The sequence below is a fragment of the Rhincodon typus genome, chromosome 17, assembly GCF_021869965.1.
Source record: "Rhincodon typus isolate 14 chromosome 17, sRhiTyp1.1, whole genome shotgun sequence".
Taxonomy (NCBI): domain Eukaryota; kingdom Metazoa; phylum Chordata; class Chondrichthyes; order Orectolobiformes; family Rhincodontidae; genus Rhincodon; species Rhincodon typus.
In genome coordinates, this window is record NC_063348.1 from 7,263,357 (window position 1) to 7,335,445 (window position 72,089).

The window sequence follows — 72,089 nt, forward strand, 5'->3', positions numbered from 1 at the left end:
AGTCAGCTTGAGACTCTATCTATACCGCTATTTGATCGGGCTTCGGTCATCATGTTATAAAACCACTTGGAATAGTTCCAGCCAGAGTTTAGGAGAAGTGTTATCTTGTTTATTTAGCTTGGTCATGGGAGCCCCAGAAGCTCCTACTATTGTTCTCTTGCTGTCTACAGTGCTGATTGCAATATTAGTATAAGCTCAAGGACGAAGTGGCAATAGCCCAAAATGATGTAGCCCAAAGTTAAAAGGGAACCTATATCTTCTACAATATGTACAAACGGCTTCAAATCAAAACTGGTTTTTTAGTTACAAAATTGCACTAGTTTCACAAGCGGTCTCTTTTCGAAAGAAGCCATTTATTTGAAAAGGAAAGTTTTATATGTTTACATTTAGCAAATGGTACAGGTAAACCATGCAATTGAAGAAAGTGCTAGTTTGCACGATGAAAGTAAGGAAAAGCTTTGATGGCAGTGCCTTTCAGGGTTGGTTCTGGCACATCAATGTCATTCAAGCTGTGTGCCAAATAACCATTTAATTTTGCAGACCTGAAATTCAAATCCTAGAAGTCAGTTAGTTTGTCAAGTTTGTACCCTTTAAAGGTTCTCCTTGTGCTGTTATCTGTACTTCAGTCACTGATATGCTAAATTGAAACTGAATAAGTCACCCCTTTCCACATCTAACCAGAGAGTGTACAGTGACTCAAAAACACTTGGTTATCGACTGAATTGGGTGACAGTATTTTTGACGGGCCACCAAGTTTAGTAAGTTGGCAATACGGTTGGCTATTCACTATTGTTCTACCCTCCACACTTATCCTTTGTGTAGAATTACATACTTAAACTAATCCATTCATGGAAATTATTTTTGTTCATAATGTCTAAATTGCAATTTTTATTAATAAAATCATGTGCTAGTAAGCATGCATAAAGGAGAAACTGGCATCCCACTGGTAACCTTTGTGTATAAATTTTGATACTAATGTTTACATGCATAAAAGGAAGTGAGGGCAGTAAAAATAGCAGCAGGCTTTCCATCCAAATCTGTTAGCATGCTAGAGTCTTGCTCCTACATTTAGAATGAGTCAGTGTAAATGAGCAAAAACATTTTGTTAATGGTAAAACCTGACCGAAGGCAAAGCTGGGAATTGAATGCAACATATATGCATTGGCTGTTGCTGGTTATAGCAAAGTGTGTTAAGATGAGAAAGATTGGACTGTCCAGGAGTAGAGGAGGTACTTGCAGGACAAACCAGTGCATTGTTAACATCAGCTGCACATACCTGGGAGTGAGAGAGAATCTGTGTACATTGAGGCTCGCATTCTGTAGGGTAGCTGTGACAACGGCTCTGCTAATATCATTAGTGAATTTTATTCAACTGCAGCCATGTAAACTTTGTGTGGACGATCCTTCCAAGCTGCTGAAGAGAAGCTCATTGGTCTAGAAATACACTTCTGTAGATCTCAGGTTTTCACCGTCACTGATGTTGTTTTATTTTCAATATGGTGTTTCTCCTATGTGTAAATAATTCAGCCTATGCCTTATGCCATTTTGGTCAGGGCCAAACAGTAAATGTCCTTCATCCACATGGGAAGCAGGCTTTGGGCTATCAATGTATTTAATTAAGATGTCTAGCACCTTTTTCTTTGCTCCTTACCAACACCTAAGGCAAGTCAGCATCAGTGGTTTTTTCAGAGGCCTTTATTTGCAATGTTAAACTGCATGAAATGAAGAAAAGGTTAATACTTTAATCAGCACTGCTCCCAGTTTTGAGATCTCCACCCTCAGTTCTCACCTGCTACCTTTCCCTGCCATCCTTAACCTCTGAGGCTAAGCCAATCATCATCTTCCTCCATTGTTTCTTGGAACATCTGCACATAAAGCTGTGTAGCCTCTGACCCCCATTCTACATGATAATGACGTACAGAACCCAAACTGTTCAGGCCTGTCCATTTGAGTGCATGTTGTTTGCACTTATCATTTGAGGCATCTCAACCATACAGCTAAACTTCTAAAGCCTTTGAATCATGGAACATAGGAGGCCACTTGGCCTGGCCTTTTATGCCAGTGCTTTTCAATGAGTCCCACTTTCCTGTTCATTTCCTCGTCAGGAATTATAAGCAGTTGTCCAACCTGTCTAGGAGTTGCTTACTTTTGGATAACTTTTGCTTTCCTTTTTAAGAAAGTAATGTATTGCAATAATTATTAAAGGAAGGCGACTTTGGTTTCAAATGCATGTTTGAATGTGTATACACCATCAATTGATTGTTTTTCTGTTGTGCATTTACCTCATCTAATTTGTCATTCCGTATATGCCTACGCACGTGGTCTATTGTTAAGTCTTCTCATACCTGAGAAAAATGCAATAATGGATGTCTGGTCAGCTAAGTAGTGAATTGCAGTTGGGTCAGAAGATTCCCCAGCACTATCTATAAACTCTCTTGATTTATAAGTGCCCCAGTCCTAGTTATCCTTCTTATCTAGTTACTGAGTGACACATTGTAAAATACTGTTACTGCAGGTTCTCTCTCTGAAAGAGCAGAACACTAATTGAGTATTAACCAGGGTCTTCGCACTCGTATATTAACATGAAGTGACAGTACCTTCAGAGGGATCCAAACACTAGTTTTATTACTTAGTCTGGATTGCGTTTAAAATAAGAAGAGTTCTGAAGCAAAACAGGATGAGATTCCAAACATGGAAATTAATTTCTCTCTATGGTTTTCGCAAACCTTTTAAACAAGTGTTTGAAAACTTATAGAAAAGAGCCACCATTTAGCATTATCTCTATATATGTGCATTGTATTATGAGTAATAATTTTCTGCTTTGAATTCATTTTTCATTATGTACAATTTTTTCATTAAAAATCTATAAAATATTCACTTAATTTAATCTCTATGTATATCCCATCTTCATATTGTACAGGAATATTCTTACATTACCACAATATTATTTTTCACATTATTGAACTTCTTACTAATACTTTTTTAGTGCCTCACAGTAATGAGATCTATTTACTTCAAGGTATTCCTAATGTTACTCTGCCATTTGAGGAAAAAGTGGGCCATTCTGTCCCCTGGACTTGTTCTCCCTTTTAATCAGATTATGGGAGACGTGCACCTCAACCCAATTTAGGCCACTTTTGGTACATACCATGCAATACCTTCAGTTAGTTAAAACCCAATGCTCCCAGACTCAAAACATTCAATATACCCAGCTTCCAAAGACTTTTGGTTGTGTGAATTATAGATTTCCATGACCATTTTTGTTTTGATGAAGTGCTTTCTGATCTTATCCCTGAATGGCATTACTATTGTGCCCCTTTGTTCTGAATCTGTCAGCAAAGAAGATAATGATTCTGTGTTGAATCCTTTTCTAACCATTGAATCTTTTTCTTAATTCTTCTTCAAAAAGGGGAACATATCATATTTTGTTGATACTAGATTTGTTTTTAATCAATAGAAATTCCCATGCTGTTCAATGGTATTTGTTCTCATTTAACGAGTAGAAAAAAGAGAACAAGAATGATGCTTTACTTAAAGATTTTGGTTAACATTGTCCTCAAAAAATAACTAAAATCTTGCGTATGTCTACACCTTTCATCCAGGTCAGCCCAAAGCTGATTATAGCCAATGATGTAATGCCAAAATAATCTGTGAGATGTCCCACAAATAACAATATGATAAAAGGGTAGATGTTGGCTGAAAGGTAGGTATTGGCCTCCTGAACTTGGTTATTTTTCTAAATAGTACATGTGACCTTTTACATCCACTTGAAAAGGCAAAGGGGTAGTTTATTGTATATCATATCAAAGGTGCAGCAGTCCCTTTAAGTACTACAATGGAATATTGGGTGTGGCTTGAACCTATCGTTTCCATGATGTAGGGGAAAGAAGTGCTATCCTGAGCCAAGGTGGAGCATTGTCTTTATCTATGGGATATTTGATTTGATTTATTTATTGTCACATGTACAGTGAAAAGCTTTGTTTATGAGCAGTACAGGCAGATCATTGTAAGCAAGGACATACAGATCATAGGATGGAATAAAAACTTAGAGTGCGTCGCAAAGGGCATGTGCTAGGCAAGATGAACATTAGCAAGATCAGCATTGTTTGAAGGTAGAGAGTTAGATACAGGTTTACACCTGTCGAAGGAGGATGAACAAAGAGTTCCTATCTTATGAAGATTAGATGATGCAGTTTGTTAGAAGGACAATTACTGATTGACCTCTTAGACCGAGAACTGAAATCCAATCTTCCATTAGAAGATTAGATTTGCTCTTTCTGATGGCTTCAAAAAGTTCCAAGTGTCATTAGATCGAGAAACCCAGTTACCAGAAGGTAATCAAAATTTTCCGTAGGCATATGCTGGTTCGACAGAGCTCACCAAATCAAACTTTAGATAAGAGTGCACAACTGAAACATTGACACAATGAAACAGTGTTCATCTGTCCCTGGGGATGATCTTTAAAATCCAACACTTTCGTGATTGAATGGGGCTTGGAAAAATATGTAGTTCCCCAATACTCTGCCTTAAGGGAGGACAAATTCACTCAAAATTTCTCAAGGTAAACTGGAGAGCTCTATGATGAACTTTCCTTTTGCCAGAGACACGTATAAATCAGTTGTTGTTTAAAAGCAAACAGCAGGTAATTAATCTTTGTGGCTATTGGTATCTGAAGTGAAAATCAGATGACAATATACACATGTCCATTATCAATCAGTGATGCACAATATACATTTAAAATACTGTTAAATTGACCATGATTTTAGGACAATGTTTCACAACAAACTGTTTTGCTCTTACTGTGTTCTAAGTGTAGCATCAGCACTTATCACTCAATGGTTAAAAGGTCAATATGTCATTACAAATTCATTAATTCAAGGCTGCTGACCCAATATATTTGAGACAGTTTGTTATTAATACTTTTTATTTATTATTGCTAAAATTTATTTTAAATAATTACTGAATGCATTCTGTCCTCCGAGGCAACAAGTGTAAAATACTTTATAATCTAACCACTGGGCTTTTCAGCAAGCATGGTGCAAACAAACAACCTATACCCATCCTGTTTGCTCCTACAGCGGCAATTACATCTGTAGGAAGGATTGTATGTGTTGAAATTATGATGGGGAAGCCTTCAAGTTCCCATCCTGTAAAGTATATTATTTCATAAATTTAAAAATGTTTAATTTCTCTCTTCTTCATATTTGGATTTGAGAAAATCAATAATACATAATTAGTCCTGCTGGAAATGGCCTCAAATGGAACCCCATGAGGAAAGACTAATGTTCTAATCCATAGCCAATCTATCCATATCTGCTCCAATGCAAGGACCCAGAGCAGTAAAATTACAGCAAGGAGGAATATATTGCCCAAGGAAGAGTAGGGGCAAAGTTTTCTTGCCCAATCAGGTACAAATCTCAAACTCAGCTAACTACTATTGGACGATTGCCAACCCCATGAAAAATTGGATATCAGAGCAGTTATCAGAAAGCTAGGATTGGTCATTAGACATACATAGGTTGCAAACAGCACCAAGTATTTTCTACATTTTTCTGTAAAGCAATCACATTTTGAAAACCAGTATGTCTTCATTGATTCACTGGCAAATTCTAATAAATTGCACATTCACTGGAACTATCAGAAGGAAAGAACTAGAATTACATATAAAACAAGTCTGACTTTGTTACCACAACATAATGGATAATTCAAATATATATGCACAGGTATCTGTGTACATTATAACTGCAAATCAACTCAAAACCACATAGACCTCGAGTGCAACCTGACAATCTACTGTTTTATGCACGACATAAACAGTGTGCTCGCTCCTCTTATTTATTCAATAAAACACCCTAACAAATAGCCAGAAGATGCACAAAACCTTTCCTGTCTTTCACGTTATTTTGTATTTCCAATAATGTACATCCAGGATCCCTATTTATCCACAAAGTCTGATCATTGCAGTATATCAGTCAATTACTTGCAATTCTTTCTTACTGCTACAGCATAAATATTTTGAAAAAGGCAAATATTTAGGAAAGGATTTAGTCCAGTGTTAATACGTGGGATTGTTTGTAGGTCTAGGGCTAACATAGCTCTGCTTTCTGAATGGGTAATAATATCAGACAATTACCTCTTTATTATCTTTAACCATTCTTTATCTGTATATGAACCATTCAATATGAAGCACACAGTAGGATAGCAACTTCACAGTAGCTCTTGTTATCGATGCATTCATTTATCAAACCAAGTTCATTGTGATTTATAGTTGGCTCTTCCACTATCCTGCTACACATTTTCCAGTACAAGGCTGATGCAAGTCAATAAAGTGAAAGGAAAATTAGTGTCTCAAACTTGAATTTCCCAAAGCATCAGCAATAAAGTGTAAGAATTTAGTCACCATGCAAAATATTTACATATGTGTCAAGAACACGTCATTGTTGCTTTGCTTTATTTCTTTCGGAGAGCGTGCCACATGGAGACGGGTTTCCTTAATGTTGCCAGCATCTGATTCCAATGAGTGCCGCCCATCCCACTGGTCTCAGGCCCAATGATTACGTGTCCTATGTTCTCAGTTCTTCCATCTTCACTGCATTCAGCCACTGTTATTCTCAGCGATAATTCCTGAGCCACAACAAAATTCATAGGTCATTTAAACTCGAGAGAATTGGGGATTGCAGTGTCCTGTTATGATATGCTTCAGTGAAAGTATTCAAAGGCATTCTTCATTGAGGGAGGTGTGTGTGTGTGTGTGTAATTAATATTGTCCTCATCACTTATTGAGTGGCATAATGGTGTTAACATGGTTTACCTACTTTAATTCGGTGGCAAAGATTAGATGCTGGATGTTAAAACTAATCTTTTCTGTTGAAATCCCTACTTGTCACTAATATATGGATTGCTTTGGGATGCGTCTTCCCTTTAGTTTCTGCACTGGCTAAGAGAAGAACAAGCTGAGAAGCAAGTCTTTTCTATAATGTTTACTAATTCTGTTCATTTATACGATAAAATCATTTATACATAAGATTTACTGCATTAGAACTGGAAATAAAATAGAAGTTGCACCAGATTGTATCTGGATGTGACAGAATGATAGATAGTGAGCTCTACTGGATACTATCTTCAAATTAAATCCGTTAATTATTACACCCAGTCTGGAAAGGAAAGACTTGCATTTAGAGTCAGAGTGTACAGCACGGAAACAGACTCTTTAGTCCAACTTGTCCATGCTGACCAGATGTCCTAATTTAGTCTAGTCCCATTTGCCAGCATTTATATGGCATCTTTGATCAACTCGGACATCCCGGTGTTTCACAGCCGACGAAATACTTCTGAAGTCAAGTCAGTGCTGTAATGGTTCAGCAACGGACGATGCTGTTGATGCTCAGCATAGTTAGACATATTTTCAGCCTCCAACAGATAACAGGCCACAGTGGACTCAATTTCTACATTTAGCTCAGAAAGACTGTAAATCAGTTTAGCCCATCTATTTCTCACATCAGTGCTTATTTATTATGATATTGAAATTAATCTATGTTGACTAAGCTGCAAGACAATGATGATACAGTAGCTTGTGTGAAATCTTAGCAGTGATATCTATAAAATAGAATCAAGGGATACTGAAGAGCCTACATCAATCAGTTTTGCGCCAACGGTTATTTATACTAAATGACACATAGTTCTCCCATGATCAGCCATTCCTTTGGACATCTCCTTGGCTCCAGTCCAACACATATCAGAAAGAAATTAACTATCACACACACAGAATAAGTAATGGACCCTATGGGGAGGACAAAAAAGAACAGTCAATATGCTGGATTCTTACCTGTAGAACAATTGCAGGTACAGAAAATATCATGGCCTCATTGAAAACAGGATTAGGATCATCTCTCTTCACTGCTGTCTTTTTCTTACTTATTTTCCTCGTGTCTTGAAGGAGATAAACTTTCACAAATGGATCTGTACAGAGCCATGTAAAGGACAGACGGGGTGATATTATATGTGAAAATTAAAATTCTTATTATAAATAAATATATTCTGAGGTAGAGGAAAGAGTAGGAACGTAGGATTTTGGAGGGCGAGTGGGTCATTCACCCTTCAAGCCTACTTTACCATTATATAAGGTCAGAAGTCAGACAACACTGGGTTACAGTCCAACAGGTCACCTGATAAAGGGACAATGTTCCAAAAGCTTGTGATTTCAAATAAACCTGTTGGACTATAACCTGGTGTTATCTGACTTCTGACCTTGCCCACCCCAGTCCAACGCTGGCACCTCCACATCACTATTTAATAAGACCATAATTCTGGTTGTGATTTTCACTCCACATTCCTGTTTCCCCTAACCCTTTATTTTGTTTCCCTTGTCTATTGAAATCTATCCAACTCTATTTTGAACAAATTTAATGACCCACCCTCCACTGCTTGCTAGGGAAGAGGATTCCATGGAATGACGCTGATAGATAGGATTTCTCCTCATCATTGTTTTAATGTGTCCCCTAGTTCTAGTCTTCCCCACAGGAGGAAACATAATTCCCAATAACCACCCTATTAAGTCCTCCCATGAGCTTTTATACATCAATAAGTTCACCTCTCATTCCACTAAACTCAGATGAGCATAGGCCCAATCAGTTCAATGTCTCTTTGTAAGATCAGTCCTTGATCCCAGAAATGCGTGAGCTTTCTCTGAACTACTTCCAATGAAATTACATTTTCTTTCCCATTAAGGAAACCAAAATTGTACACAGTTCTCCAAATGTGGTCTCACCAAGGCCAAGTAAAGCTGCAGTTGAATTTGCCTAATTTTATATTGCATTCCTCTTGTAATAAGTGACAACATTCCACGTCTCCCTAATCACTTGCTGTACCAACATGTGAACGTTTTGCGATTCATACACCAGGACATGCAAATCCCCCTGTATGACTGATTTTTGTGATCTCTCTCCATTTAAATAGTATGCTGCATTTTTTTATTCTCCCTGCCATATTTTCCCACATTATCACAGAAGCAGAATCCCAGAATTGTGATTCAGTCCCTCCAGTACCTGCATTGGCTGTCTGAGCGTTTTACTTATTGGCATGCTCTTGCCTTTTTCCCATAACCCTGCACACTGTTTCTATTTAAATGATCATCTGATGTGCTCAAGTGTGTGAATTGAACATGCCTCCACCAAACTTCTAGACAGTGCATTCGGGCCCTAACTACTTGCTGAGTGAAAAGGTTTTTTTTCCTCACCTCACGTTCAATTCTTGTGGACAAGCACTCTAAAGCTGTACCCTTTTGTTTTCGATCCATGTGCAAGTTTCTCCTTATCTGTTCAGTTCCGACATCTCATGCTATTAAAAACTTCTTTCAAATCTCATCTTCGCCTTCTCCTCTCAAAGGATAATAACATTGCCAATCAAAACTGTAATGCCTCATCCTGGAACTATTCTCATAAACCTCTTCTGCACACTCTCCAGTGCATTTACATCCCTCCCATAGTGAGTTGCCCAGAACTGCACGCAATATTCCAGATGAAATCTAATCAATGTCTTATATAAGTAAATTCAACATACCCTCCAAGTATATGTATTCTATGCCACTCCTTATGAAGCCAAGAATACTACATAGTTAATTTACAGCTGTTTATACCTGTTCTGCTATCTTTATGGATTTATGTATGGACACACCCAAGTCTCTCTGCTCCTGCATACCATTTGGAACAGTTCCCCTTCTTTTATAGAAACCAAAAGAATTGTGGATGCTGTAAATCTGAAACAAACATAGAAACTCAGCAGGTCTGGCAGCATCTGTGGAGAGAAATCAGAATTAACATTTCAGGTCAAAGTGACCTTTCCTCTCCACAGATGCTGCCAGACCTGCTGAGCTTTTCCAGCAATTTCCCCTTCTTTTATATTGTCTTTTCATATTCTTTATACCAAAAATACATCACCTCACACTTCTTTGCATTGAAACTTATCTGCTAGCCATCTGCCAGTTGCATCAACATCCTTTTGAAGTTCTACACTGTCCTCTTCACAGTTTAGAATTCTTTCAATTTTCGTGTTGTTTGCAAACTTTGAAATTATGCCCTGCATGCCAAAATCTAGATGATTTTTATATATCAGAAATAGCCTGACTCCTGGGGAATTTCCACCCCCAAATTCAGGGAAGACTGAAATATAATTACCAGTACCTCTGTAATTTCCACACTCAATATCCTTCAATATTCATCTCATCCCATTTCTGGTCCCTTATTCAACTTTAAAATACCAACAGCTTACCCAATACCTCCTCCTAATCAATTTTAAACCCTTTCTAGTGACTGAATTTCCTCCTCTGTCACACTCAGTTGGGCTACATCTGCCTCATGGGTAAAGACACATTCAAAATATTAATTTAAAACCTCAGCCATGCCACTTGCCTTGAAGTGTAAAGCCCCTTTTTGGTCTTTATTCACCAGACTCATTCTTTTACCATTCTTTTATTACTGATGCTCTTATAGAAGACTTTTCAAATTTCCTTTAATGTTAGCTGCCAGCCTTTTTTCACAATTCCTCTTTGCTTATCATATTCGCTTTCTCAACTTTCTTCTGAACACCTGTATTAAGCATGGTTTGCAATTGTATTTACTGCCTAAAACCTTCTGAAGCAGATTATCTCTTTACCTTAATTCCTATCTCCTTCGTGCTCCAGGGAGATCTGGATTTGTTTGTCCTACCTTTCTTGTTTGTCGGAGTATACCTTGAAGGTAGGCCATTATTCAGCTACTGTTTGTCTCTGTTTGTTCAGTCATTGTAAATAGTTGGGGCCCCCACACTGATCCCTCCACTAGTCACAGTTTACCAGTCTGAAAAATTTCCAATAACCCATTCTGTCTGCTTTCTGTTAACTGGTCCTTTATCAATGCTAATTTGTTACTTCCAAAATCATGAGCTTTTATCTTGTGCAGTAACTTTTAATATGGCACTTTATAAAATTCCTTTTGGAAATCTAAATATATTATATCTCCAGGGTCCCCTTTACCCATCTTACCTGCTCAAAAAAGTAAATTAGTTAAACACATTTTTCTTTCACAAATCCATGATGATATTTTAAGCATCCTGCTAAACTTCCTTTACAATGAATTCCCTGTGACAGATACTAGGCTAACTAAGGTTTATTCACCTGCTTTCTGTCTCCCCTTTTAGATGGGAGCGTATGAGGATTGGGGTAGAAGATTTGATCCCTTGATCCTGTTCCACCATCTAATAGGATCATGGCTGATCTGATTGTAACAACATATCCGCATTTCCATCTACCCTACAACCTTTCAACCCCTTCCTTGCCAAGAATCTATCCAGCTCTGCCTTAACATATTCAAGAACCCTATTACCAACACTCTTTTGGAAAGAAAATGGCACGGTGGCCCATTGGTTAGCACTGTATCCTCACAGCACCTGGGGCCTGGGTTTGATTCCAGCCTTGAGCAGCTGTCTGTGCAGAATCTGCATGGGTTTCCTCCCACAGTCCCATGGCCATGTTAAATTGTCCATCATGTCCAGGGATGTGCAGGTTAGTGGGTTAGCCATAGGAAAATGCAGGGTTGCAGGGGTGGTCTGTGTAGGATGATCTTTAGAGGGTCAGTGTGGACTCGATGGGCCGAATGGCCTGCTTCCACACTGTAGGGATTCTATGAAAATATTTCATCTCTTCTGTTTTAAATGGCACCCTCTTGTTGTTAAATGGTGAATTTTAGTTCTAAACTGTCCCACGAGAGGAAACATCTTTTTCACATCCCTGTCAAGGCCCCACACAACCTATATGATTCAAGCAAGTAGAAATTCCCATCACCAAAAGGCTTTCACTAGTGGCCTTTCCTTATAAGACAACACGTCCATTCCAGGTATTAGTTTGGTAAACCTTCTCTGAAGTGCATTCCAATGCATTTAACATCCTTTCTTAAATAAGGTGACCAGTACTGTACACAGTACTCCAGATGTGGTCTCACCAGTGTCCTGGATAACTTAAGCATAACTTCCCTACTCTTTTATTCAATTCCTCTCATAAAAACAAAATCCATGAGCTTTCCTAGTCACTTTCTGCACCAGCAAATTGGCCTTCTGCTATTCAAACATTAGGACACATACAGCCCACTGTTCTATAATCCCTCACCATTTAGATAACATGCTTTTTTTCTTACACATGTAAAAATGGACAATTCCATATTTTGCTCCATTTATCACATCTTTGCCTCCACACCTAACCTAACCTTGGGTCATCAGCAAACTTAGCAACCATCCCATCACCCTTTTCATTCAAATAATTTATATAAATCAAAAAGAGTTGGGGCCCCAGCATTGATCCCTGTGGCACAGCACTTGTTACATCTGACCAACCACAAAAAGTTCATTCTTGTGTATTTTCTGTTTCCCATTAGTTTTCTTAAATAAGATGAACCAACTGCCATTTTCACCATTGGGACCCTTCCACATTCTAAGGGATTTTGGAAGATTGTGACCAATGCATCATTTTTCTTTGCAGCCGTTTCTTTCAGACCTCAACATGCAGGCTATTCGTTCCTGTGGGCTTCTCAGCCTTTACTTTGAATTGTTTTCCCTGGTGATGGTGATTGTTTTACATTGCTCATTCCCAGTAACATTATGATTGTCAATTCACTTCATGATTTTCAATTAATTTTTGGACATTTTCTATGTCTTCTACAGTGAAGACAATCACAAAATATCTGTCCATCCCCTCAGCCATTTCGTTGTTTCCCATCATTAATTTACCAGTTTAATTCTCTTGAGGAGGAATATCAGCTTTAGTTACTCTTTTCCTATTTAAATACTTGTAGAAACTCTTACTGTCTGTTTTTATACTACTAGCTCGATATCTCATAATCTGATTTTTATTTCCTTTTTTTGTCATTCCTTGTGCTTTCTTAAAATATGACTGGTTACATTTGCAGAATTGCGCAGTGTTTTTTTTTATTCTCAATTTGATATGATCCTTAACTTGCTAATTCAACAACAGATGTTGCATCCTCCTCAAACAGCCTTTCTTTCTTGGAAGCATAAATCTTTGCTGCCACTTATTAAGCATCTTCTTAAAAGTCTGCTTCTCCATTTCTAAGATCTGACCTTTCAATCTAGTTTCCCAGTTTGCTTTAGCTAGCACTACCTCAATACCCTTAATAATTATTTTATTCAGGTTTAAAATGTGAGACTTAGAACCACATTTCTCCCCTTCAAACTGAATGTAAAGTTCTATATCATGTTGTGACCACCGTTACTTAGAGGCCCCCCTGTCAACAGGTAATTGATTAATTCTGTCTCATTACACTTGCCAGGTCTAGGATAGTTTACTTGCTGGCTGTTCCTAGAATGTATGGCTCTAAGAAATTGTCCTGAATACAGTCCAGTTAACTTTATCAATCTCATTCACTCAATCTACATTTAGATTAAAGTCACTCATGATTATAGTGATAGTTTTCTTACATGTCCCATTAACCTCTTCTTTTGTACTGTTGTCCTACATTGTAACTAAAACTAAAGGGCCTATAAACAACTCCCACAACTGACCTCTTATCTTTCCTGTTGGTATCTGTATCCAAACCTGCTCTTTTGAATTAAGATAATCTCTCATTACAGTACTGATGATGTCCTTAATTAACAGAGCTACCTGCTCTACCTTTTCCTAGCATATTTTTGTCTCTTTTGCTGACATTCTGTCTCTTATAATAACATATAGTTGTGAATATGCTGCTAATTCTCTATTGGATAACATAAATTATAACAAAACTGGTTTTTGGAACTTGTCAATTTCTGCCAACCTAATTAAATATCATCCTGGTAATGTATTAATCTGGTACTAAAAATGCCTCCTTTTGACATCATTCGTTCAAGTATTGTGAAATGTTGGACTTTGTTACAAAAGCAAAATTAATTCATACCAAAAATTTCCATACAATTTATGATGAAGAAGGAGCAGTGTTGAAAGAGACAGTTTTTTCTATAAGAAAGTTGCTAAAATTAACTGATGCAAAATCCATCAGTGTGATCACTCATATGGCAGACAGTGAATACTGACAAGAATAAACCCACATTCCAGAAAGTGAACACAAGCAGGATCAACCCACATTTGATATAATGAATACTCATAGGATACACAGAATCAACATGATCAAACTACATAATCAAATGCAGCATTGACTAATTACATTTAATGAATTAGGTAGTCTCATGTCATAGGAATTTCACCACCAGTTTGCACCTCCAAGAGTTAGTTTCATTGGATTGATTTGGGCTGGAAAAGAAAGCCCCATTGCTGCAAATGAAGAGGGTGATATGACCCTGTTCTGCTGTCAGCAGGGACAGTCAATAGTTAATTAAGAGCCTCCCACCAGACCAATTTTCCAATTAAGCAAGGTCCCCACTCAGAGTGACCATGTGTTGCCATGGCCAGTCGGAGGGTCTAGCTCCTGGAAGAGAGCATCACAAGGGCGAGGCATGCTTGAAAACAGCTGTGTTAAGTTGGGGGGATACCATGTTTGGTCAACAAGGGCCCAATAATTTGGACAGAAAGAGAGTGGGTGTTGCTGAACAGTACCATTGCTGCAAAGACAGACAGTATCACTGTGTACTCCCTCTATGGGACATGGATTACCCATGGTGGATATTCCCATCAATACCCACTGGGAAGACACCAAGTTTCACCTGGCAATCTCTCCACATGGCAGTAAGCCCTCCTGATGTGGGCAAAATGTCTGCTGAGATGGACATCTGAACTCCCAATTTTCCTCACCATTGGCAATGTGGCATGATAGCAGCAAGATATTGGTTTTCCTTTCTGCAGTCATAGTATCATTAAATGCTGGCCCATTGAGTCCACCCAACCCTCCGAATAGCGTTCTTCCCAGACCCACCTCTCCCCTACCCTATCCTTGTAACCCTGCATTCCCATGGTTAATCCACCTAGATTGTGCATCCATGGACACTGCGCAATTTAGCACGGCCTATCCACCTAACCATCTTTGGACTGTGGGAGGAAACCAGTGCATCTAGAGGAAACCCACACAGACATGGGGAGAACGTGCAAACTCCGCACAGCCAGAGGCCTGTGGCTGGAATTGAACCCAGGCCCTTGACACCGCTAACCACTAGCTACCATGCCGCCCTGGTCATTTTGTCAGTCCTCCTCCTTTCATCTCCAAAGGAAGAGGAATATTCAGCGCATTAAATCAGCATTGCCAAGTGGCACTTTGATTGATAGTTATTCGCAAAACATGCTGAAAGTTTCTATTTTCAGAGTTACTTCTGAAAATATGAAACCTATAATTTGAAAACAGATAAACGGAAGTTTCTGAAGGGGTGGGTTCAAAGCTGCTTGTATTTGAATAACATCAGTGCTATCCTGGTACCTGGATTGCAGTGAGAAATTGAAGATGATAATTAGTACGCAGCACTTAGCAAGCTGAAAAGTACTTTAGCCTGCATCTAATGCATAAAAAAATTCTTGGAAAAAATTGGAAAGGTAATTGCCAGTGGGCTTGTCATTTTACAGTTACTTCCTTGGAGACCAATTTGCTGTAAAATGCTTTTACAATCAAGTAAAATTGAGCTCATATTAGTTCCGTTAGTCTCAGCAAGTTCAACCTTCTTACCTTCCTCTGTATAGGGTGCATTGTGTTTCTTTAAGCAGTGAATCTGCCTTCTCACCTTACCCTTTCACTATTTCTTTGATGGAATATTTAACCAGCCTCTGAGAACAGAGGTGTTAAAACATCTTCCATGTTAAAATCTATCTGCAGCCATTAGTCCACCCACCTAGCTGACCCAGTTACTTTATTCTTGTCACTAGATTGTGTTGTCTGTGTTGCAATCTACAGAATTTTTTTTTTTAAGAAGTATCACAGAATCGTACAGCACAGAACAGGCCCTTCGGGCTGTCGAGTCTGTACTACCAGAAACATACCGCCACCTACATTAATTCCACTTTCTCACACTAAGGCCATAGCCTTGACTATTAGGACATATCAAGTGCTTCTCCAAGTATCTTTTAAAGGTTTTGTGGCCTCCTGCCTCAACTTCCTTGCCAGGTAGTGCATTCCAGATTCTTACCGCCAATGTTTTTCTTCAAATTCCCTCTAAACCTTCTATCTTTCAGTTTAAAGTTATTCCCCTTTGTTATTGACCTTTCCACTAATGGGAACACCTGCTTTCTATTCACCCTGCCAATGCCCCTTACACACCTTTATTGGGTTCCTCCTCTACTCCAAATAAATGAACCCAAGCTTATCAGGCCTCTCTTCATTGCTGAAATGCTCCTTCCCAGACAATATCCTGGTGAACCTCTTCTGCAACCCCTACAGTGCAATTACATCCTTCCTAGAGTGTGGTGACCAGAGCTACACATAGTGTTCCAGCTGGGGCCTAACCAAAGTTCTGTACAGCTCCAAGACATCCTCCCTGTTCTAATGCCACAACTAGTAAAGGCAAGCATCTCATATACCTCTTTTATTACCCTATTAACCTGTCCTGACACCTTCAGGAATGTGTTGATAAGCACCCCAAGGTCCCTCGGTTCCTCTGAACTTCCTAGGGTCTTGCCATTTACTGAGTACTCCCTTGCCTTGTTCTTTTTTTCCAAAGTGCAGCAACTCTCATTTATCAGGGTTAAATTCCATTCACCACGTATGTGCCCATCTGAGCAATCCATTTAAATCCTCCTGTAAACTAACACTTTCCTCCTCACTGTCGACCATCTAGCCAATCTTTGTGCCATGCACAAGCTTACTTATCATGGGTTTGGAAGGTGATGTCTAAGGATCTTTGGTAAATTTCTGCAGTGCATCTTGTAAATAGTACACACTGCTGTTACTGAGCATTGGTGGTGGAGGGAGTGGATGTCTGTGGACAAGGTGCCAATCAAGCGATTGTTTTGTCCTGGATAGTGTCTAACGTCTTGAGTGCTGTTGGAGCAAAATTCATCCAAGCATGTGGGAGCATTCCATCACACTCCTGACTTGTGCCTTGTGGATGATGGGCAGGCTTTGGGGGATCAATATTCCAAGCCTCTGACCTGCTCTTGTAGTTTATGTGGTGAGCCCAGTTGAGTTTATGGGCAATAGTAACCCTCAGCATGTTGATAGTGGGGGATTTCTAATGTGAAGTAAATAATAACTGGGTTTTGAGGATTTACCAGCAAGTCCCGTGAAACTGTGGAGCATCAGGCACTGCATTAAATTCTACTGGATGTTTTGAGAAGTATTGCTTACAACCTGATTCGACCCCACCTGCTTCACTTACCAGACGTGGTCTTTCCATTGTTCCAGACTAGATTTTTGGCTTTGACCACCACTACTGTCAGCCTCTCTGCTGTAGGTAAGTAACTGAGAGAGAGCAGGATCTCTCCAACTGTGTCCGTTGCCTAACAGACAGAAGTATGGTCAGTCGTCCATATAACAGTTCAGTGACCCAACAAAATGAAAATCAGCATTAGGCACAGTAATGTTTGACAAGTTGATTTGTTTTCCAGCTTGTAGATCAGTTTACTTTGTGGTGCATTCACATCCCCTGTGGCCATTACAAGGATAAAGCAGTTATACCCCTTATTGTTGGATAAATAACATCTCAGTCCCTGTAACTATGATCACTAATTTCATCTCACTATCATAATGTAAGACATTAATGTCCTTAATCCTGATCAGTTTTAATTCCATCTTTATTGTTATTAAATAGTTATTATCACCTCGAGTGATTCTAGCAACTAGCTTGGGACATTTCCCAGCCTGTGCTAAATACATTGTTAATATGTTAATGAATGAAACACATGGCACTGTGTAAATGTCCCCTGCTGAACGTTATTTGTTTTGTGTTTCTCTCACCTTATTGACATCCTGCAGATAAAGCCAAGTATTGAAGGCACGGCAGCTGAGATCCAGATCTGACAGCTTCAGGTCTGCCAACCCTGTGCTGATGTTTCTGTCATCTTCGTCAATTCCAAATACTGAAAAGCGTAGACTGTTCTCCTCGAGAGCAGAGGGGTCCAGCGGAATGGAAAACTTCTCATCAAAGAAGACAGAGAATGCATTTCTCTGAATCTACGCAAAAGAAAGGGTGTAGCTTGAGGTAATAATTTGTATTTCAGTTTGTGATCACAGTGTTCTGGGATCATCTCAACTCTGTCCCTGATCATCCAAGATCATTTGCAATTTCACTGGCCTCAAATCTCATGGCTCCAAATGAAAACCATAGCACATTTTAATGTTGTTGCATGGTGCTGATATTTCTGATTGTCATCTTCCAGCAGTGAGTACAACTTTCAAACAAAACCTATCATTAGCCTTAGTGCAATGGGTCTGACCCTTTTTAACTGTTCCTGAGACTAAACTAGGTTCATCTTCAGAATGCAAACCTTTATGGATAAACCAAATGTTCCCTTGACACATTAATGCCACAACCAAGTCTCTGTTCATTTAAATGTGAGATGCCTTCCTTTAAATCTGTTGACCCTCTGTTTTAAATAAACTGTACTTAGAGAGCTGTGACTAACAATCTTTAAAATTATAATAACATTAAAACATGAGTTTCTAAGGCTACAGCAAGGCCATAATATTACACAGTAACACTGCAATAATCTCGACAGCACAGAGTTACTCTGTGTAATATAATAAACACTGATAATTTCCAAGTAATACAAATATTACAATGCATTCATTATTACTTGATATGCATTTGAAGGATGCCAAATACATTCCATTTTGAGGAGATTTAGATGCTTCATTGCAGCATTTCAGATTGACTTGACTGTCCAAACAAAGCTTTTCAGGTAGGATTGACTGACAACATTCTTGTGCTGCAGACAAGGAATGACAGCTATGAACTTCTAAGAAAGCCAAGCTACTAAGCTAGCCATACCCAGCCAACTTAAAGATCTGGGCATTGGTTCCTCCAGACTTGGTTATTGGCAATGCATACAACATGTTTAGCATTCTATGTTTTTAAGGCACCTCCTGGCTCAGAAGGTGATATAGCAGAGGAGAGGTGTTGAGGGATGACTGTAGTTGATGTATGCTTAACGTGCAAATGTCTGACAAAAGAACCTGGAAGAAGATTTTTAATGGTGGATTAACAACTGGGAAGTGATTTTGTGTTGGTTAGTGATAAAAGCATGAAAATGACTTCAAAGAAACTGAAAAAGCGCAACATAGACCCTTTGCTCAAGATAAGAGAGCACGACGAGCAAGCAAATAATGAAGGCACCTTGTAGTATGACATCCATTGCCTTGCTGGTGCTGAATGTAAATACCAGCTTAGGAACTTGTGACCGAAAAATCAAGCTGTACTATTTGGGATCCGTTGTTCAATCTGTACTCTTTATCAGCCATCAAAGAACTCAGTGCAAAAAATGAGATATTGCTTCATTAGTATTAGAAGAAAAGAGATAGACATTCTAAATTCCTCAATGGGATTGTTGGTATTGCTGGTAAGGTTAGCATTTGGTGCCCATCCCTGAACTTGGACTCCTATGCCCCTTTATGCTTTAGATTTCCAAAGCCTTTTATCGTTTAGAAAATAGTCAATGCATCTATTCTTCCTAACAAAATGTATAACCTCATACTTTCCAAGTGTATTCCATCTGCCACTTCTTTGCCCACTCCCCTAGCCTATCCAAATCCTTCTGCTTGCTCCCCACTTCCTCAACAATACCAGTCCCTCCACATATCATTGTGACATCTGCAAACTTAGCAACAATGCCCTCAGTTCCTTTGTTCAAAATGTTAACATATAATGTGACTAGTTGTGGTTCCAACACTGACCCCTGCGGAACCTCACTGGTCACCAGTTCACTTCACTGGGCTTATATCAAATAACCACATGAATTGTGTACTTATGTTCTTAGTTGCACTGTGTCTTGTTCCCTTTTCCCTAAATATTACATAAAGTGTCATCCAACTCTCCTGTGGTGCAAATGGGAATACTGTCGCCTACTTGCTTATGTCTTTTATTTCCTCAGCTACGTCCTTCAGATGTGATCTCATTAGCGATTTAGCTCAGCAGTGATTCTACACGAAATGTCATCTTCAGACATATTTCGTCTATCAAGTTATACCACCTGTGGTGTTCACAAATGATATAAAGCAGAAATAAACCAATTTGTGCCTTGGTGACAACTCAAAATAATTCTAGTCTACACTGTGCCTCTAGTATCCTATTATTAGAGCAATTTCTCTATCATAAAGTAATTTTCTCCTCCTAGTGAGTCAAACAAAAATTGTCCGTCCCTGTGTATCAAGGTGCACTGATGATATTTTACAATTTACAACTGCCTTTTACAATTACATTTTACAATTGCCTGATGCTAGCAACAAATACCAGTACCTTCCAAAGCTGTGATTTCTACTATTAATGAGGGCTTCGGCGGCAGATGTCTGGGAACAGGACCAACTCCCCTCAAGACCCCACACCATCCTGACTTGGAACTGTATCGCTGTTCCTTCATTGATATTGGGTCAAAATCCTCAAACTCCCTTCCTGATAGCACTCTTGGCATCCCTACACCCCCAAGGACTGCAGCAATTCAAGAAGGCAATTCTCCAGGAACTTCTTCAGGGCAATTGGGGATGGGCAATAAATGCTGGCCTAACAAGCAATGCCCATATCCTATGAATAAAATTTTTAAAAAATGAATTTCACACTGAGATTTTTACATACTTCCCAATGGAATTATGAATATTATCCAAAAAAACTTCCTGAAACAATATTTGAAGAAAAATAACATCTTAAATCTGTTTTAATTTACAGTATAACCCATTCTCTGTAGTTCTGGTTTGGTGACACGATATGGAATTTAAAAGAAAACCATAGGTTGGAAATCACATGCACCCTTCAGCAGTGTTGGGGATGGGGATAATGTATATTGGCTGAATGGTTGAACCCCATCCCCACACATTCCCAGTCTCCTCCATAATGCAGAGAGTTGGGTGGATGCCAAATTCAGCAGTTTACCCAAGTATATAAATAAATAATTAAGGGCCATTTGAGCCTATTAAAGCTCAACAAACTCAAATGACCCCAGTATTTCTCCCCGCATGCCATAATGATAGAATCCCTACAGCGTGGAAGCTGTCAATCAGTCGATTGCATCCAAATCAACCCTCTGAAGACCATTCCACCCAGACCCACCTCCATTCATGCAACCCTGAATTTCCCATGGCTAACCCACTTAGCCTGCACATCCTTGCACACTATGGAGCAATTTAGCATGGCCAGTCCACCTAACCTGCACATCTTTGGACTTTGGGACTAAAACTGGAACAAACACAGGGACAATGTGTAAACTCCACACAGTCACCCGAGGCTGGGACCACACCCAGGTCCCTGGCACTGTGAGGCAGCAGTGCGAACCACGGTGCCACCCCAATTTGGTTGGTGGGGAGACTTGGATGGGAATGAAGTCCACAATTGTTTTTAAAGTTCTTTAGTGTGGCAGGAGAGATGGAGTGCTCACTACCCTGTCAGCATAATCTACATTCTGAGCACAAGATAATCACCCTGTTCCCGAAACGTCAGCTGGTGTCAGGAATCATTTCCGTTATTGAGATAGCTCCCAGTCAATGGAAAGTGATGGGGACAGTTGAGACAAAGAATCTGCCCTGATTCTTAATAAAATGCAAAAACTTAGCTCTCCGCAAATACTGTAATTGGCAAACATTCAGAAGACAGTGAGCTCATCGTGTGAAGTGCATGACAAATAGGTGCTTGCAAGCGAATGCAACGGTAATTGAAGGAAATGTGTCAGTCTGCTGCCTACTCAAGTCCCAAGGGAGAGTAAAAGCTGGCTAAGGTTCCTTTTCATGTCATCCATTTAATTTTCAGCACTCGTTGAAAATCTGCATGAAACAATGAAGGAATACTCAAGTAGCTACCGAGGTCTTTGGAAAATAGGACACTGAGAAATGAGACTATTTCGAACTTGCAAAGATTTTTTCCGTGTCAAAAAAATAACAGCTGTACACATTGATTGCATCTCATTTATGGTGTATCTGACTTTGGAGGGTCACATCATTCTGACACTTGTTACAAAACCAGAACTGTGGTTATTCGGGAAATAGCAGAGTTGTACCTTGACGAGGAGCAGTTCCTAATTGGCAAAGGTTAAAAGAAGGCGTGACAGGGCAAGGTCAGCGTGCCAAAGATCAGAACAAACAAACAAATTATCTCTGGCAGGAAATCCATGACAGCAAACCACAGCTCCACTGTTGTTCAGGAGGTGAGATTCAAAAAGTCATTCTAACTCACACCTAAGCAACTTCGATCAAGTCCATTTTTTTGTGTGTCTTCAGTCCTGTGCACTTTTTGCAAAACAAACTCCATTTTAATGGTCCATATTATCCATTATATTATCCATTATAATAATCGGGCTACTAAAGGGATGAGTTCACAGTAATATAACCTTCAGTTATGTTCCTCGTTACTGCAGGACAGATGGATGTGCTGTAATATAACAGTGTTCCTGATGCGCTGTATCAGAAAGGAAAACGGCGTCGGGAAGCGAGAAAGTTATACACCTGATACAGAGCAGAAACACATATCTTCGAATCACTACAGGCATGTGACAGCGTTTTTGCCTGCATTGACAACCAGCAGAGGAAATGTAGCAAATATACATTTGTATTGATATGCTGATGGCTGGTCTGTTGGCGGGGCTTGAACAGTGACACAACTGATAAGAGTTCAAAAACAACTTAATTCAGATGGCAGACGATTCAATTCCCATCGGTAAGACACAAAAAGGATTAACCACTGTGCACCTTGGCATCCTAAAGCTACCAAATGGATTTCCGTAGAGCTTACCACCAGTTCTTTGCAAGTAAGCATGCCCCATTGATATATGCTACCTGTTCTACATGACTGATTAAATTACTTACTGTTGGCCTTGCTGCGAGGCATGTGGGGACTGGGATCTACCACAGTAATTCTGCTGCATGGCCTTGTGGCCGCTCAGAATCAATATGCAATGGGAATTGCTATTAGACTGCAGGTAACACAGAATTAATACATTCTCCATATGACATTGCTCCTATTTTATTAGTGGGGAGGAGTATTCCTTTGTAGGATGCATTTCCTTGCCCCTAATGAACAGGAAGATCCTTTCAGATGTAAATGTGTAACAATATTTATTGAACCCAGTAATGGAGATTAGTTTCATCTCAAAGGTCCTAATTGCTTATAGAAAGAGAGCATCTCCCTTAAGGAGAAAGTGCTTCTGATGTATAACTTGTTACAAGTATCCTTGTTAATGCTTCTACTCCCGTACGTTGTGAGAAATCAGGCATTTTACATTGCTCACCGGTTGGTTACAAAAGATGAACTCTGCTGGAAAATATACCTCACCTTAAAAAGAAATTCTCTCTACATGTATCCAGCAACTAATTTGAAGGGTGAATGATCAGTATAGCTAAAATCTAAAGTTTCTGAGTCTCCCTATCTGGGATGGCTAGTTCTTATTGTTGATGACAATGGCTTATGTGCAAAACTCACTCACTCTGTCTGTAAACTCTGATATATAACAGGATTAGAAAACCACTGATCTATTGCTTCAGATCTAATTAAAATCTGGGATCTGATGGTATGGATACAGTCATCCTAAACTGATCTGTTTTTCTTTTGAATTTTGCCACTTCAAGGAGAGAGTGATAAAGTCAAGGTCCTGAATTGTGTGTTTCCCTCAACGTGGGATGACATGTGAGGGGAGTGGGGTGATACTGTGCCTGATATTTACCCACCTCTGTTGGTGTATTGACAACAGTGGGGTAGGTACCAGGTGGCCAGCCTGTCCTTTAGCCAATCACCACTTCGGGACCTACCCCTGCCACCATTGATGTTCTACCCAGCAACAGGTGGGTACCCATGCTACGTGGCATGAACAGGTAAAAACTGCTGGCCAGACTACAGGCTGGTGGGCATTCGTCCCTCCCTGTTTGGGCACAGCCCCTCCTCAATGGAGACTGGCACCCTTGCTTGCTCCCAGTCCCTGGTCTTGTGATCAGTGCCCTGCCTGACTGGCACTGGCAAAGCTGCCCACTGACTCACCCTTGAGTCCAACCTTCAGTGTACCCTGGTGATAGATCTCTGCAGCATGACCCTGTCAGACCTGGAGAGTCACCTGACAGCTATCAGCGAGAGGTGGGACATCATTGCAATGGGAACAGTCAGAGTAGAAGATACAGAAGCTTGAACACACGCTCCACCAGGTTCAAGAACAGCTTCTTCCTTGCCGTTATGAGACAGATGAATGGGCTGTCTAACTTCAAATAATGCTGATCTTGTTAATGTTGGTCTTGTATATTGCAAGTCCTGTGCAGTATAACCTATATGCCTTACACTGTCCAATTTTTTTTTCACCCTGTGATGTATATGCCCCCAGTTACTATGATCTGCCTGTACTGCTCACAAACAAAGCTTTTCACTGTACTTCGGCCCACGTGACAATAAATCAAATCAAATCAATTCAAGAGCTTAACAGCTTACCAACCATTAAACTAGGCCCTGCCTTCCTTGCTCTCTGGAGATGGGTTCACCCCCAATTTTTTTTCTGTTGAGGGAGAGCCCATTGCTTCTGTAAAGAAATTCTGACCAGTGTCACTGTAACACAGAGGAAGGCCATTAAGCTTATCAAGTCCATGCCAGCTCTCCACTGAGCATTCAAATCAGTCACCCTGCCCCCTCTCTATCTCCACAGTGCTGTAAGTTTATTTCCCTCATGCAATTTAATCTTGAAGTCATTCAGCTCTTCTGCATCCAGTCACTGAGTTGGCATGAACTCCAGGTCATTACCATTCTCTGCATAAAGAAAAGTTGTTCCTCACACTCCCGCTGCATCTCTCAGCCTAAACCTAATGATTTTTTTTTGAGTGGCGGGGGGGACGCAACATTTTATGGAAGGAAGAACTCAGTAATCTTTTCCAATTTTTTGCTTTCGCATGTTCATACGATCATGATAGGAACTTGGATTAATTCTGAATCGAATTCAGCATCTTTGCAATCTGCTTTCGTCATAAGTCAGTTGATGGAGCACTCTCATGCCAGCAGTTTTTAGGTTCCAGTCTCACTCTAGAACTTGAGGAGGGAAAAATCAAGACAGATGCTCCAGTAACATTACTGAAGAAGAGCAAAACTGTCAGAGGTCCCAGATTTTGGATAAGATGTCAAATCGAGGCCCTTTCTGTTCTCTCAGGTGTATGTGAAAGGTTCCATTGGCACAGTTTTGAACTGGGCAGGGGAGTTAGCCTTTGGGTCCAGCCCCGTATTTGCCCCTTGATTAACATCACAAAAGCAGACTATCTGGCCATTAACTCATTGCCAATCTTCAAATCAGCCTGTTCAGAAATGTTACGACACACCTCTGGAGCAGATGAGACTTGAACCTGTGTCTTCTGTTTTAGAAGTGGAAAAACTACCACTGCACCATTATGACTCACTTAAAATGCACTCAAGCAAGGTAAGAGTTAAATGTACAATCTTCTGATTCTTAGTCAAACCTGATATCCATTGAGCCACTGGCCCCAATGAAAAATGGAGTGCAGAATGCGAGTTTCGATCCCACTACCTCTCACGTTTAAAACACCTCCTCTACTATTTAAATGAATTCCCCTCAACAAAAAGATGCAGTCACTGCTGAAACTCCTGGGTGAAGTTTGTTCGACTCCCACATTACAACAATGACTGTACTTCAACAATTGGCTGTGACCTAGCGAATTGCTATATTAATGCAAATCTTTCTTCCTTCCTGCCTAGTTTTGAAGAAAGAATAAATTTATTGGACTTTATAACTTAAAAATAACAACACAAAGTTGTACTAGCAAAAAAATAACATTCAGTTATTCCAGATTGTTAATCACCCATGGCCTGTTTTATCTGAAATAATTCTGACAATTTTATACCTATTCATCTTTCCAAATTGACACCATGTGCACATGTACTGAATTCCAACGTAATATTTAAATACTGAAAACAACAAATGCTGGAGATCACAGCGGGTGAAACAGCATCCATGGAGAGAGAGCAAGCTGATGTTACGATGAGCCATCTAGACTCAAAATGTTAGCTTGCTCTCTCTCCATGGATGCTGTCTGACCCGCTGTGATCTCCAGCATTTATTGTTTTCAGTACAGCTTCCAGCATCTGCAATAATTTGCTCCAAGATGCTATTTTAATATGCTGTTGATTCTTGTGATGCTTTCCACAGCCGCTGTTGCTGTCCTGGTTCTGCTTTTGTTTACATTTCTTCTCTCCTTCCGTTTCGTCTTCCTCTGCTTAAAGCAGGATGAGAGATTCCAGTGGGCCATCTCAATCCATTCATCGAGAGGCACCCTTCACATTATTAAATTTAATCTTTTCTTTATGATCTCAGGATTATTACTTTGACCAACCTATCCTGGAGTTGATCGCATATATTAACTTTGACTCTGGGTGAAAGTGTAAACTGGGCGTTATCGATTCAGCTATGTCTCTCATTTCGAAACTGAACCTACTGACACTTCTTGAGAAACTAGTTTCCTTGCAAACAAGTGGACATTTTTTAATATTCAATATTAATATTTTATATTTCATGCTCCACAAAATTGAACTTTTTGCGAAATGGGGTGGTACATTGCAATTGCACCAGCAACTGCATTGCTGGCACTTAATTCAAAGCAAGCAAAACTTTTATCGTAGCTTAAAATAAGTAAAGTGAAAACAAACTGACTTACAGGTACAGGACGGCAGAAAACAGTCTCCTCAAAGATGAGACTGAACCGAAAAAATAATGATCAATCAATGAACAACATGTCATCTAGTTATTCTCATTACTGTGGCTATGAATGATCGGTTTGATTGCTTAAGCTGATCTTTGACCTGCATTGCCCTGAAATCCCTTCTTCCACTTCTGCCATGGAGCAATCATTAACCTAACCCATTGTGTTCAGTGTCAAACGGAATCCTGGGAGATAAATCTGGCAGTTTGTCCCTGAATGTAATACTCTCTGCTGTCTGAATTGAAAGATCAAATCATCATCCTTTTAACCTCCATTCCTGCACAGTCAAGCGTGAAAGTGAAAATTCATCCAGCTTACCCGAGAAATTCCAACAATTTGCTCATCAGGCAGTAAGCTGATGCGCACGAAGCAAGATTCAAAATTGACATCCTCTTTCTCAAGCAAATCTTTCCCTTGTACCAGAGTGACGTGCAAGGTGTTTGAGTTCATATTGTATTCTAAGCACATCTCAATTTGCCCAACAGTGAAGTCATGGCCAAAGTTATTACCAATGGAAGATATGGAATTCAGTGAGTCTGTAGATACAGATTTTTTCATGTGTCCATAGGATGTCAACTCCAAATCTTTAGTCATCAGTTCCAGAGTTCCGAGCTCATTAATAGTTTCAAATGTTTCATCTATCTTTAGGCTTGATTGACGGCTCAGAAAACTTTTCTCTGTAGGTTTTTTATAACTTGAAGCCACTGATCTCTGGGGAGAGAAAGAGAAAAAAAAAAAATCAGTTCAAGCACTGACACATATTTCTGTCTGCAATTTAAGTGACTGTTTTGAACATCTGACTACACTATCTGAAACTGAACTTAAACTAGAAACTAGACCAAGTTTCTTCATCCAAATATTCAGACTTCCATAACCATGAAGAACACTAGCGACTTGTTGAAATGATTTGCGGTATTGTTCACCAAAGTTAATGGACGTACATCAAAAATAGTTTGTCTCATATCTTTGAACCCTAAACTGCTTTTGTAAAAAGGCAATCTATATAGTTCTCATGTAAAAACAATACATCAAAACTTAGGTTTGAAGAAATATTGATGGAGAATGTTTCTAGCTTGGGAAAGGAATCTTTATCTACAGTAGGATTGGCCCCATTGTGACACTCAGTCACACAGTAATAACTTTATACTGTTTTGATTATCACTAGCCTGACATGATTGAAGAAAATTAGAAGATATCTCAAAATGTTTTATGTTAAGTATATGGTTTGGTAATAAAGCATTCAGACACACTTAAAATAGGTTCAAAAACAGCGCTGCTGGAAAAGCTCAGCAGGTCTGGCAGCATCTGTGAAGGAGAAAACCCGAAACGTTAACTCTGTTTTCTCCTTCACAGATGCTGCCAGACCTGCTGAGCTTTTCCAGCAACTTTGTTTTTGTTCCTGAGTTACAGCATCGGCAGTTCTTTTGGTTTTTGTTTAAAATAGGTTCAACTTCAGATCATTTGTACCATTAAAAACGAGTTAACGTGCAATAATTTCCAGCACACTATTTGGGAACAGTAGCGAGCTTCTCACCCTCTTCAGATTATTATGTTATTCAATTTGATCATTGTTGGCCTGTATTTTAAGTCTACACTTTAGTTCCATGTTCCTTACACCCTTATCTAACAAAAGCTTTCAATCTCAGTTTTTAAATTTTGACCTGACCCTGCACCTGTCACCTTTTTCAGGACAGAGTCCTAAAATTTCACTATCTTTTGAGTGAGGAACTGTTCTCTCACAGCAACGCTAAATGGTTTGGATTTAATTACAATGTTATGTTCTGTTGTTCTGGAAATCACTTACCTCTATCCACCCCATAAAACCCTTTAATCATCTTAAACACATCTGTGAGATCGCTGTTCAATCTTTTAATCTCAAGGGGATACAGGCCTAATCTATATGACTTGTCTTCTCACTTTAATTTTCTTCTGCTCAGTTTTATTGCAGGAAATGTATGCTTCGCACCATCCACGCATGTCTCTCCAAATGTATCAATGAGTCTCTGACTCCTACCATTCTTCATCCTGAGTTTGAAGAGTCCATAACCTTGCTTGTATAATTAAAGTTGGACTTTGGCCAATTTTTCCTGGGAAACTGGCAATTCAAACACAACTCACAATGTATGGCTGCAGTTTGGTCTTGACAGTAGCCCTGGGAGTAGGCTGTCTCTTGACATTCTGAACCTACAGCAACTCTTGCAGAACAAAACTAAGTGGAGCAAATAAACTGTGGAGAAATATTTCTAAAGAAAGGGAAAAGAAACAACGCAGAGACGCACATGAGCTGCTCAGTGGAAGATGTATGTGAACATGCTTACTGTATTCTTAATTTAGATGATTCACTGACAAAATTTTACTTATTGAGTTTTCAAATTCACCAAAGATCCTCAGACAGCACCTTCCAAACCCATGACCACTTTCATCTAGAAGGACAAGGGCAGCAGGTATATGGGAGCACCACCACCTCCAAGTTCCCCGCAAAACCACTCACCACCCTGACTTAGAAATATATTGCCATCGGGCATTGTGGGTCAACCCAGAGCAGGAGGACTGCAGCGGTTCAAGAAGGCAGCTCACCACCACCTTCTCAAGGGCAACTGGGGACAGGCAATAAATGCTGGCCCAGCAGCGATGTCCACATCCCACAAATGAATAAATAAAGTTAATTTCATAATTTTAATAATCTGAAAGGCTATTTGCAATTAGTTCCACAGAATGTGACCAAGAGAAATCTATACTCTTCATTCTCTGACCCCAAAAACTCACCATAGGCTGTGAAATAAAAGCTCTGGGAAATTAGATTGACAAATCAAACTCCTTATCATCCTTTTAGACATTTTAAAGCTTTTTTTTACTTACATATTTCAGCAAGATGGTTAATTTATGGTAATGCGTTTGCATGTAAATAGGGTGCAATCTGTTTCCTTTTTAAATAGACATGAAACTCATCCTACATAGCGAAGACTGCATAACTACATTGTGCATTCATCACCATAAGCTTTTTGTATAATGACAACAATATCATAGAAAGAGCTGTAACAAGGCCAACAAGATAATGTTGAAATCTCTTTCAAGATCTCGGTACATTATAATTGACCCAATTTGACTCACTGGGAGATGCTGATAAATGGAAGATTCCAAAAGATAAAGAAACTTTTCTTACTTATGCATGAACCTTCACAAATCAGGTGATCACCAAGGGTTTAAAACAGCTCTTTTAACAATGACATGCACTTTGTTAACTTTTAATTAAATGTAGATGCAGAGAGTGCACTGAGATCAATTTTACATGATAACTAAAGTTTATTGACGTTTTTGTTCAGTTTTAAGTGAAATGCAAACCTTGATTGAGGGTGATTGATTAGTCAATTTGCTTAAGGTAAATCTTTAATCACAGTATGTTAACACTATACACACTGTGAAAGACCCCATAGGTCTTTCTTGGGAATACAAAGTATACCTTTCAAATACATATCCAATTCTCTTTGAAAGTGACTAGTTTACTGTACTTTAGGAAGAATTTCAAAGCCTTGAAGAAGATACACATCAGATTTATCAGACTGATTCCAGAAGGGCAGGGAATTCAGTGTTGTACAGAGATGAGAGAATCTGGTATTATTCTTAGAGTATAGAAAGTTAACTGGAGAGTTAATAGAGGTGTTTATAGATTGTTGGAATAAATAAGGAGCGACTGTTTTTGTTGGAAAAAGGGCCCGAAACCAAAGGACATGGATTTAAGATTATTGTCAAAAGAACCAGAAAGAAATCTGGATGATGGTGTAAGTCTTCTGATGTCTGGATTCAAGGTGATGAAACCTAAGTTTCGGAAGTCCTGGCATTTAGGCATATGTGGAACTTGTTCAGGAATTTTACACTTTCTGTGACTGTCTCCAAACCTTAGCTCAGAGCAGAGACTTGGACCAGATAAGTGGAACTTAATGGCATACGTACCCAGGAAGTATTATGCTGTTTAATACCTAGTCTATCTCATTAGGTACAAAATTTAACTCAACTGAACACTACAACCAGGCTTCCCCGTCTCTCCATCTCCAGTAATCACACCCCTGAATATGTGTCTACGCCCCAATCATCCAAATCCCTCTCCAATCTGCCGACTAGCTTCCAACAATTGAACTATTGGAAACCTCTTCTCCACATCCACTCTATCCATGTCTCTCAGTATTCTGTATGTTCCATTGAGATTCCCCACCTCATCTCTCTAAACTGCATTGAGTACAGACTCAGAGTCCTCAATAGCTCCTCATAAGACAAGCCCTTCATCCCCAGAATCATTTTTGTAAACCTTGTCTGGGTGGCCTCGACTGTGAGCACATTGTTCCTTAGACACAGGGCCCAAAACTGCTCACAATATTCCAAATATGGTCTGCCCAGATCCTTATACAGCTTCAGCAGTGCATCTGCTCTTGTATTCTAGCCCTCTCAAAGTGAATGCTAACATTGCATTTGCCTTCCTAACTGCCAATTGAACCTGCATATTAACCTGAAGAGAATCCTGAACCAAGACCCCAAGTCCATTTGTCCTTCAGATTTCAGAAGCCCTTTCCCCCTGGAAAATAGTCTATGCCTCTATTCTGCCTACAAAAGTGCATACTCTCATGTTGCAACATCGCAATCCATCTGTCACTTCTTTGCGCATTCTCCTAGACTGCCCAAATCCTTCTGTAGCCTACCTGCTTCCTCAACACTACCTGTCTCTCCACATCCTTCCAATTTTCTCAGCATTGACACTGGTAGATTTGAGCCACTTTTTTTTTTACAGTGAATTGTTAATAATGTAAAATGCACTGCCTGAAATGGTGTTGGAAGATTAATTAATAATTTTCAGAAAAGATTTAGATAATTCCTTGAAAAGCTTTCTTCTGTAAGGTGAGGTTCTGTGACACTGTGTTGCTGCAGCAACCTGTATAAACAGGTCATATGTCTTCATACCAACACCATTGAAGTTTTAAAGGTGTAGGAAATGTACAGCCACTATCCCCTGCATTACAATATCCAGAAAGGACAACTGTCCAGCACATACCTTGAATGTTACTGCTCCATTATCAAGTCAATCCTAACCAAGGATCTTGTAACAGTGAAACTGGACTGTTTTTGAGGGATATAGGGCATTAAATTAAAGTCACGCCATTAAAATGTTTGGGGAGCACATATACCTGCCTACAGCACACAGACTGCAGTGGCTGAAGAAGGCAGCTTTTCACCACCTTCTGAAGAGCAACTAGGGACAGGCAATAAATGCTGGCCAGCCAGTGATGCCCATGAGTAATTTTTAAAAAAAAATCACGTTGCATTGCATTATTCTGAAAAAGGGAACAAGAATTTTCCCTGGAGTCTTGGTCAATATTTATAACTTAGTCAACAACACTTAACCTGAGTTTTTTAGTCATTTATTGCGTAGTTGTTTGTGAGATCTTGCTGTGTGAATAAAAACCATGGGCCTACACTGCATCAGTGACTATGCTTTGCGATATGCGCTTTGGGTCATCTTGAGATCATGGAAGGTTATATATATATTATAAGCTTTTCCACCATTGCCGTCAAGACAAAGTGATATCTCTTTATTCAGTTGTGTTGCCATGATGTTAATAGTGCTGGAATACACCCCTATGTAATGATATTGTCATGGAGATCGCAATAATGCTATTTCAGCCATCTCTCCTGCCTGCCTAAATGATAAAAAGGTAGACCGAACACCTTTATTTCTAAACAAAGAATCTAATATTTCTTATGATTATATGAGATGACCTTTCTTCTTCTCTCTACTGGACATTGTCCAATAGTTCATCATTAATGTGGGACTCAAGTGCTGTAGTAGGAACAATCTCAGTTATTACATGTTATTAATTGTTTGTTACAGTGTTGCTAAACAACTAGGTCTATGATTAACCGGCAGTCTAGAGGTCTATAAATAAATGTCAGTGATGCTGGTACATGACATTATCAATAACACATGATGCACCAACAGCTTTAGTTCCTTCACTGACCTATTAAATGAAGAACTATACTGACAAATTCATCACTGCTACCATCGCAACACATTGAAGACTACAATGTTAAAATGGCCAGATGTTGGGAATATATTCACAGTGAGTCATGTAGTCAGGACTTTAAACTAGGTGCATGACAAATTATAAAATGATCTAATTTTATGTTTGAATCTTGTATTGATGGCAAAAGAGTTGAATAAATTATGCAAATCAAAAGGGTCTGAAACACAATACATGTATTCAATGTTTGTTCACTCCATAAATTTTATCATAGTTTTCTTATTTGACAGTTTAAAAGACATTTATGCTTGATAAAGTGCTCAGAGGCAGCACAATAACATTCAGGCTTCATTAAGATGTCTCTGGGGATAACTCAACCGGAATGGCTATAAAATCGACAGCAAGTGACTGTTAACATCAAGTGGAAGGAGATCACCACTAAGGGGTCAGAGCGACAAGCTCCGGTATAATGTTCCAGGAAGTCATTCCCAGTTGGGAAGCTGAGAGAAAGTTGAGGGCTGGGGGAATCCCAGGCAAAGGAGGGCCAAGGCTCCCTTGTGAATCCTTGTCATGGTTGATGACTTTTCTGAGCCTGTTTTGATTTGGCCTTGATCCTTTCTCCCCACTCCCCAAAGGAACAAGTCAGGTCAAAGCAACCGATTGGACCCCAGGTTAAATCATCAAGGCCTAACCTGTAGACTCTGCTGGCAATGTAAAATTACAGTTGGGCATATTATGGTTAGAAATTGTGCAAACGTCCCCTCTGATGATTTAACCGATTCCCCGCCTAGCATTCCCCAGGTGGGTGGTGCTAAAATCAGCCATGTAAGGCCTTCCTCATAGAATCCCTGCAGTGTGGGAGCAGGCCATTCAGCCTATTGAGTCCACACCAACCCTTTGAACAGCATACTGCCCAGACCCATCCCCCCCTACCTTATCCCTGTAACCCTGCACTTCCCATGGCTAATCTATGTAGCCTGCACATCCCTGGACACTATGGGGCATTTATCATGGCCAATCCACCCTAACCTGCACATCTTTGGACTGTGGGAGTAAACTGGAGTACCCGGAGGAAACCCACGCAGAGTTGGGGAGAATATGCAAACTCCACACAGACAGTAGTCCGAAGCTGGAATCGAACCTGGTGCTGTGAGGGCAGCAGTGCTAACAGGACAGAGAGATTGTGCTGTCCCAAAATACTCGAATGAGATAGTCATGTAGTTTCCCTTTCATACCGAATTTGAGGCCTTTCGTGCTGTTGGGCTTAAGGTATCACTATAGCAATAATATTGGAACTACTATTCAGTACAATACATGCAATCAGCAAAGTGAGATGGTATTCATCCCATCGGCCTGGACTGAGCTCAAATCCATGACTCAGAGGTGGAAGGACAGTGAGCTCACTCACTCACTGCTGCCAATATTGTTGAATTAGTAATGGGAGCAGGTATTTCATCTTTACTGAGCAAGAGGTTTCTATTAATTCAGATCAGTTACATGATCAAGTTCAATTATTATTTTCACTCGGTTTGTCTTGTTAATATTCCTGTCCTAATAAATTGTGTCAGCATTCATAATCTGCCAGCTGCATTGCTCACACTTCAATGAATACAACGGCATGGAACACTTGCTTTTTTAACCAGTAAGTGCCCTGTTCAATTGGTATTGTCCCTGAATACTTATAGACAATTCATGAATATTTCATAGAGATACTGAGTCTCTTCTCTGGCTCATTGAAATGAAGCTGTGTTTGGCTCTTGTCTGCTCTGTTTAATTATAGCTCTAAGTACCATTTTGGAAAGATGATACAGTTACAAAAATATGCAGAGAATTGTGTTTAACAACTATTTTTAATGGTCTAATCCTTTAAATGCAAGAATTGTACATTTTCCCCTTTTGTAAAACGTATTTTTTTAAAGAAATTGCAGCTAATATCCTTGCTTCTCGATGGAAATATGCAGTCTGCAGAGCAGAGTTGAGCTGTACAGATCATTACCTGGAATGAGGGATGTCAGGCAGATTATGGTGGTCAAGTCACTGGGAGCTGGGTACATTTACATCCCATGACCAAGTGCGAGCTCAATATATCCTAAGTTCATCCTCAGGGCTCACTGTAATAATTCAGGCCAACCTAATCAGTATCAACTGGTATCGAGTACCACAGAAGCATCAGTGGAGGTTAGGGGAGAGGTAGTCAATGATTACGGAGGGCATCTAAGGGACAATGGGAGAGTGAGCGTGGTGGGGGTGAGTGCAGGCTGATACCAGTCCATGGTTAAACTTATAGAGGCAAGGGGAGGTGATGCTGCTGTCTCAACTCCACAGATTCTAATTTTATTTTTTGACTTTTTTTGAGCAATTTAGAATCACAGAATCCCTACACAATGGAAGCAGGCCATCTGAAGGCCATCCACACGGACCATCTGAAGTGCACCCCACCCCGACCCATCGTTCTGCCCTATCCCTGAAACCCTACATTTCCCACGGCTAACCCACCTAGCCTGCACACCCCTGGATACTATAGGCAATTTAGCACGGACAATCCACTCTAACCTGCACATCTTTGGGCTGTGGGAGGAAACCAGAGCACCCAAAGGAAACCCACGCAGACACGGGAAGAATGTGCAAACTCCACACAGACAGTTGCCTTCGGGTGGAATTGAGCCCAGGTTCCTGGCACAATTACATTCAGTAATTGCTTTAAGTCCTGTGATGTATGGCAACTCATTACCTAGAAATGCTAGAGCGTGCTTTTGCATGATATATCAAACTAAATTTAATAACGTTCAGTATGGAAATGAGGCCTTGCTCACTACAGCGAGATGCTGTGGCCACTTAAATGAAGGACCTGTCAACTTAGCAGCAGAATAATATCACATTTTTACTGCATTGTTCTGACTCACATGAGCCAGGATTTGAAGGATAACTGGTACCAGTGGAATGATGGGCAGAAGTTTTAGCCACTGCCAAGTTTGGGAACTGATGTGGATGGAACTCAAAGGTTTTTTTTCCTTTATTTTCATTTTATTCCTTTATTCATGCATGGGATGAGGGCATTGCTGGCTAGGCGAGCATTTATTGCCCATCTCTAAATGCCCAGAGGGCAGTTAAGAGTAAACCACATTGTGGGTCTGGAGTCACATGTAGGCCAGACCAGGTAAGGATGGCTGTTTCCTTCCCTAAGGGACATTAGTGAACCAGATGGGTTTTTCCTGACAATAGACAACAGATTCATGGTCATCATTAGATTCTTAATTGAATTTAATATTGAATTCAAATTGCACCATCTGTTGCGGTGGGATTTGAACTCAGGTCCCCAGAATGTTGTCTGGGTCTCTGGATTAGCAGTTCAACGATAATACCACTAGGCCATTGCCTACCCCTATAGATACCAATGCCAGTCAGTGTGCTAGATTCCCAACCCGATTCTGCACAGTAGCAAGTGCAGGTGACTTGCACTATTGAGGCAGGCAGCCATTTAGTTCATTAATACACTTCTTAAGGTCTCTGAAATAAGGTTGCCTGGGATTTTCTGTTGTCTCCTGGAGTGATAGTGGGTGGTTTTAACTGCTTGGAGAGGGGTACCTAGCCAGCTTGCCTTGGTCTAGATATAGTGAAAGGCCACCCTATAGAGGGAGAGCCCAATCCCAAAAGTTGTGGCCTGGCTGTGTTGTTCTTCACTTTAGACTTGAAAAAGCTTGGTGAGCAGTAACCTCTATGTTGAAACTCCCACTCAGTTATTTACTCTTTATTGCAGCACGCTGCTTGTATTAATTTGAAAGGTTGTTGATTGGTTCTCCAGGTTGAAGAGCCTGTCCCACCCTCAATCACACACAGAATGTGTCTTCATGCCACCCGAGGGGGACACATCTGTGAAAATCCCATTGAGTGATTGTTAGCCCCACTTTCCCCCACAAACCACCCCCCCTGCCCCTGGGGCCCAGTTTGGGACCTGGAAACAAAGGGGTAAAGGATTATACATCAGGAAAATAACGTGCTGGGTTGCTTATAATTTGTGGTGCAAGAACATCCTTGAGCTCCGAATCATGATATGATATTGACCTCCTCCCTATCTCGGAAATGTCCTGTGACATTACAGGCCTCTGAGATCTCTGTGTGCCCGATGTGCCTCTTTGCCTTTTACAACATTTCTTCAAACATACTTCTTTCACGAGGCTTTTGATAATGTAATATCACCTCATTGGCTTGGTGTCAAATTCTGATTGATTATTCTCATGTGAAATTCCCTTGGAATTGTAACCATGTTAAAGACTTAATATAAATGTTAAGGCTGTCTCTGAAAAGTACAAATTTGAAGTGCATCCACATTCTATGTGTTCTGTTGCCAGTTGATCTGAGCAGTTTTTTTTTTACATTTAAAACCCACCTGATGATTGCAAAATTGAGAAAACAATTGTGAAGTTGGCATTTCATTAGAAATTCTGTGCTAAACTTCCTAATTTCTGTCATTCTTGAAAATAAGATAATGTTTGCTAGTTAGCTGGAGCTAGCACCTGTTGGTCAGTGATAAGATCCCTACCATTAAGTCAAAATGATGCAGTTTGGACGCCTGCATGCAGTAACTGGATTGTCGCTTCTGAATACTGGGTGTCCAGGAGAGGTACTTGTGCCCAATGAGGGTAGGTGCAACCCACAGCCCCATGAATGCATTGGCCACTCATTATAATGATCATAGAATGATAGAATATGGACAGACAGAAGGCATCCATTCACTCCTTCATATTCGTGATGGCACTTTGTAAGAGCAACCCGGCTATTCCCATTCACACACCTTTCTCTGTAGCCTTGCGGTTTTTTTTCTCCTCAAATAATTGTTCCATTCTCTTTTGAAGGTCCAATGGAAGGTGTCTCCACCACATACTCAGATAATGCATTCAGATCCGAAAGATACATTGTGTAAAAACATTTTCCCTCACTTCAACGTCTTTTTTTAACCAATTATCTTAAATCAATATCTTCAACAATTCTATCAATAGTTTCTCCCCATTGACTCATTCCAGACCTCTTATGTCTTTGAACATAGAATCATACAGCACAAAAACAGACCCTTCAGCCCTACTCATCCATGTTGACCAGGTTTCCTGAACTGAACTAGTCCTATTCGCCAGCATTTGGTCCATATCCCTTTAAACCTTTCCTATCTATGTACCTATCCAAATGTCTTTTAGTGTTGTAATTGTACCTGTCCCTACCACTTCCTCTGGCAGCTCGTTCCATATACACGCCAATGTGTGTGTGAAAATGTTGCCTCTCAGGTCCCTTTTAAATCGTTCCCCTCTCACCTTAAACCTATGCCCTCTAGTTTTGACACTCTCTTTATCTGGGAAAAAGGGACTATTCACTTTATCTACACCCCTCATGATTTTATAAACCACTATAAGGTCACCCCTCAGCCTCCTGTGCTCCAAAGGAAAACAATTCTAGCTTATCCAGCCTCGCCTTATAACTGAAACCCTCCAGTCTCAGTAATATCCTTGTAAGTCATTTTTGCACCCTTTCCAGTTTAATAACATCCTTCCTATAGGACCACAACCAGAATTGTACTCAGTATTCCAAATGTGACCTTACCAATGTCTTGTATAGTTGTAGCATGCTGTACCAATTCCTATACTCAATGCTCTTACCAATGAAGGCAAGTGTGCCAAATGCCTTGTTCCCAACCTGTCTACCTGTGATGCCACTTTCAAGGAACTATGTACCTGAACCCCTGGGTCCCTCTGTTTGACAACACTCCCCAGAGCCCTACCATTAAGTGTGTAAGTCCTGCCCTAGTTTGTCTTACCAAAATGCAACACCTCACACTTACCTAAATTAAACTCCACCTGTCATTCCTTCGCCCATTGTCCTAGTTGATCAAGATCCTATTTAACTCTTAGATAACCTTCTTCACTGTTCACTAAAACACCAATTTAGGTGTCATCTGCAAATGTGCTAACCATGCCTCCTATATTCTTAACCAAACCGTTTATATAAATGATGAACAACAGTGGACCCAGAACTGATCCTGGAGGTACACTACTAGTCACAGACCTCCAGTCCAAAAAGCAACCCTCTATCACTACTCTCTGTCTCCTAGCTCCATCAAATTCCATTCCATAATCATCTTCTTTGACGAGAATCCTTTATTCATTAATGGGATGAGGGTGTTGCTGGCTGGCCAGCATTTATTGCCCATCCCTAATTGCCCCCATGGCAGTTCAGAGTCAACCACATTGCTGTGGGTCTGGAGTCATGTGTAGGCCAGACAAGGTAAGGATGGCAGTCTCCTTCCCTAAAGGACATTAGTGAACCAGATGGGTTTTTCTGACAATTGACAGTGGATTCATGATCATCATTGGATTCTTAATTCCAGATATTTCATTGAATTCAAATTTCACCGTCTGCTGTAGCACGATTTGAACCTGGGTCCCCAGAACATAATCTGGGTCTCTGGATTAACAGTCCAGTGATAATGCCACTAGGCCATCACCTCCCCAAGCTTCATAGTCCCAGCTTCTCCAAAATATTTGCCGAATGGAAGTCTCTGATGCTCAAAAAAATTTTTTGCTAAAGTACCAAAAAGGAGACAGCCATTTGGCCCATAGTCCAAATCCTAGCTCTTGAAGCAGCTATTTTCATAGTTGCAGTTTCATCCACCATTTCTTTCTAATGCAAGTTTTGGTTTTTCTTTTCTATATCCAACTCACTTTGGAAAAATGAACAGAATTCAAATCCAGCAGGTTGCCTAAAGAGGGTCCAAAGCACTCTCATAGATCACTGTCCAAGCAGTATAAGATTAACCCTGCTGGGGTATACTATTAGTGAGAATTGACAGATTTACCTTTTGTCGAACCTCCGAGTATGATGTTCCATACTTCTGCTCCAAGTATCTGTAATCGTAATTTGGGAAAGGAGAGGGAGCAGGATAATGTCCAGATTTCCACAGTTTCCAGAGGTTCACTCCAATGATCATCAGGATGATCAGGACTCCTGATCCATATATTCCCATTTCCCAGGCCGGTGGATTTTTGATCACTGTTGGAATCATTAATAAAGCTTTGCTGTGGTTAACAATACCGGCATTCAAAGAAAGTCAACTGTTTACTCAGCTGTACCTGAACATTCACAAGACAGTTGTGAACAGAGGCTCATCAGACTCTAAATCAAGTTAGGTGCTGGCAGGACCATTTTTGTAAGTGCATATCACAGTACTGTGCTCGTATAGATGAATGTACAAACTGCAGCACTGTGTTTACATGGATGGAGTATGTACACAGGTGCCAATGTGAAGTAAGATGTTGACAGGGTTTCATTTCCAGATATGTGTGATCAAGGATACCAGAACTGAGAGGTTCAAAAGTTGAAGGAAAACTAATGAGGACAGGCCCTTAATCAGGTCTGACCCATCTCCGTCCTCACCCCGTCTCTTCCCTCCCGCAACAGTGATAAGGTTCCCTTTGTCCTTACCTACCATCCCACCAGCATCCACATCCAAAAGATCATCAGACGCCATTTCCGCCACCTCCAGCGAGTTGCCACCACCAGACACTTCACCTGCACTTCCCAGAATCTAGCCTACTGCATTCATTGCTCGCAATGTGGTTTCCTCTACACTGGGGAAAGGAAGCGTAGATTGGGTGACTGCTTCGCAGCACATTTGTATTCTGCTTGCAAAAAAGACCCTGAGCTTCCAGTTGCCTGCCACATTAACACACCACCCTGTTCCCTGGCCAACATCTCTGTCTCAGGCTTGCTGCAGTGTTCCAGCAAAGCTCAATGCAAGCTGGAAGAACAACACCTCATTTTCCAACTGGGGACCCTTGCAGCCCTCCAGACTCAATATCGTGTTCAATAATTTTAGGACCTAAACTCTCCCATGTCTTAGCCCCAAACCCACACAGCCTGCCTTTACACACTTCCTAATGTTAGTTACTAACAGTCCCCATTAACAGCTATTCACACTCCTAGCTAGATCATTATCAACTCTCATGTCTATCCAACATCTCTCTCTCTCTTTGGGCTCTATCTGCACCTATTGTTTATTCCCTACCCCCTTGCACTCCCTATCTTCTGTACATAAAATGAAGTTTTCCCAGCTACCATCAGTCCTTAGGAAGGGTCCCCGGACCCAAAATGTTAATTCTGATTTTTTCTTCACAGATGCTGCCAGATCTGCTGAGCTTTTCCAGCAACTTCTGTTTTTGTTCCTAAAAACCAACTGAGTATGTTGAATCTCTCCTCATGGTTAATACCCTCCAAACCAGGCAACACCCTGGTAAACCGTTTCTGTACCCTGTCCAAAGCTTCCACATCCTTCTGGTCATGTGGTGACCAGAACTGTATGCAATATTCCACGTGTGGCCTAACTAAAGTTCTATACAACTGCAACATGACTTGCCGATTTTTATACTCTATGACCTGACTCATGAAGGCAAGCATGCCACAAGCCTTTTTGACCACTTTATTCACTTGTATTGGCACTTTCAGGGAACTGTGGACCTATATGCCTAGATCCCTCTGTACGTTAACACTTCTAAGGGTTGTTCCATTTGTTGTATATTTACCTCCTGCATTCGACCTTCCAAGATGTATTTTTACTCAATTGTGATGAAGAACAATGCCTCAAGAAATACATGTTTGGTGCATTTTAAATTGATAACATTTTTTACAATGACTGCATGAAAATGGGCCATTTGGTCCTCAGACAGGCCTGTAATGAATTTCCTACAGCTCATGTTTTAGATGGTCTTGCAGATCGTGTTGTTAATTTTGGCTACTTTTGAGGACCAATGAAGGTGACAACTACTTATGTGGGAAGCTCGGATCCAGCAGTGAAATGTCAACTTTATTAATTGTTTCCAAAAGCACGGAGCGTCTGTTGCTAGAAGCATTATATTTCATTGCAAAATGGAAAAGGTGTTATAAAACAACTTGCCAGGAGTCAGCTTGGAAACAACTTAATAACATTAAATTGAAAGTGGCTTTTGCCTTCATCAGAACTTTTCTACTGGACAGCTCACAAGATCCTATGGGAATGTGCTGCTTCATTCGCAACACCCATAACATCAGAGTGAAACAATTCTGAAGTTTCTGTGCTAATGAAACTTGAACGCATGTCACTTAGGAAGAGAAATCTACCTTTCTTATCTGGCTGATATGTTACTTCGGACCCACAGCAGCAATGTGGGTTGACTCTTAATTAGCCCTGCCATAGCCTAAGAACCAATCAGTTCAAGGGCACTAGGAATGGGCAACAAATGCTGACTCAACAAGGGACACATATATCCCAACAATCAAGTAAAAAAGAAGGGGAGTATGGGAAAACAAGGGAGCCTGCTAGGTGGATGGGCTGAGGACTGATACTAAAGAGGCATCAGACTGATCTTGAGAGCTGGGCTGTTGTTCTCAAGTACTGCAGCAGCTTTCTAACCAGCTACCTCTACACCCACACTCCTCCTGCATGGCATCATGAGTCATAAAACCCAAATACACATCTTCCAAAGACAGACAAAAATGGTGGGAATGAGGTTCTGAGGCAGGCTCACCTTTTGAAAGTTGCAAAAGGGCCAGATTCTTATTTTGTGGATCCAACATGAAAACGTAAGAGTTTGAGTCTAGCGTGTGAGCGTAGAAATTCCACCTCTGCTCCGATGCTGAATTTGAATGCCCTCTGCAGTCTCAGTCAAACTCAGTCTCACCTCTCTTTACAGTCAGAATGTGGCATCCCCCTGGTCTCGGTCAGTAATCTTCATTTCAACTGATCCCTATTGGAAATTGGTTTAAGCCGGAACTATTAGAATCTTCTTTAACCAGCATTTTCGTTTTATTCATGGGCGTTGCTGTCCGGCCAGCATTAATTATGCATTTCCTGTTCCCCTTGAGAAGGTGGTGGTGAGCTGCCTTCTTGAACCACTGCAATGCATGTGCAATAGGTACATCCACGGTGCTGTAAGCGAGGATACGGCAGGATTCTGACCCAGTGACAGCTACGACGCTTAACTTCCAAGTCAGAATGGTGAGTGGCTTGGAGGGGAACTTTCAGGTGGTGGTGCTCCCATGTATCTGCTGCCCATATCCTTCAAGATGGAAGTGGTCATGGGTTTGGAAGGTGCTGTCTGAGGATCTTTGGAACACTTGCAGTACAGATTGTGGATAGCACACTACTGAGTGTTTGAAGTGGAAGGAGTGTATGTTTGTGCATGTAGTGCTGCTCTAGCTAGCTGCTTTGTTCTGGATGGTGTCAAACTTCTTGAGTGTTGTTGGTGCTGCACCCATCCAGGCAAGTGGGGATCTTTTCATCACACTCCTGACTTGTGCCTTGGGCGGACAGGCTTTGAGGAAGTTTCTGGTCAACAGTTATCCCCTGGATGTTGACAACGGGTGATTCAACCTTGGTAGTGCCATTGAATGTCAAAGGGCAGTGGTTAGATTGTCTCTTATTGGAGATGGTCATAACCTGGCATTTGTGTGGCGTGAATGTTACTTGCCACTTGTCAGCCCAAGCCTGGATATTTTTCTGATCTTGTTGCATTTGAACATGGATTGCTTCAGTGTCTGAGGAGTCATGAATGATGCTGAACATACCAACTTATGACTTTGTGATGGAGGGAAGGTAATATTTGAAGCAGTTGAAGATGGTCAGGCCAAGGACACTACCCTGAGGAACTCCAGTATAGATATCTTGAAGCTGAGATGACTGAACTCCAACAACTACAATCATCTTCCTATCTACCAGATATGACCCCAATCAACAGAGAGTTTGCCCCCTGATGCCATTGATTCCAAAATTCCTAGGGTTCCTTGATGCCACACTCAGTCCAATGCAGCCTTGATGTAAAGGGCTGTTACGCCCACCTCACCTCCGAAATTCAGCTTTTGTCCATGCTTGAACAAAGATGGTAATGAGATCAGGAGCTGAGTGGCCCTGGCAGAACCCAAACTGGGCGTCACTGAGTAGGTTACTGCTGAGCAGGTGCTGCTTCATAGCACTGTTGATGACACCTTCCATCAATTTACTAATGATCAAGAGTATACTGATGGGGTGGTAATTGGTTGGGTTGGATTTATCCTGCTTTTTGTGTACAGAACATACTTGGGCAATTTTCCACATTGTCAGATAGATACCAGTGTTGTAACTGTACTGGAACAGCTTGGCTCGGGGAGCGGCAAGTTCTGGAGCACAAGTCTTCAGTACTATTGCCAGAAAGTTGTCAGGGCCCATAGCCTTTGCAGTATCCAGTGTCTCCAACCGTTTCTTGATATCACGTGGAATGAATCAAATTGGCTGAAGACTGACATCTGTAATGCTGGGGACCACTGGAGGAGGATGGATCATTCACTCGGCACTTCTGGCTGAAGATTTCCGTGAAAGCTTCAGCCTTATCTTTTGCACTGATGTGCTGGGCTCCCCCATCTTTAAGGTTGGAGATACTTGTAGAGCAATCTCCAGTGAGTTGTTTAATTGTCCATCGCCATTCTGAACTGGATGTGGCAGGACTGTAGAGTTTAGATCTGAACCGTTGGCTGTGGGATCACTTAGCTCTGTCTATCACTTGCTGCTTTCGCTGTTTGGCGTGCAAGTAGTCCTGTTGGTAGCTTCACCAGTTTGATACTTCATCTTCAGATATGCCTGGTGCTGCTCCTGGCATGCCCGCCTGTACTCTCCATTGAACCAGGGTTGATCCCCTGGCTTGATGGTAATGGTTGAGTAGGGGAATATACCAGACCATGAGGTTACAGATTGTGCTGGAGTACAATTCTGCTGCTGTTGATGGCCCACAGCACCTCATGGATGCCCAGTCTCGAGTTGCTAGATCTATTCAAAGTCTGTCCCACCTGGCATGGTGATAGTGCCACACAACATGATGGAGGTTATTCTCAATGTGAAAGCGGTGGTCATTCTTACCAATACTGTCATGGACAGATGCATCTGCAGCTGGCAGATTGGTAAAGATGAGGTCAAGCTCTTCCTCCTTGGTGGTTCCCTCACCACCCACCACATGACCAGCTTGATCACTAGTGCTGCTGCTAAGCCACTCTTGGTGGTGGACATTGAAATCCCCCACGCAGGGTACATTTCATGCCCTTGCCATCTTCAGTGCTTCCTATATGTGTTGTACAGCATGGAGGAGTACTGATTCATCAGCTGAGGGAGGACAGTACGTGGTAATCAGCAGCAGGTTTCGTTACCCATGTTTAACCTGAAGCCATGAGATGTCATGGGGTCCAGGGTCAATGTTGAGGATTCCCGAGGCAACTCCCTCCCTATTATATATTACTGTGCGGCCACCTCTGCTGGGTCTGTCCTGTTGGTTGGACAGGACATATCCAGGGATGGTAATGGTGGTGTCTGGGACATTGTCTATAGGGTATGATTCTGTGAGTATGACTATGTCAGGCTGTTGCTTGACTACAGATCTCCCAATGTTGGCACCTGTGCCCTGATGTTAGCAAGGAGGACTTTACTGTTTCTGCCATTGTCTTTTTCGGTGCCTGGGTCGATGCCAGATGGTCTGTCGGTCTCATTTCTTTTGTGAGACTTTGTAGCAATTGATACAAATGAGTGCCTTGCTAGGCCATTTAAGAGGGCAGTGGAGAGTCAACCACATTGATGTGGGTCTGGAGTCACATGTAGGCCAGACAGGGTGAGGATGGCAGATTTCCTGCCCTTCATTATTAATTGAAATGAAATGAAATCCGTGCAATGTCCTTTCCTGTAATTCTGCTGAGTTCCACTTTACTCCCACCCTGTAATGTCGTTCTTGGTTCTGTGCAATAAATGTGAAATAAATGGACGGCCTGTTTTAGACCTCTTTATGATTTTATCTCCATTAAAATTCATTGGAAATAGGAAATGGGCTGCTGGTTTACTGTTACGGTTTTACATTCCTGGTCACAAGCACTGTACATTACTGACTTACATTTTCTGTCTCTAGCTAACTTTCCTTCTCACTTATTTTTGTGTCTTTGACAGTGGCTTTCTGTTACATGCACTCTTCTCCTCAACCAAAGAGATAATTTTGAGGATGTCAGATTATCTGCCTGTTTCTTTACGAACCACATCAATCATTTACTGTAAAAGCAGCAATGCTGGTTGGTATTAAAGGCTTTCTGCAGCACTCACCACTTATGGGATATTCTGTTGGGTTTTCTTCCATGGTGAATGTGTGGCTTTTGAATTTGCCTGCCAACAAGAAACAGGGCAATTATATCATCCACAGCAGTCTAGTAATAGGAACCCTGAATAAAGCAAAACAAACAAATCAAATATTTTTTGAGTTTTGTGGTGGCGTTCAGATAATTAATATAAAAGCCATGTATTGCAGAAGCTGGAGATCTGAAATAATATCAGAAGGTGCTGGAGAAATGCTTGGCAGCATCTGTGGAGAGAAAGAAACAGAGGGTGGAATCTTCCCAGTCCCTGAATGATATAAGCATAGAAACATAGAAAATAGGTACATGAGTAGGCCATTCGGCCCTTTGAGCCTGTACTGCCATTCAATACGATCATACCTGGTCATGCAACCTCAGTATCCCATTCCTGTCCTCTCCCCATACCTCTTCATCCTCTTAGCTGCAAGGGCCATGTCCAGCTCCCGCTTGAATATATCTAATCAACTGGCCCCAACAGCTTCCCGTGGGAGAGAATTCCACAGGTTCACAACTGTCCGAGTGAAGAAATTCTTCCTCATCGCAGTCCTGAATGGTTTACTCCTTATTTGTAGACTGTGATCCCTAGTTCTGGACTTGCCCAACGTTGGGAACATTCTTCCCAAATCCAGCCTGTCCAGTCCCATCTGGATTTTATATGCATTGGTGACAAAGTTAGGAAAAAAAGTCAGGGGAGATTAGCAAGAATGAGATTCTGGACATCACAAGGAAAAAGTCCCATTCTCCAACCAAGTGTTGAATGGTGAGTTGAGAATCTCACTAGTGAGTGGAGAAAGGCATATTGGCATTCATTTGTTTGTATCAGCATGTCATTAGTACCTGATCGTGCCTCAATTATATGATGTTTCCTATTTTCCCAACTGGGAGTTGCCATGATCCCTGTACCTTTGAGAACTCTCCTGTTCCTGCTTCAGTTCAAGTGTTGGATGACTTATGAGCTGGACAGGAACCATTCAATAATAATTCCCCAAGTCAAAGTCTCTGGTTCACAGCTTGCTCCTCCAATCCTCTATCTTGGACATCAGATACCAACAACCACAGGGCATGCTCCCCAGGCAATGGCCACCCATTCCCTCTGAACTTCTAGCCTCCCTGCAGGCTCATTATGTCTTCAAACCACTTACATTATTGGAGTGCACCAGCACCTTTCATTGTAATGCTGCCAAAGGGCACTTTGTGTGAAGGGAAAGGCATCCATCTCATAGATTCAACCAGGGTGCACCTCATGGCACTCTCTTAGCAGTCGCTCGCTTTATGCTGAGTTTGAGACTCACGACATCTCTACTTTGCCTTTCTGTGATTTGCCCTCTTATTGAGTTTAAAGGCTCCCAGTACTTCTAGAACATAGAACATGGAACAGTACAGCACAGTACAGGTCCTTCGGCCCACGATGTTGTGCCGAACTTTTAGCCTAAACCTAAGGTCTATCTAACCTCCACCGCTACCTTATACTATCATCCATATGCCTGTCTAATAGCCGCTTAAATGCCCCTAATGAGGCTGACTCCACTTCCCTCTCTGGCAATGCATTCCACGCCCCTACCACTCTCTGAGTAAAGAACCTACCTCTGACGCCTCCCCGATATCTACCTCCTTTCACTTTAAAACTATGTCCCCTCATAAAAGCTACCTCCACCCTAGGAAAAAAGTCTCTGGCTGTCTACTCTATCTATACCTCTGATCATTTTGTACACCTCTATCAAGTCACCTCTCATCCTTCGTCGTTCTAAAGAGAAAAGCCCTAGCTCTCTCAACCTTTCCCCATAAGACCTTCCCTCCATTCCAGGCAACATCCTGGTAAATCTCCTCTGCACCTTTTCTAAAGCTTCCACATCTTTCCCGTAATGAGGTGACCAGAACTGGACACAATACTCCAGATGTGGCTGAACTAGGCTTTTGTATAGCTGGAGCATAACTTCACGGCTCTTGAACTCAATCCCTCTATTAATGAAAGCTAACACACCGTACGACTTCTTAACAACTCTATCCACCTGGGTGGCAGGTCTCAGGGATCTGTGAACATGAACCGCAAGATCCCTCTGCTCCTCCACACTGCCAAGAATCTTTCTGTTAACCCTGTATTCTGCTTTCAAGTTTGTCCTTCCAAAGTGAATCACCTCACACTTTTCAGGGTTAAACTCCATCTGCCACTTCTCAGCCCAGCTCTGCATTCTATCAATGTCCCTTTGTAACCTAGAACAGCCCTCCGCACTGTCCACAACGTGACCCACCTTCGTATCATCCGCGAACTTGCTAATCCACCCTTCCACTCCTTCATCCAAATCATTTACAAAAATCACAAATAGAAGAGGACCCAGAACAGATCCTTGTGGTACACCACTCGTAACTGAGCACCATGTTGAACATTTTCCGTCCACTACCACCCTTCGTCTTCTAAGGATCAGCCAATTCTGAACCCAATCTGCCACATTTCCCCCTATCCCATGCCTCCTTACTTTCTGCATGAGCCTACCATGGGGAACCTTATCAAACGCCTTACTTAAATCCATGTATACCACATCCACTGCTCCACCTTCATCCATGTGTTTGGTCACCTCTTCAAAGAATTCAATAAGGTTTGTGAGGCATGATCTACCCCTCACAAATCTATGCTGACTATCACGAATCAAACTGTGCCTTTCCAAGTGATCATAAATCCTGTCTCTCAGAACCCTTTCCGATAATTTGCCCACCACTCACGTCTGTTTTGAGTCTCTTTTTAGTGCAGACACAAAGCCAGGCAGCTTGTGATGGCTTTCAGCAGTGATCCATCAAGGGGCTGGACATACATCCCCTTGCGATATCAATCTCACATCTGCACCATGTGCCAGCAGCCGTAACCCTCGATATGCTTCAACCAATGCCCGTGTCTCAAAGTCACGAGGAGGTCAAGTCAAGTCAAGTCGATTCAAGAGGAGCAGAATTCAGTCGGGGCGGGGGGCAGCATAGCAAGTCAAGGACAGTGTCTGCTATCCATCCAGGAGCTTGTGCCCAGTTAGTCAGCCACTTGGGGCAGCGAGGGTTAGGTGGTCCATGTCACTACGGTCTGGCGAGTAGGCCACGGTCAGTCCTGCAGGTCCAGGGAGTCATGGTATGTCAGTCAGGGAGCTGCACAGGCATCTGGACCAAGCAAGTTGGTCAGTGGGGTTGGCCACAGTCAGTCCTGGGGCTCAGCTCACTGAAAGTCACTGAAAGACGTTATCAGGGGCCATTGGCTTGACGGGGGAGTCAACTGTGGAGGTTGGAGGCAGTATGCTGGGATACAGAGGGGACGATAATTGTGATGGGTGAAACAACCTTTTTTGTAGGTTGGAGTGTGGGACAAGATGATAGTACATTGAACAAAAGAGGTTACTGTGGGAGGGGGTGTCACCATTGATCATAAGCACCCTGGCTTTGCAGGAGGAAAAATGAAGCATGGTGGGTGGTTTGTACCACTAACCTGCAATTCTGGGACTTGAGGGTTATTGTTGAAAGAGGAAGTTTTAATTCAAAGACGCGTGTGGGAACATTTGGAAGTTCAGCATGGATTGGCTTGACAGAGAGAGCAAGGAAGATAATAACATAATGGTTCTGGGGCGGGATGCCTTGAATACCAGGCTGAGCTTGTGACTCACTATGCCGAGTGTGATTTGCGTTGCCTTCTATACTCATGTGAACTGCAAGTGCACATTGGGAAAAGGAAGATGGCTGTGACCACAACTGGAATGGGCAGAGTGAACGTATCATTTTCTATCTCCACACGTGGCGAGTAATATAAGGCCTATCAATGGGAATCACATTAATCAGGCACTTACACTGTACAGGGCGAAATGTATCCGATGGAGTGAGATACAAGTCCTGGTCACAAATAATCTAGACAATTACACATTGATCGCCGCCATTTCTGTGAGGCAAAAGTAATTGCAGTTGACCTGAAAAGTGGCACATGCAGGCCGCAAAGGAAGGATATCATTGGCTGCACAAACTGACTTCCATCCTTCTTGTAATTATTTGCCATTCTGCTTGAATATGCTAAGCTGCTTTAATTGAGCGATGCTGGGATAGAGAGCACTGATTTGGTAATCATACAGTATTTACAATCTCCTGCTTTGCTGCGATCTTCTGAATAAGGTCCCTATGTTAGAAGTCCATGTAGAAGCTTTCTATGGTGATCCTTATCCCACTGTGTTGGAGTACTGTGGTGAACCATCATTTGTGAGTGATATGAATTCTAACTGCTCACATTACTAAGAACCTATCCTTTCTGATAGCCCCCACATAGGTTCATTGGAAACGTAACTAATTGGGATCAGAGCAGAAGTTATCATTACTGTAGTAGCAGGGCAACAAAGGCACAGAGAAATTGAGGAGGAACAATTTGGTAGGAAACCCAGATAAAGAGCAACCTCCAGCAGTTGTTAAACAGACCTCACATGAGGGAGTTGCACCTGAAGGTCCTCTCAGGATGTAGAGTCAACTCAGAGTCCATCATCTTTGATAGGATTTCCCATGAGGCACAGTGTTGCTGCAGTCTGAGAATGTCTGAGGACACTGTACACAGGACTGTGTCATTTGCTGCTTTAGGACTTGCAACATCAACCCACAAGTGAATCAAGGATGTGATCGATACCATTTGTCCCAGGTCACGCTACTTCAACCCATTTCCCTATTACGAGGTCATTGTTGCAGCCCAGACAGGAGGCTATGCCAATGTAGCTGGCTTTCCCCAGGTGCCGGGTGTTATAGACTGTACGCATAACACGTTGAGAGTCCCATATCATACTGTGACTGACTTTGTCAACAAAGGTTCCATTCTATCAATGTATGAGGCATTTGTGATAACAGGTATCCCATTTTGGAAGTCTGTGCCAGGTAACCTGGGAGTTGCCATGATCCCTGTACCTTTGAAAACTCTCCTGTTCCTGCTTCAGTTCAAGGGTTGGATGACTTATGAAGACGGTAACAGGGACACTAAGTTATCATCTACAAAGATAGTAGGAACTGCCGATGCTGGAGAATCTGAGACAACAAGGTGCATCCAGCTCTACACCTTGTTATCATCTACAAATGTGGCTGATGTGTTCGTTATTCAACCCCCTGACTGAGGCTGAGTGTAGCTACAATGCAGCCCAGCTTCGACCAGGCCCGTCATAGAGCAGACAATGGGTCTGCTGAAGGTGATGTTCCACTGCTTGGATTGGTCTGGGGAAGCCTCACAGTACACTGCAGAAAGAGTGTACAGCATAATCCTAGCATGCTGTTCCCTGCATAACTGGGGCAGGCAAAGAGGGGACGTGAAAGCTGAGAATGTAGTAGCAGTCTTCCCAGTTGGGATATGAAAACACTGAGCAGGAGGCACATCACAATTTGTATGCCTGGCCCGGCAGCAATCTATCAAAATAAACCAGGCACGACTTAAGTTCCAGTAGATGACACCTGAGTGCAGTTATCATTCATTGATTGTAAAACTGATGTTGCTCAAAAGGCAAGCAGTCCACGTTTGTTCACAAAGATAAATGCAACTTCTATCTGTATGTGTTTTTCTTTGTTTTTGTTGTTGTTGAATAAAAATGAATGTTTTCAACCGTTTGAAGGTTTTCCAGTCCATGATGGTTGGGTAACGAACAATGAGAAACATGTAAGGCTGCATTGGGCATTGGGAATAAACATCGCGCTGTCCTAAAACAGGGTTCTAAGATGTGATGATGTTAAGGATAGGAAAAACTGTGAGTTTACTTCTTAAACAGCAAGAGGTTTATAAATGTTCACATATATTTGCAATGGAGTGTTAGCTATGTGCCACGAGAAACATTTGGATTTGGTGCCACGCGTATGGTGAAGGGTAGATCTTGATTGGCAGTATTTGGCTAAACGAATGGCGGGGCTTTAAAAATGGCCCCGGTGCCAGGAATCCGAAGAGATCCTGGTGGTGGTGAGCACCTCTGCCTGTGGTGAGACAGAAATATGACAAGCTGGGTACCATCGGGGCTTGATACGTGGGTCATGAGGTGGGTTTTGGGAATTAGCATGAACAAACTGACTAGGCCTCACGGAGAGAAACATTGACTAATCTTGACAAATTTCTACTGGACTTCTGGTAAAAGTTAATATCTCAAGTCCAAAATGACTCTTCTTGAGTTAACTCTGTGTTTCTCTCTGCAGAGATGCTGCCAGACCTGCTGAGTTTCTGTAGGACTTTCTGATGTTTTCTCCCCCCCAGTTAAATAACACTGCTGTCCTCGAGGTGTCATTTTTCCCAGGATGCTGTGCAGGCCCATGAAGAAATGGCAGCCAATGCTGATGATTGTAAGCCAAAATTTAAAACAGAGATTTGTTTTTCCCTTTCCTCTTCTTCAGGCCATGGATCACAATAAACTGTGTTCATAATGAAACAATGCCCAAGACCCTTTTATATTAAAATCATGTTGCCAAGACAACCCACTGGTCTCCTGGGAAAGACAGCCAAACTTTCATAAATGTTTAAGAAGTAGAGGTAATAACAAGTTCACCTTCAGGCTAAAGGTGAAGGAGTAAGAAAACTTTGAGTTTGACTCTGGAGGGGATTTGTGAATGGAGGCAGCACCTATTCACATGTCCCTGGTAGTGGTAAAACGAGGTCACAATGTAGTTTCACATACACTAGGTCTTCTCAGACCAGATAAACACATCAGTCATAGGAGGTCCCATTTTCTCCCTCATTGAGCTGTCAGTATTTACACGTGCGCTCTATGATCAATCTACGTACTTCAGACACTTCACCACAGTCCTGACCCATGGGCCTCAGTCTTGACAACTGAGATGCACCGGGTAGCCTTTAGCAGGATTCCTGTCACATTTACAGCAACTGGCTGCTTTAATAAGTGGAATTTTACAGTGCTCCAAGGACGTACTCTAAAAAGGTACAGCAAACCCCAAAAATGTAAATGGCCACATTTGTGTCAAACTCAACAAGAGTCAAAGCTATCAAAGGTTAATTCTGGGTCTGATTTGGAGAGGGGGGTGAGAGAGAGTGCGAGAGAGATCGAGAGATAGAGAGGGAGAGAAGGGGAGAGAATATGAATACAATTTTATTCATGTTAAAAATGGACTCCACAGTCCCCAAAACAGTAACTGTTGTTAATGAATGGTAACTGAAATTGTATTCAATTCAATCACACTCCCTGATGACCAATAGTCACACAGGTCGGAATCATACAGGGGCTTGAACAATGTGGGAGATGGCAAGAAATCTGGGAAGACCATGTGAGATATCCAGTGAGGCCTTGCTCAACATTGGGAACATTCTCCGCCAGAGTTCCAGATGAGACTCTGGCAAGGGAGTGGCGAGATCATGGGGATCAGCCTCATTAATGCGCAGCTTCCTATCCTACTCTCCATGAGGAAGCTGGACGTCGAGAATTCGCAACATGAAAGTCAGAGGGGGTAACCCCCTGTCTGCTGCTGGATCTCCATCACAGGGCACACTCCTTAGGCAGCATGGTGTAGAACTGCATCCTAAACCAAGCTGCACCTTTAAAAGAAGGCACAGCCAAAAATCAGAAGACCTGGGAATGGTGTAGGGATTCCTAGAATCAGATCCCAACCGACACTTATAATGAGCTCCCGAGTCGAGCTGAATTGGTAATGATCTGGGCTTGGCTGCAATAGGTCAGCAATGTTCTACCTACCTTACAGTCGCCCACTGATCCAAATGCCTTCCCAGTGCCTCTGGAGACATAAAACCCTGCTCCTTGGTTCAAGTGTCAGGCAGCAATCGCAAGCCAATCACATCCAGGCATATCTGCTGTTGAAAAATCAAATTGTCATCATTATTATTGTGCTATGCAGTTGTTTTTCATACCCAGGTTAACCCACTGGAGACCCTTCCATTTTGAGATTCAGGAGATAACAGATACCATTGGGGAAAAAAGGATACAAATATCTCAGAATCCTTCAGAGGGGTAGAAATAGACAAACACAACTCTCAGGAGGAGTCGAATCTCAGCACCCAGTGCTAGCGATCCTCTGCAAAATTTAAATGTTGGGAGTGGATGCCAGATGGAGTGCCTAGCTGTTCAGGTAGGGGAGGGTTTATGTTGCAGCACTGTGTGTGCTGGCCTGTTGCACTCCGGGAAGGAGAATAGTACTCGGATTGCCTGTTATTCCATTAGTTTCTGCATGACGGTCATTTGCTGTAGGATAGACTGCATTTCTGGGAGCGGACTGTGATTTTTTTTAACCCCACACCTCCTCTTCCAGCCCAAGCATTGCCATTGGTAGGGACTCACAAGTGTCGCTTGCAATTAGAGTTAGGGGTTAAACGAGGCAAACCACTCCCCTTGCCCATGATGTACACCCTTCATGGGGGCTGATTAACTCAGTTGCTGGACGGCTGTTTTGCAATGCAGGGTAACGCCAGCAGCATGGGTTCAATTCCCTCACCAGCTGAGGTTGCTATGAAGGACTCTCCGTCTCAACCCCTCCCCTTGCCTGAGGCATGATGGTCAAACCACCACCAGTCGCCTTTCTCTAATGAGAAGCAGCCTTTTGATCCTCTGGGATGATGCCGACTTTACCTTACTTCCCTCATTAACATCACCCATATCACTTTCTTCCCCATTATTAGGCAGTCATTATTGTAGACCCAACCATGATCATCCAAAGTCCATCTCACCTCCTATGATAGTCTCCCAGAAAGCAATCTCTGTGCCTTCACAATTTCTCAAGGAAAGTTCCTAAATCCACAGGAATGAGAGTGTGACTCCTGGACCCCAGTAGATTCAGTGAAAAGCATGGAAAGTGGAGCCTCTGCAGTCTGAAGAAATTATGTCAGAAACGTGTCAGAAATCTATAACCAAGTGTCACAACTGGCTAAACTTCAAGAATTCCCCTCTGGTATGATGCAGTAATATGCAAAAGAGACAAAGTTCTGCTTAATCCCAAACTTTGAGCTGCAAGTTGTCTTAAACATGGAGATGTCTGGAGTTCAGACCTCTTCCATTATTACTGTATTGATTTCTAGACATTTTGTGCCACCCATCAGAAAATTCCATTCCTGCTAAAGTAGACCAATAAATTTGGAGTGATGGGTGAGTGGGCTTTTGGGCTGAATTTTATACAGGAACACCCTCCAATATCCCCAGCATAAAAGTTAGGGGCAAGTTTACCAGCATTAGCATGTGGACTGCAATGGTTCAAAAAGGCAGCTCACCACCAACTTCTTAAGGCCAATGAGGATGAGCAATAAATGTTGGCCAGTCAGTGGGATCCAGGTGCATGACTGAGTAAAAAGAAACCTGACCCTTAATTAGGTTGAGTCAGGACTTCCGACTCCATCTGAGAAGAAGTCCTACCTTCAAGAGATGCTGACCAATCAAATAGCCAATATGTCTCCTTTGCTAGCAGTGCCACTGGGTGCGGTGGCCACAGCTGGTACTACAGTGAGTCCCTGAAGAAAAGGAGGCCGGAGTCTGGAACAATGAGTTCCAGGGTTCTATGAACTAGGCTGGTGCCGTGGATGGGGCAGGTGGAGAGAGCAAATGGGAAGCCTCTGACCGGCCTGAGGGTAGGCCTTCCTCAACACGCGTGTTTTCTTGACATATGAAAGTCATGATGACAGTGAGTGGAGACGCTTAAATGGCAACGAATTTGTCACCGTTTTATAAGAACTGAATTGGCCCAAATGGTTGTCTGACATCTCCCCTGCTGTGGATAACATTATCGCAGGGCTGGTATAGGCTGCTACATGATCCCACTGCCACGGGCCCAGACGTCTGTCTTCCTACCATCCCACCCTCCAGGAGATGGGGGCATAACAGGCAACCCTTGGTGTGGAATGGGGCTCAGGGAGCAGAATTTTGGACAAAGTGAAGTTTACAAAAGGCAGAGGAAGGGTAACGATGCCGGAGAGCAAGAGGATTGTCAGGCAGCGTTTTTAACCAGAGCAAACCACTCAACGGCAGGAATAGGGAGAGGTGTGGGGAAGCAGAACGGGGTCTGGAACACATTGTAAAAACTAACTCAGTCTCACTTCCAGGTTTTGTAACAGACATGATCGGACCTGCACTGGTGAATGGGAGGACTTGTCCTTCAAACAACTCTGGCAGAGGTCAGAATTGATGTGTTCTACCCTGCTCCCAAAGGCTATAGGAAGCAAAGTGGGATGACTGGTGCCTGGTTCTCTGAAGGTACTATGGGGGTTGTGACATGTTAATTCCTGCAGAGGGGAGGATAAAGCCAACCTCGCTGACTAAACAGGCAAGAGCTGGAAGTGACTGTTGCAGTCAGCAGTCAGAATGTGGTCACTTGAACCTGGATTCGGTGCCACTAGAGATTCAATGACCTCTCAGGAGTGCAGGAGAGGTGAATGTAATCTCTCTTGCAGGAACCAGCTCCCAGACAGGGACATCCCCAATATTTTTCAGCACAGCACACCACAGACCTGCACCCCTTGCAGCCCCATTCGTTCCTCTCTCTCGAGACCCAACATCAGACCAACCAATGCTCACACTCAGCATCATCTTACTACATTCTCACGTCCTTCCTGAATGGTTACCATCCACACAGTTGTTATCGCAGCCTTTGCAACGCGATTCTTGCACTCATAATTCTCTGACTTCTCTCCATGTGGGAGAAGACAGCACATTGCTCCAGAGACAAATGAGAATGTTGGGGATGGTGCGGAGGAGATGGCCTTGGAGATCAGGTAGAATGGTAGAAGAGTGAGACTGAGATGGAGGGATTTCTAATTCTGGGAATGATTTCTCCTGAGGGTTGAGTGTAGGAACTGGGGTCAGTTGGAGGACAGCAGTGGTTCGGCCTTGTGGTGCCATAAGGCTTCACACACTCAGGTTAACTGAACTGTGTCTGGTTGGGTCTGTCCTGGGATTAGCTGGTAGCTCAGTGACTCCAGACACCCCGAACACATCAAACCCCTCCCTCTTTCAGAATGTAGAGCAGTCTTCACCACTCGTCTTACAGCTCTTTTGTACCACTTGCAACATGGTGAGTTTCTGTCAGTCTAGTCTGGGTAGTATGTGCTCTGTGAGTCAATATTGTCCAAGATGGCAGCAAAATAGGACAGTCCAGCAGGAGCTTGTCTGCTCTGTCCATTTATTTCTCATTTCCTTCTCTTTATTTTTTCTTCTTGTCTTGGTGTTTCTTCCTGTGGACCCGGTGAGGTGTCTGTGCTGCTATGTCGGCCCAGTCTCTCAGCAGCTCATGGCAGTGTCTCGGCCTGATCTGTCAGCGGATCATGGTGGGTCTCGGCCTACTCTCTCGTCGGCTCGTGGTGGTGTCGGCTCGGTGCGAGATAACGTCCCGCACGGACATATTCTAGAGGCACCAGGGGGAGACTGGGGAAGTGGCGGCATCAGCAGCAGCGATGGCATTGCAGCCCAATATGGGAAGAGCAAACAGTGAGGGAGCTCCCCTGGAATCTGTGGCAGAGGCATTGAGCACATGCAGCCGAGGTCTCCCAGAGAGTTAGATATACTTCTTGTACACAAGATGATGAGAGGCACAGATAAAGTGGATAGCCAGAGACTTTTTCCCAGGGCAGAAATGATTATTACGAGGGGGCATAATTTTAAGGTGATTGGAGGAAGGTATAGGGGAGATGTCAGAAGTAGGTTCTTCACACAGAGAGTGGTGGGCATGTGGAATGCGCTGCCTGCAGTGGCAGTGGACTCAGATACTTTAAAGACTTTTAAGTGACTCTTGGATAAGCACACGGATGATAGTATAATGGAGGGTATGCAGGGTAGATTGATTTTAGTAGGATAATAGGTCGGCACAACACCGTGGGCTGAAGGGCCTGTACTGTGCTGTACTATGTTCTTAGCGGAGGACTCATCAAAGCCTGTTGAACTTTTAACTTAATTCCTTTATTTTCTCATTCAAATTAAGAAAGACTTTAATGTTAACTATCACCGTATTGCTTTATTTTTCTACTTATTCTGTGAGGGTAATGCTTAACATTTTAACTCTGTTTTTCTTGTTACTTTGCACCTTGTTTTTTTTTATCTAGGTACCTTTGTACCTAAGATGGCACCATGTGTGGCGACACTGTACTCTTTTTACTGTAATCCTGTAATTGAGTATATGTGACAATAAAATCTACATCCATTGAGAGATAGGCATGAAACTAGGGCAAGATAGAGGAAACAGTGGGAGTGGGGTCCCTCAATGATTTATTGGAATGAGGTCTGGTGAATAATGTCATTTAGGGTCTTGTTTATTGTTGACTTCTCGCCTGCCATCTGCTATTGCCAGTATGGTTAATTCTCCACCAGTTTGCAAATTAATATTGAAACAGGAGGAAGCTCTGTTTCTGGAATGAAGGATGTGGAGTCGGAATTTCAATCCAGTCTGACTGAATATGCACAAATCAAGCCTGTAGTGAATACTGTTGTTGCTGTTCCCTCCAGTTCTTTTCCTGTTATATTCTGTCATGGATTATGGATACTGCTGGCTAGGACAGCATTTATTGGCTGGGTTGATGGTGTGGAGCCAATGTTTCCAGCAGATAGACAGATAACATAAATTTAGGGTCCCTTGTGCCAACTACTACTTCAAAAGGAGCTAGAAAAATTCAGAAGAACAAGAAAAATTGTTGTAAATGCGTACACTATATACTAGATATGAATAAATGTTTAATGAAACCAAAAGTGTTGAAACAACAAAACCCATATGTGATGATAACAGGACTTCCTCCATCAAATTCTACCTTCGGGCCTAAACATCTCCTTAGTGGTAAATGCCTCAGACAAAGACATAAAACCACCACTAGGCCGGCAGAATTAAGGAATATTAAGGCAGCTCAGCTACTTGAATTTGGGGTTTATTTGTACTGCAAGTGGGAAAACAAAAACACTTTAGCATTGCAGACTGGAATAGAATAGTAAGTTATTGTTACTTGTGTTTTCACAAAAAATGCAATGAAAAGTACAGTGTGGAGTTTGCACATTCTCTCCGTGTTTGCGCAGGCTTCTTCTGGTTGCTCCAGTTTCCTCCCACAGTCCAAAGATGTGCAGGTTAGGGTGGATTGGCCATGCTAAATTGCCCATAATGTCCAGGGATGTGCAGGCTGGGTGGGTTAGCCATGGGAAATGCAGGGTTACAGGGATATAGTAGGGGGTGGGTCTGGATGGGATGTTCTTTGGAGGGTTGGTGTGGACTCGATGGGCTGAATGGTCTGCTTCCACACTGTAGGGATTCTATGATGCTAAGTGTTTCAGTCACTTTACTTTGGCACCTATATTAATAACAGAAATCATATATATATAAAAAAATTAAGACAGAGTCCATCTTTTCTCAATTCATGGACTAATGGGAGCCCAAGGACATGGAAAAGACGGGAACCACATTCTCCACCGCCGCGGACAGCTGACATCGAAGGCGCCGAATCTCGGGCTGTTGCGCTGAAGCAGAACGCCATACCGGGCCATTGAAATCCCGGGCCGGAGGACGCCACAGAAGCCGCTTCAAAGAAACACCAGGATGCGGCCAAATGGCCACAAGGAATGGTCCACACTACATTGGCCGCTGCAGAAACCTTCTGAAACCTTTCCCCACCAAAGCCAAAGAAGGTGAGAAAAAGAAGTAGATAAGAAAGAAGGATGGCAGCAGGCATGGTGATCAGAAGCAGATAAACTCAGAAGCCTGAACGAGTTTGAGCACCAGTACTGCCCGATACATCTTCAAAACTCGTCAAATTACAGAGACGTTCAATCACTCAGCCTGAAAGATAGGAGGACAAGCAACGTTCATTTTTTTGTTGGAGTGAAAGGAGCTGTTTGGTACCAAAGTAACAATCTCCACAATGAGGCGTTCTTAAAATTTTGTTGTCTCATCCTAATTAGTGGCAAAGAAAATTGTCAAATCAGAAAGAAAAAGAACACATACTGTTGCTGAGCAGTTGATATGCTACTTGCCATTGACATTCTATGCAAAATTTTTGTAAAGCAGTAAACATGGATGAAATTTTCATGTCAAATGACATTCATTTAATGCCAAGTTAATGAATGTCAAGCATTATTTAATGTCAAAGTAATTAATGTCAAATTAATGTATTTCACAGTGGATTGCTCACCTGTGTAGCAATCACTTTGTGGAATCCACAAACATTTCTAATATATCCCACCCCTCTGCCTGTTTGGTATGTGCAGAATAAGGAAATAGAAGGAGGTGTTTTGTTTTGCAACAAGACATCAGCAAACCGATGACATTTTTGAATTGCTTGTATAATTGATTTTCAAGGCAGACGGAGAGAAACTCCTCACTAACAAGGGTGTCAAGAGTTATTGGTGTAGGCAGGAATGTGGAGTTGAGGCCCCATCAGTCATAACATGTGCAGGAGCAGAGCAGTCTTTAAGGGCTGAATGGTCTACTCCTGCACCTAATTATACTGTTCACACACATATGAATCAACTGCACAAGTTGCACTGAGGTGTAGCAATGACCAGAAAGGCTTATGGTGTTGTGAAAGACTGAAAAAGCCTCTGCATATGCACTATATTAACGTCTTGCTTGCAAGGGGCTGTCTGTGAAAGATGTCGAGCCAGATTGTCTCAATATCACAATCGCTAACCTTGTTCATTTTATAAAGTGTGAGGAATAGCTCAGTTGACGTTCTTGCTTTTGAGTCAGACCATTGTGTGTTTAAAGCTGACGCCAGAATTTCAGCGCAAAAATCAAGGCTGACACATCAATGCTTTAGTGAGGGATGCCTGAATTGCCAAAGATGCCAACTGTCAGATGTGTTGAACAAAGACCTCACCTGACCCCTCTAAAGGATTCCATGACACTAGTTCAAAGAAGAACTGGAGAGGTATCCTAGCCAATACTTACCTTCCAATCAACATCAGAAAAGATTGGTCATTTTCACATTGTACCAGGAAGCTCCTACTAACAGGAAATTGATAGATGTGTGTCCTATAGTACAGCACAGGGGGTCGGTTAGCTTGAATGGTTTGCGATGCAGAGTGATGCCAACAGCGTAGGTCAATTCCCACACTTGATTCTTCTTCTCAACCTCTCTCCTCACATTAAACCATCACCAGCCGGTTCTCCTTGATAAGAGAGCAGCCCTATGGTCCAGTAGGATTATAGTGACTTTTCCTTTAGCTTTACATTTCAAACACATTGCATTGCCTGTAAAATACTTGAGATAACTGGTCAAGGAAGGCACTATGTAAGTGCAAGCCTTCATTTTCTTCCGATGTACAGCAACAAATTACATGGACTAAAATTTCCATCTTGAAATAGACCACTTCCCAACATTATGATGTAGGAGCAAATTATTGCAGAAGCTGGAATCTGTACTGAAAACAAAAAAAAACATTTCAGAGATAGTAGGAAGTGCAGATGCTGGAGAATCTGAGATAACAAGGTGTAGAGCTGGATGAACACAGCAGGCCAAGCAGCATCAGAGGAGCAGGAAGGCTGACGTTTCGGGCCTAGACCCTTCTTCAGATTTTCTGAATATTGAAGCTAAACTGCCACACTGTGATTAGAGGCACCCAATGATATTTCACAAGATAGTTATGAGGGAGCTAAGTTCGGTGAATGGACCACAGTTATGAACATTGCTGTGGTGGGTTCCTTCCAGAATATCTGCAACATCTTGAGGTTTACTGAGTGCTGTTGCCAAAGGGAAACAGATGAATTGGACACACAATTTCACCAGGAGAAGAGGCATTCCCATGGTGAATGACGCCTTTACCTGCAAAGTCTGCAAGTCTAACTTATTAATACAGCAAAGTACCAGAACTCCAAGCGGTTCCATTTCCTCAATATCCAGCTGGTCACTAGCATTGATGTCCTCACCCTGCTCTGAGTTTCCAATTCAGGGTACAGTCAGTATCAGATTTCAGGGACAACCTCTTTGGTGAAGCAAAGGCACCCAATGTCCTGTTCCTTGCCATAACTGAGGTAGGAGAATTGCTCCCTGAAACCTGTGGGTGGGAAGAGTCTCTTGCTGAGAAGCTCTCTTCTTCTCCTCCTCCTCCTCCCACATTTAGCAGTTTATCTCCTCTCTGTTGTGACTGTTAATTCTCCCTATCATTTTCCAGGCCAAGGGATAGAAATTACTGTACCCATGATTGGGATCAAGTAACCTGAGTAAAATTCCTGAAATCAAAATTAAGGCCTCCAGGTCGTATGACTCTAATGTAAGAAACAGCGCAAATCACCAAACATTTCCACTAATGTGGTAGAAACAAATACAACTGAACAAATTTGGGCAACACAGTGGCTCAACGGTTAGGACTACTACCTCACAACACCAGGGACTCTGGGTTTGATTCCAGCCTCAGGCAACTGTCCATGTGGAGTTTGCACGTTCTCCCCCGTGTCTGCTTGGGTTTTATTTCCGGATGCTCCGGTTTCCTTCCACAGTCCAAAGATGTGCAGGTGAGCTGGATTGGCCATGCAAAACGCGGGGCTACAGGGATAGGGTGAGTCAGTGAGTCTAGGCAGGATGCTCTGCGGAGGGTCAGTGTGGATTTGTTGGGCCGAATGGCCTGTTTCCACAATGTAGGGATTCCATGGAACAAGTAATCGAAAAGAAATTGATGGTTTCTTTAAATAGCATCGGTTGGGGGTCCTTCCTATATATTTAGCTGTGTGTGTTTAAGAGAGCATGCTAGCTTGAATATTTGAAAACTAATGCAATGCTAATGTCATCATTTTCCTGCACTGCACACCTCTAGCTTACAATCCCTGACCCAAGGTAAAGATTGGTGACATTCACGTTTCGAACAGTCAGCAGCACAAGTCTACAAGTGGATGCCATGTAGGATTTGAAAAGACATCAGTAGAGTTGTGATGCCGGAAATACTGTTGTCCACATTTACTTAAACAATTATAACTTTGGAATTTATAACACAATTTCAAAACTAACGGATGATCCCAAACTGAACAGTATGGTTAATACAAGGACTGCAGTGACAAAATACAAGAGGAAATCTGTTGTACCGGGTAAAAGTTCTTCAAGAGTTATTTATGCTCCGTCTAAACTATCACATGATGTTTGGGTGGAGAATTGGATAGTCTAGTACAGGATTCAAATGGAGAAGGATATGTTATATCTGACCCCTAATAGTCCTTATCATTTTGTCTAATTTTTTTTGATTTGATTCGCTTTGACTTATTATTGTCACATGTACCGAGATAGAGTGAAAAGTTTTGTTTTGCGTGCAATACAGGCAAATCATACTTTACAAAGATCATAGGGTAATCGAACAGAGTGAGGAATACAAAGCTTCAAAGAAAGTGCACAAGAGCAAATCAATGTTAGATCTGAAATTTGAGAGGTCCATTTCAGAAGCTATTCTGGAACCTGTTGGTACTCATGTTTGAGCTTTTGTATCTTCTGCCTGATGGAAGAGGTTGGAAAAGATTATAATTGGGGTGGAAGGAGTCTTTGAATATTTTGGCTGCCTTTCTGTGGCAACAAGAAGTATAGATAGAGTCAATGGATAGCAGGTTGTCTTGTGTGATGGCCTGGGCTGTGATCACAACTCCCTGTTAGGGTACTGTGCAGAGCAGTTGGCATATGCATGCTGACCATGTTCCCAAACTAAACTAGTCCCATCTGCCTACACTTCATCCAGATCCCTCCAAACCTTTCCTATTCATGTATTTATTCAAATGTCTTTTAAATGTAACTGTACTCGCACCCACCACTTGCTCTGGCAGTTCATTCCACACACGAACCACTCTCTGTGTAAAAAAGTTGCCCCTCATGTCCTGTTTAAAACTTTCACCTCTCACCTTAAAAATATGCCCTCTAGTTCTGAACATCCCTGCCCTAGGGAAAAGACACCTGCTATTCACAACCTCTATAATGTCAGATGGAGAGTATGTTACTTTCCCATTACATTCCTCTTATTCTGACTGGAATGAACATCAAATCAGAGCAAGGAATGTGCTCAAAGAGAGCCACCTTCATAGCTTAGATTAAACATTGCAGCTGCAATTCTCTAACTCTCACTGAAACAGAACATGGTGCCACATCACAAGCACAGAGATTAGTACATTGTCCATCAAATTCTAATGACTAGCACTAATTCCCTTAACAATACATTTGAAAGGAATTAAAAATCAAGTGTCCCAAATCCCCATCACCTAGCGGCCTTTTTAGTACTCATATCTTTTCTGAGCTCAGTAAGTCATTTCTCCAAAGAAATAGGGTGCACCAACACTACATCCTAATTAACTTGACCTACTTCTTTTCGAAAATTAATTTTAACATATAGTATAAAAGGAATGCTTCATGAAACTCCACTGGATACAGTTTGTATCCCATGTTTGACAGTGCTCATAATTCAGTTTAACCCAGATTTTAGACAGATTGCATAGAATTTACTTCACAGGGACAGGACATCACAGCTCTGTGTTGGTGTTTAGACTGTAAATAAATCATCAATCATCATACTTAATTTCAGATCCTTCTAGTTCTTTCTCCCTTAATGTCAAGATTCCCTCCAAATTAATCTATGCTATCTACATGGCAACAGGTTTAGGGTAGTTTAGGGAGAGCTGAGAAAATCAGGTCCAATGGGGAGGAAGTGGGGGGCATGGGAGAAATAGAGATGTCTGTTCTGGGGAATTCAGGTCCAGTAGCTAGGGAGTCAGGTCAGGCGCAAGGGGACGAGGGGAGGATTGAGTCAAGTTCGGGAGAAGGAATTGGTGATCAGGCCCTGTGTGTGGCAGTGTCCAATGGTGGTCCTGGGGCATGGGGTGTTGGGATTTGTAGCCTGCGTAACTTGATTCTTGTAGCTGCGGTTACAATCACAGTTCATCAGTCTGGTAATAATAGAAAATAGCATTCTGTTTCGGAATGTGAGCTCACATTTCCAATGAAGGATTCTTCGTAGCTGGCGCCACTTGACCTACTGCACAGCTAGATGTTAAATGTAGTGCCAGCAGTGAAAATCCTGGCAATGCGAGTACCTCTGTTGCTGATAGTGCCAGCACAGTGCCATAGCAACGTGGTTTATACATTACGTTTGTACATAGCTGCATAAAATTCCATAAGGTCAAAAATCACATGACACCAGGTAGTCTGACAGGTTTATTGTGATTTTTGACCTTGTCCACCCTAGTCCAACACTGGCACCTCCATATCATAAAATTCCATAAGATAACTTGCTAAAGCTTAGGGAGAGAAACCCTCAAAGAAACTGCCCAAAACAACCAGCTGATTTTTGGTAAAATTCTGCCAAACTCGTTTTCTGTTGCAAGGAAAGGGAGAGTTTCAAACTGAACGGTTTAGAGAGTATTTTGAGTTAAAGAATTTCAACTGACATCGGACCTCTGAATGGTTGAGCTACAGAATGTTGCAAAGGCAGAAACAAACATCCAGAGCTGTCTATTTCTCCCTCCCTCTCTCTCCGTGTAGGGAAAAGACAGAAAAAAGAACCTCAAACAAGCTCAAAAGAAAGAACTCCAATGCCAAAGAAGACCTAAATATCCCCAACCAACTATCGTATCAAAGTATGACCATCGCCCTAAGATCAACAGTGTGTTATCACTGTCAAAATTAAAAGAACAGTGAGAATTAACTTTACATCTTGTGATCAGGACATTTTGTCTTTGGAATTTTGCTTAGCCTCTAGATATTCTTTTCTCACCCATAATAACTACGTTGAAAGATTTGTCTTTTGTCTGTCTTAATCATGATTAAGTGTTCACATATTTTGCGATTTTAAAGGGGGTATAGTTTACATCACATTGTAGTAGATTAGTAAGCAAATGGTAGAAAAGTAGGTATGTTACAATGAATAGTTGTTTTTCTGCTACTGACAAAGCCTGGTAAGAATTGTTTTTAGGCTGGCCACCAATACCCCCTACAAACCCACCAACTCCCACAGTTACCTTGACGACACAACTTCACGCCCTGCTTCCTGTAAAGACTCTATTCCATGCTCTCAGTTTCTCAGACTCTGTTGTATCTGTTCCAATGTTGCCAGCTTTGAAAAAGGGGGCCTCCAAAATACCCACCTTCTTCCTCAACCAAGGATTCCCTACCACCCAGGTTGTCAGGACCGCCAGCCGTGTCTGACCCATCTCCCGCACTTTGGCCCTCAACCCTTCTCTTCCCTCCCACAACAGCAACAGGGTTCCCCTCAACCTCACCTACTATTCCACCAACGTCCACAGTCAAAGGATTATTAGCCGCTATTTCCGTCACCTCTAGCGGGATGCCACCACCAGACACATATTCTCTCCCCTCCCTCGTCAAGCTTCTGCAGGGACTGTTCCCCAGGGATATCTTGGTCAACATTTCCTCCCTTCCAACACCTCCCCACACCCCTAAGGCATCTTCCCCTGCAATCACAGATGGTGTATTACCTGTCCATTTACCTCCTCCCTCCTCAGTTCGCAAGACCCAGACACCCCTTCCAGATGAAGCAACAATTTACCTGCACTTCACTCAATCTAGTCTATTGTATTTGCTGCTTGCAATGTGGTCTCCTACAGACTGGGGTGACAAAATACAGACTGACCGATTGCTTTGCAGAACACCTACATTCTGTCTGAAAAAAAGTGACCCTGAGTTTCCAGTTGCCTGCCACGTCAACACACCATCGTGTTCCTGGGCCAACATCTCTGTCTTGGGCATGTTGCAGTGTCCCAGTGAGCCTCAGCACAAGCTGAAAGAACAGCAACTGGTTTGGGAACTGTACAGCCTTCTAGACTCAACATCAATTTCAATAATTTTTAAGTCCTGAGCACCTTCTCCTATGTCCTCACCCCAACCCAAATACACTAGGCCTTGTCGTCACATGAACTGCTACCATACACAACCCATTCTCAGCTATAAATGGTCACTATTAGCAGCTATTCATTCTCCCAGGATAACTTTACCCATTCCTTTGTCCAACTGTTGTTCTCTCTCTCTCTGGGCTCTACCTTCACCGGTTGTTCACTCCTGCCCCGTGCCCCCACCTTTTCTGGAGCACATATACCAACCTTTTCCCAACTACCATCAGTTCTGAAGAAGGATCGCTGGGCTCGAAATGTGAACTCTGCTTTCTCTCTACAGATGCTAGCAGGACTGCTGAGTTTCTCCAGCAATTTCCGCTTTTTTTTAAGAATTGTTTTTGGCCTGAATAGTAGTCCATCAAGAACATTGGTCATTTGGTGGTCGAATTAGGTTTTTATACATTTTGAATGGTTTGTCGAACAGCAGGACATGATTATCAGTGTACTCTTCCTAGTTAGGTCATTACAATGGAAAACTATCGATCTATATATATATATATATTCTTTTATATATATATATATGTACATATTTATATATTATATATATATAGTGCAGTACCTTAATCCAATTGTAAAAGCTGGAGTTGTCTGAAAATGTTCCATACAACACTTTTAAATGAGTAAAATTTAAAAAGTAGCACACCTGGACAATGTTTGGCCAAGCGTTGGAATAGTGAACCTCCAGACTAGTTAATAGCTTTACTCCTTTGTGCACTCCTCTAACTCACTCTCCAAGTGGTTCTTGATCCCAGGCAACCCATATATAACATATATCTGATTAATTTGCACTCTGTGTTTCATATAATTTCAAACAGAATGGTTTACTTCGCTTGGAATTGTTAGACATATTGATGCAATTCAAAGACAGTACAGATGTGCAGCTTTATGGAGGTATATTTAAAGGATTTACTGTAGAAAAATAATGCACAGGTTCTTAATTGTTGACTAGGTGAGAGTCATTTTTGATGAGAGTACAACAGATTCATCCCCCTGGTGCCCAGGAGTCGATTGATTCTATGTAACTTGCATTTTGCTCTCTAGCGCTTAACATTGATCAAAGAAATTTCAAAGGAACACAAATTTCAAATAAGTTTTAATCTACCATATAACCAATCATTATTAACTACTAAAATAAATAATGTTGCAATTCTGCATTAATAAACATATCACATCAATATAGAAATTCATTTATTGTTGATTGTAGGCAGGACAAATTTGGTCTAAAGTTGCTTTAAAAATGGTTTGGTGCATTTTCTTCCAATTTTATTTCCGCTATGTTAGCCGAGTCTGTGAACCTTGAACTCTAGCAGGGAAGTGAAGTGGGAAACAATATTGTGACTTTGGGCTGTGCCAATTTTGCTCTGCAGTCAGTTGGCAAAAGCAGTACTGCAGTATGAGCCAAGCAAAACCTTTTGACAACCCTCATGTCTTTCAGCTTACAAGGAATCCTGGCTGTGCTCACCACTGGAACTAATAACCTGAGAGAGATCAGCACATGTCCTGAGAGAATATCAGGCAGCTTTGTGACTGGGACCAGATTTTCCCTGTCCGTGACAGTGAGATGTGTTGCCAACATTCCTTGGCATGATATCATCAAAAAAAGGGCAAATGAAGATATATGGGAACACCACCACCTCCAAGTTCCTCTCCAAATCACTCACATCTTGACTTGGAAATATATCGCCGTTCCTTCACTGTCGCTGGGTCAAAATCCTGGAATTCCCTCCCTAATAGCATTGTGGGTTAACCCACAGGAGGAGGACTGCAGCGGTTCAAGAAGGCAGCTCACCACCACCTTCTCAAGGGCAACTAGGGATGGGCAAGAAATGCTGGCAAGGCAACGATGCCCACATCCCACAAAATGAATAGAAAAAAAAATGAAGAGGCCTGGTTAGATCTTTAAAATGGTTCTTTTGTTCAAAATTTTTATGGTGTTTCTACGATTTTCAAAATTCGATCTGGAGATTGCAAAACAATTTTATTGCAGACACCAACAGTTGGATGGGAACACTCCCAGATCACTTTGTTGACAACCAGATGCAGCATAACTTTCCCTCATTTTCTGAGAAAACAACAGGATTGATTACTTTTGTACATTTCTTGTTAAGGTCTTACTTAAAAGTGTGTAAAATTTATCATATTGTATCAAACTTAACTCAATTGTTTAACAAAGAAGGTATCATTTTTAAAAACCATCTTTCTAACAGTGCCTCTGAACTGATGTTTCCAACACTGTATCAGATTTGTTAAATACAACTCAAAGATTGCCACCAGTTAGATCTACATCAATACCATATATTGCAGAGAGGAGATTTTTATCTCAGCAGTCTTGAAAAGTTCTAAAGTAGATGTTCATTAATTCAAAACATATTCTTTGTGATTTTACAATTGCTGATAGTACGTGAAAACTGACGCATTATCTTATAATAAAGAAAAAGGATCAGTTCTCAAGCAATAACCTGTATTTAAAATACATTCTATAAATGGCAGATCTGTAAAAGGGAGAAACAGAATCATGAGTAGTTAAGAAAAGGAGGCCATTTAGTCTGTCATGTCCATGATGTCTCTCTGCAAGAGCAACTCAGCTAGTCCCACTCTTCTGTCCTTTCCCTACGATCCCAAAAATCCTTTTCAATCACAGAATAACCCAATTCTCTTTTGAAAATCACAATTGAATCTAGTTCCAATGTCCCGTTTGTCTGTATATTCCAGATATTAACCACTCATTTTATGAACATTTTTTCCTCACATAGCGTCTGTTTCTCTGCCATTCATGTTAATCTGTCGTCCTCTAGTTCTTGACTATTCTATCAATGGGATCAATTTGATGCTTTTTACTGTATCCAGACCTTTCAAAAAATTGCATGTCTCTATCAAATCCCACCTTCTTCTTTTCTTCTGTCAGGTGTGAGGGTAAAGTGTTTGATTTTTATATATTCATATAATTTGCTTTAGAGTTTGGATTTTGAAGTAGTGGCATGTTGGTTTTGGTCCAGGCACACGAAGGTTTCAATAATGAACTTGTCAGTCTTTCTGGAGTTATGGTAATAGCAACTGGTTTGCAATGTGAGAGTTTTATGAACAACGGAAATTAACACTTAAAAGAATCAAAAACAAAGTTGCTGGAAAAGCTCAGCAGGTCTGGCAGCATCTGTGAAGACAAAAACAGAGTTAATCTTTCGGGTCTGGTGACCCTTCCTCAGAACGGTAAAATCACAAAGAATATGTTTTGAATTAATGAATATCCACTTCAGAACTTTTCAAAATTGCTGAGATAAAAATATCCTCTCTGCAATATATGGTATTGATGTAGATCTAACTGGTGGCAATCTTTGAGTTAGATTTGGCATATCTGATACTGTGTTGGAAACTTTGTTTTTTCTGAGGAAGGGTCACCAGACCCAAAACATTAACTCAGTTTTTTCTTCACAGATGCTGCCAGACCTGCTGAGCTTTGCCAGCAACTTTGTTTTTGTTCCTGAATTACAGCATCTGCAGTTCTTTCAGTTTTTACTTAAAAGAATCAGCTTGCTTTTAGTTTATAACTATCAGGAATTTTTTTTTTTGCTTACCTGAAAACATACCTGGATTGGAAAACATTTGGTTTCCGTTTGTAGATGATCTGCTGAGGCTAGATGTAACAATAGCTTCTCTTGTACAGTTAAGAAATAAGTGTTAGGGCATTAGTTTGAACAGTCCAGACTAGAAATATTTTGTTATAAACCTGAGACGTTAAGAAAAATTAAGCTCAATTGTGTGAATAATCAAAGATGAGGCAATCAAACTCTCAGGACTTAGAAATTTAAGAAACAGTTAAGTCACCCTTTTGGATGTGATAGAGAAGGGAACTGTTTCTGACATTTGAATACTGAAAGTGAAGGTGGTGGGATATATGGGATTTTATTTTATCATGTATATTTTGTCATTTTTTAAACAAGGATACATGTTAACAGCTTGGCTTATTGTATTTTGTCCTCATTTCTTTTGCCTAATAAACTTGCTTTGTTATTAAAACCATACCTGTTACATTGCATACTCATGTTTCAGTGAAACCACGTTAAATAAAAACAACAAAATTTAATCTATCAAGCCTGATTTCAGGCTGGGAATCTGACTTGTCTAGTTGTAACACCAGCTGGAATCACAACAAAGGAAACTCCTTTGAATTCTCATTAAAATGAATTAAATGAGAATGGCAATACTTTGCTGAACATCTATTCTAATACAATAAGTGAGCAAATTCAACTAATGACTGATTAAGTTGGGATTTTCAAATGGAATGAACTAATTTGAAGAATCATAGAATTGTACGTTCTGTTTGAAATACATTTAGAATTAACGTCTATTTAACCTACATTTTCTTTGCTGGCCTTTTATTTTCAATTAATCAAATTGCTTTGTATCCTTTCTACAGGCTGATTACTTTAGGTTCCATGTTTTTCAGGAATAAAGAACATTAAATATTGGGAAATGTTGAGAATGCTGTGAACTAAATGTTGTGTTCTTTTGTTGATATAATTAAAGGTCTTAGGCTAAAATTCATTTCTTAAATTCGTTCATGGGATGTGACCATTGCTTGTTAGTCCAGTATTTATTGCCAATCCCAATTTACCTGGAGTCACATGTAGGCCAGACCAGGTAAAGACATGTCCTTTAAGAGAAAATGGTAGATTTACTTCCCTAAAATACATTAATCAACCAGATGGGTTTTTTAAAACAATTGATTGGTTACATGGTGTTCACTAAACGAGCACAGTGGCACAGTGGTTAGCACTGCTACCTCACAGCGCCAGGGACCCGGGTTTGATTCCAGCCTTGGGCGACTGTCTGTCGCACGTTCTCCCCGTGTCTGTGTGGGTTTCCTCCGGGTGCTCCAGTTTCCTCCCACAGTCCAAAGATGTGCAGGTTAGGTGGATTGGCCATGCTAAATTGCCCATAGTGTTCAGGGATGTGTAGATTAGGTGGGTTATAGGGGGATGAGTCTGGGTGGGATGCTCTGAGGTTCGGTGTGGACTTGTTGGGCCAGAGGGCTTGTTTCCACACTGTAGGGATTCTATGATAAACTAGCTTTTCATTCTAGTTTTTTAATTGAATTCATATTTCAACATCTGGTGAGGCAAGGTGGATTTGAACCAATGTCACATAAATTTAGGGTTCCAGATTATATGGTATTACCACTATGCCACTGCCTTCGCAAATGATTATGCTCATTTGAGGGCAAAGGGATTGCAGTATTTGATTAGCCTGTGTTCAGTTGAATCGAAGCAGCCAATAAATGGCCTTCATGCAGTCTGCTCATTTCAATGACTGTATGATGCACCCAGGTATGAAATGGGCAGCTGATCGGTTATATGTTTGACATAGGACCCCATCAGCATGGATGGTCACCAGGATACACCAACAACCTATGCTT

At 41.6% G+C, this 72,089-nt stretch overlaps 1 protein-coding gene across 2 annotated transcripts; it reads right to left on the reverse strand.

Annotated features, from left to right (window-relative positions):
• Positions 1-6,054: 6,054 nt before the first annotated feature.
• syt12 (synaptotagmin XII) lies at positions 6,055-53,690 on the reverse strand. 2 transcript variants are annotated; one of them, XM_020517205.2, is made up of 8 exons: positions 53,593-53,690; positions 45,897-45,956; positions 39,615-39,808; positions 27,084-27,476; positions 17,850-18,065; positions 17,272-17,392; positions 7,826-7,959; positions 6,055-6,624 (listed from the first exon to the last, which is right to left on the reverse strand). In XM_020517205.2, the coding sequence occupies exons 2-8, from the start codon at positions 45,928-45,930 to the stop codon at positions 6,451-6,453; spliced, it is 1,266 nt and encodes a 421-aa protein (XP_020372794.1). In that variant the 5' UTR covers positions 45,931-45,956; positions 53,593-53,690; the 3' UTR covers positions 6,055-6,450. The 2 variants fall into 2 exon arrangements, with proteins under 2 accessions (XP_020372794.1, XP_048463176.1); XM_048607219.1 differs by lacking the exon at positions 53,593-53,690 and adding an exon at positions 47,032-47,047 and having other exon boundaries at positions 45,897-45,923.
• Positions 53,691-72,089: the final 18,399 nt, after the last annotated feature.

Coding starts and splice junctions, on each gene's coding strand:
- syt12 (XM_048607219.1), bottom strand. Junction 39,809..45,896: donor AACAGAATATCCCATAAGTG/GTGAGTGCTGCA, acceptor TGATTCCAACAG/TGATCAAAAATCCACCGGCC. Junction 7,960..17,271: donor CAATGGAAAGACCACGTCTG/GTAAGTGAAGCA, acceptor GGCTCTGTACAG/ATCCATTTGTGAAAGTTTAT.